Below are 72,089 nucleotides of genomic sequence, written 5' to 3' on the forward strand. Positions count from 1 at the left end.
TCAGAGGCGGAGTTGTGATTATGCAGTTGTTGACGTGCTTCCAGTACTCCGTCTCTGTCCAGGAAGGCGCAACCTAACCTCGTCGTCAATAGCATCTGTGACGCCCCGCTGCGCTTGGTATCACAGATCCTAGAAGAGTGTATTGATGGAATCCTCCACAAGAGGCCCCCATAAACATTCACACATCTCCACCTTCCACCTCAGACCAGCAGAGGGAGCCCGTTAGGGATATAAATAGGGAAGGTGGAGCTAGGCAGTTCAGTTCCTCTGAAGAGTTCCTGCAGTAGAGAAGCCTAAGAGAGGTCAGTCTGCAGTGGAGCTCAGTCTAGTCTAGAGAACTCAGTTAATAGTTCAGCAGTGGAGCACGAGGCTCCTGCTAGCTAGATTCAGGGAGCCCAGATAGAGCTTAAGGTGTGCCGGCGTCATAAGATTGGTGAAGCGCGGCAAGCTGCCGTTAGTGTGTATAGCCTATTGAGGGCCCGAGTAGGCCGAAGGCGAGTGGCGAGTTAGTACATAAGGGGCAGAGGAGCTTAACCAGCTCACCCCGAAGCATTTACCGGACACCGGATCCGAGCTTACCGGGATCTCTATGACCCAGTAAGGCATAACCGGAATCCCTGGAGAACTACAAGTCCCAGGATCGCTAAGGTGCTGATACGTAACAGAGCCAGGAGACGCTTAGGCCCCGCATACTGGGAGCGTGAACTTCAAGAGAAGGCCCTACCACAAGGTCAGCCAGCGCAGGACAGAGACAAAGTTAGGCCTAGCTCCAGGCAGGTCAGAAACTTACTGCGCAGAGGCAAGAAACAGGAGGCCCTACACCCGCTCATTGGGGAGGATCCTGATATGCACCCTTCACCCTACAGTGCTCCAGGATGTGCCTGAATTTCCTCCAGTAAAAGGTACTGAAGTGACTACCGTGTCCGTTTCCGTTCTTGCTCTGACCCAGCTGGGTCTCGCCTGTCCTGCATTCCCCCTGCATACGCTGCCCTGAGACCTAGCTCCACCTGTGGGGAGCTATACCATCGAGCTGCCTTATCACGGGCCTCAGTGGACTGCTGCAGCGCTGGTGCTTCTCACCAGGTACCACAGGTGGTGTCACAAACTCTTATAAAATTAACAATTATCCACCCTTTTAAAGAGTGACCCCAGGGTACGGGCCAGGGAGCCGACCACCGCAACATCCCAAAGGCCAGGCAAAGGCCCGGGTGACCTCATCGACTGGCTGACTGTGGGTTGACAGTAAGTGGGATCTCCAACCTTGTCATCATCACCCTGTGTGTTATCACACCCGTCGTCCTCAAAGCCAACCTCTTCCTGCCCTGACCGAAAAGTCAAGTTGTCGCTCCAATCAGGTATTTGAGTCTCATCATCATCTTCATCATTGTCTCCACCAACAGGAGTTACAGTTTGGGAACGAGGGTCTACATTATGCTCAGAACCTTCTTCATCTGGTCCTGGATCCGACTTATAAAGATTCTGGGCATCAGTGAAGATCATTTCCTCGTCTGGATTAACAGAAGCTCTGGAGCAGACCTCCATTTCCCAGGCTATAGTATGAGTAAACAGCTGTGCAGACTCAACCATCTGTGTTACCCCATACTCAGACGGGCAGCTGGAGACTTGGGAGCTGTGAGGAAGCAAGTGCGATTGGGGTGACACCTCTGAGGACTGGAGTATTTGTGATTTTGAAGTTGAGGTGGAGGAGAGCCCACTTGAAGGAGCACTTGATATCCGCTGAAGCACCTGCTGTTTTTGTGCCTCATCTGGAATTTGTAGCGATGGGCGTGTCCGTAACAAAGGGATCGTATCACATTGTCCACGAAAAGAAGTCGACATGTTAGTTTGGCTGGAAGATGGTCTTTCTTCTGCAGATGTTACTCCCCCCCACCGCGGGGGGCTCGACCCACCAGCGGACAGGCACCAGTATTAGGAGAGGGGGGCTGGCCGTCAGGGTCCACCGCGGCTCTGGCACAAACCCGGCGACACGGAGGTGGCACGGGCAGCAACGGACTGGCCGTGTCGGCTTCTCACTGTTTGGATTTTAGAAGGGCATGACATGCCTATATCTGTGTCTCCCCCTCCTTTTACTCCTCCACCTCTTTTATTTTCGCATGACTATATGTACTTGTCACTTTTCCATGTGTTAGTTATGTCTTCTGAGCAGTTTGTCAGCTTTTGGACACCTTTGAAGGTGTTTTCTACTTGTTTCTATGTGTTTTTGTTTGCCTGCCATTGGTTTTAACGGTGTTCGAAGGTGTTCGACGAACAGTTCGACGAACAGTTCGGCGAACACACGGGTGTTCGACGAACCGAACCGAACTCGAACACTACGGGGGTGGCTCAACACTACTCCTAATCTGCCTGAGGAAGTGCTGAACCCCTGCCTGGTGAACGCAGCACGACGTGGGAGGCTGGCACCCGTACAGTGCACCAGTGGAACTGTCATAAGAACTGTGAGTAAAAACTCGGATGACTGCACCGTACTGCCTCCATCCATTCTTTCATCTGCGCCATCTTTCCCTCCCGGCACTACAACGCCCAGCGCACCTTACACGTCCTACACTGACCTGGAGCTAGCTCTACCTGTGCAGAGCCACACCATCCCTGCTGCCGTAACACCAGCTCCAGAGGACTGCTCCGCAGTGGCGGCTCCCTTTAGCCGCATTCCACAGGTGGCGTCATGAACTTTCCAAATCCCCTATAAATATTCCAATTTTACTGACCGCCCTTGGTCAAAAACCGGGCCAGCCACCGTGATATTCCCACCGGCATCCATAAGAGGCCCGGCTGCCGAGTACCCCACGGCCCAGGGGGCGCGTCACAGCCAGTACAGGGTTAATAAACAGGGGGGATTTATTGTAACAGGGGAAATATGGGGACAACAAGGGGAGTAGCAGCTAACAGGCTATAACCATAATCTACAGTTTGGCTAGATGTAGCAGTTGAAATGGTTGTAATCGGCAGTTTTACACTTAGCTGACTCTTGTTCCCCCCAAGGCCGTTGCCGGCTGATGCCGGTGTTGTTTTCTTCTGGCTTCCCCGCCTAAACACTGCTCCATCTTCTGGCGGCAGCGGGCGGTCTCCGGTTTGACCCGCTGAGCCCATAGTCCATAACACTGTACCTCACTTGCTTGGCTCCACGGACCCTGCGTCTCTTCTCCCTCTAGTCGGGCTTGATTCCAACTGTCAACTGCCTGCTTTCCCACGCAAAACTCCTTTTCCTCCCACTTCCTAGACACGCCCCCAGCTCCCCGGTCACCTGACCCCTGAGCTCTGGACACGCCCCCAGCTTCCAGGTCACCTGACTCCTGTGCTTGCTGTCTGTCTTCCCCCTGCAACCTGAGGCACAGCCCCGGCAGTTCCGGATCCCTTGTATTTACACCCCGGTCTTCCCCTTTACACTGTCATGGATTAAAATCCTGCAGGGAGCGCAAGGTCACCCTGCTCATGCCAGCACATGTCCAGGCCCTTTTGAAGTTTGCCAATGACCATCTTCATGATCCAGAAGAGGAATGGGAGAAGGTCATGTGGTCAGATGAGAGCAAAATAGAACTTTTTGATAGCAACTCCACTCGCTGTGTTTGGAGGCAGAAGAAGGATGAGTACAACCCGAAGAACACCTTCTCAACCGTAAAGCATGGTGGGTGAAACATCATACTTTGGGGGTGCTTTTCTGCATAGGGGACTGCACCGTATTGAAGGGAGGATGGATGGGTTCATAAATCGCGAGATTTTGGCAAACAACCTCCTTCCCTCGGTAAGAGCATTGAAGATGTGTCTTGGCTGGGTCTTCCAGCATGACAGTGACCCAAAACACACAGCCAGGTTTACTAAGAAGCATTTCAAGGTCCTGGAGTGGCCTAGCTAGTCTCCAGACCTGAACCCAATAGAAAATCTTTGGAGGGAGCTGAAACTCAATGTTGCCCAGCGACAGCCCCGAAACCTGAAAGATCTGGAAAAGATCTGTATGGAGGAGTGGGCCAAACTCCCTGCTGCAGTGTGTACAAACTTGGTCAAGAACTACATGAAACGTCTGACCGCTGTAATTGCAGATGAAGGTTTCTGTACAAAATATTAAGTTCTGTTTTCTATTGTATCAAATATTTATTTCATGCAATAAACTGCAAATTAATTATGCAAAAATCAAAAAATTTGATTTTCTGGATTTTTTTTAAGATTCTGTCTCTCACAGTTGAAGTGCACCTACGATAAAAATTACAGACCTCTCCATTCTTTGTAGGTGGGAAAACTTGCAAAATCTGCAGTGTATCAAATACTTATTTTGCCCACTGTAGGCCCCTCAAAGTCACTACAAAACTGAACAGGTCTGTATAAATTACGATTTGTAAATTTCCTTGAAAAAAAATGAAATATTTTAACCTTTCTAACATCCTAACAAAATAAAAGGATGTTTGAAAAATGAAGCTGACATGAAGCAAACAGGTGGGAAATGTTGGATAGTAACTATTTTGGGTGGTATAACTCTGGTTTAAGGATATAAGCTTTCAAATTTAGAAAAATTACAAATTTCTCTAATATTTTCATAACATTTCTGATATTTTCATAAATAAGCGCAAAATATCTTGACTTAAATTTATCACTACAAGAAGCACAATGTGTCACAAAAAAAGTCTCAGAATCAGTGGATGTAGGGAAGCGTTCCAGCTATAACCACATAGAGTGGCACAAGTCAGATGTCAAAACTATTTTGCTCAGTCATTTGGGTCTGAATGGGGTCTGTCACTAAGGAGTTACTCCCCTCGGTCCAGCTGCATGGTGCTTGTAAAAATCAGTGCAGCACTTTGTCTTCCCCTCCATCGGCTGTGCGGGCAGCAGGAGCTGCGGTTATAGGGGATACTGGCTGTGCGGGGGAGCAGGAGCTGCTGTTATAGGGGATAACGTCTGTGCGGGGAGCAGGAGCAGCTGTTCTAAGGGATGCTTGCTGTGCGAGGAGCAGGAGCTACGGTTATAGGGAATGCAGACTGTGTGGGGAGCAGGAGCTGCTGTTATAGGGGATGCCGGCTGTGCAGAGAGCAGGAGCTGCTGTTATAGGGGATGCCGGCTGTGCGGGGAATAGGAGCTGCTATTATATGGGATGCCGGCTGTGCGGGGAGCAGGAGCTGCTGTTATAGGGGATGCCGGCTGTGAAGAGAGCAGGAGCTGCAGCTATATGGGATGGCAGATGTGCAGGGTGCAGGAGCTGCTGCTATAGGGGATGCCGGCTGTGCGGGGAGCAGGAGCTGCTGCTAGAAGGGAATGCCGGCTGTGTGGGGAGTAGGAGCTGCTGTTATAGGGGATGCCGGCTGTAAAGGGAGCAGCAGCTGCTGTGGTGCCCTGCAACCCCCGGGTGCCACAGAACCCAGTAGGGTGCATGGATGGACTTCTCCACAAGAGGCCCTCACACATTCACACACCTCCACCCTACCACGTCAGACAAGCAGAGGGAGCCCGTTAGGGATACATATATGGAGGGTGGAGCCAGGCAGCTCAGTTCAGAGTGGGAGTTTAGAGAGTGAGTTGTGAGTGAAGAGCATGCTGACGCTGAGAGCAGAGAAGACGCAGCTCGTCTGCTGCTGCCGTAGTGAGGGCCCCGAGTGTAGCGGACGGCAAGGAGGAAAGGAGAAAGGAGTTGAGGGGGCAGAGGAGCATACCAGGCTCACCCCGAACTATATACCGGACACCGGGTCCACGCCTACAGGGTCCCTTTACACCCAGTAGGGACCACCGGACACCTGGAGGACTACAAGTCCCAGGTCGACCAACGCTGGCTAATGAACCAGGGCTAGGAGTCACGGAGGCCCCAGCGTCCAGGGAGAGTGATCTCAAAGAGAAGGCCCTACCACCAGGTCAGCAGGTGCAAGAGAGAGAGAGACAGTCATTAAGCCGGGCCTAGCTCCAGGCAGGTCAGAAGCTCAGCAAGTAGAAGCAACGGATCAGGAGGCCCTATACCCACTCACTGGGGAGAGTCCAGAAGTGCACCCTGCCTACCGAGTACCCTGGACCATGCCTGCATCTACACCAGTAAAGGTACCAAAGAGAACCCCCGTGTGAGTGTCCGTCATTTCTTCCTGAACCGTCCTGGCCGTCTCCCCCCTGCACCACCATCCATTACCCCACGCTGCCCTGAGGCCCGCTCCACCTGTGGGGAGCCGTTCCATCATAAGCTGCCCTAATATCTGAATCAGAGGACTGCTCCACAGCGGTGGCTCCCTTTAGCCGCATTCCACAGGTGGCGTCACGAACACTTTTCAAATCCCCTATAAATAATCCCCCTTTTTGGTGACCGCCCTGGGCCACGGACCGGGCCAGCCACCGTGATATCCCCCACCGGCATCCATAGGCCCGGCTGCCGAGTACCCCACGGCTCTGGGGGCGAGTCACTGCTGTTAGAGGGGATGCCGGCTGTGCAGAGAGCAGGAGCTGCTGCTATATGGGATGCCAGATGTGTGGGGAGTAGGAGCTGGTGCTATAGGGGATGCCGGCTGTGCGGAGAGCAGGAGCTGCTGTTATAGGGGATGCTGGCTCTGTGGGGAGCAGGAGCTGCTGTAATAGGGGATGCTGGCTGTGCTGGGAGCAGGAGCTGCTGTTATATGGGATGCCGGCTGTGCGGGGAGCAGGAGCTGCTTTTATAGGGGATGCTGGCTTTGTGGGGAGCAGGAGCTGCTGTTATAGTGGAAGCCTTATGTCCGGGGAGTAGGAGCTGCTGTTATAGGGGATGACGGTTGTGCAGGGAGCAGGAGCTGCTGCTATATAGGATTCTGGCTGTGCGGGGAGCAGGAGCTGCTGTTATAGGGGATGCCCTCTGCGTGGAGAGCAGGAGCTGCTGTTATAGCGGATGCCGGCTGTGCGGGGAGCTGGAGCTGCTGCTATATGGGATGCCGGCTGTGTGGGGAGCATGAGCTGCTGTTAAAGGAGATGCCAGCTGTGTGGGGTGCAGGAGGTGCTGTTATAGGAAATGCCGCTGTGTGGGGTACAGGAGGTGCTGTTATATGGGGTGTTGACTGTGCGGGGAGCAGGAGCTGCTGTTATAGGGGATGCCCACTATGCGGGGAGCAGAAGCTGCTGTTATAGGGGATGCCGGCTGTGCGGGGAGCAGGAACTGCTGTTATCGAGGATGCCGGCTGTGTGGTGAGTAGGAGCTGCTGTTATAGGGGATGCTGGCTGTGAGGGGAGCAGGAGCTTCTGTTATAGGGAATGCCGGCTGTGTGGGGAGCAGGAGCTGCTGCTATATGGGATGCCGGCTGTGCGAGTATCAGGAGCTGCTGTTATAGTGGATACTGGCTGTGCAGGGAGCAGGAGCTCCTGCTATAGGGGACACTGGCTGTGCGGGGAGCAGGAGCTGCTGTTACAGGGGATGCCGGCTGTGCAGGGAGCAGGAGCTGCTGTTATAGTGGATGCGGGGTGCAGGAGCTGCTGTTATAGGGGATGCCACTGTGTGGGGAGCAGGAGCTGCTGTTATATGGGGTGCTGGCTGTGTGGGGAGCAGGAACTGCTTTTATAGGGGATGCCGGCTGTGCGGGGAGCAGTACCTGCTGTTATAGGACATGCCGGCTGTGTAGGGAGCAGGAGTTGCTGTTATAGGGAGCAGGAGTTGCTGTTATAGGGGATGCGGGCTGTGCGGGGAGCAGGAGCTGCTGCTATATGGGATGCCGGCTGTGCGGGGAGCAGGAGCTGCTGTTATAGGGGATGTTGTCTGTGCAGGGAGCAGGAGCTGCTGTTATAGGGGATGCCGGCTTTGCGGGGAGCAGGCGCTGCTGCTATATAGGATGCTGGCTGTGTGCGGAGCAGGAGCTACTGTTATAGGAGATGCCGGCTGTGCGGGGAGCAGGAGCTGCTGTTATAGGGAATGCCGGCTTTGCGAGGAGCAGGAGCTGCTGTTATAGGGGATGTCGGCTGTGCAGGGAGCAGGAGCTGCTGTTATAGGGGATGCCGGCTTTGCGGGGAGCAGGCGCTGCTGCTATATAGGATGCTGGCTGTGTGCGGAGCAGGAGCTACTGTTATAGGAGATGCCGGCTGTGCGGGGAGCAGGAGCTGCTGTTATAGAGAATGCCGGTGGTGTGGGGAGCAGGAGCTGCTGTTATAGGGGATGCAGGCAGTGTGAGGAGCAGGAGCTACTGCTATATGGGACGCCGGCTGTGCGAGGAGCAGGAGCTGCTGTTATAGAGGATGCTGGCTGTCAGGGTAGCAGGAGCTGCTGTTATAGGGGATGCCGGCTGTGCGGGGAGCAGGAGCTGCTGCAATATGGGATGTCGGCTGTGCGGGGATCAGGAGATGCTGTTATAGGGGATACTGGCTGTGCAGGGAGCAAGTGTTGCTGTTATAGGGAATACTGGCTGAGTGGGGAGCAGGAGCTGCTGTTACAGGGGATGCCGGCTGTGCAGGGAGCAGGAGCTGCTGTTATAGTGGATGAGGGGTGCAGGAGCTGCTGTTATAAGGGGATGCCGCTGTGTGGGGTGCAAGAGCTGCTGTTATAGGAGTTGCTGGCTGTGTGGGGAGCAGGAGCTGCTGTTATAGGGGATGACGGCTGTGCATGGGAGCAGGAGCTGCTGCTATATGGGATGCCGGCTGTGCGGGGATCAGGAGATGCTGTTATAGGGGATACTGGCTGTGCAGGGAGCAGGAGCTGCTGTTATAGGGGATACTGGCTGTGCAGGGAGCAGGAGCTGCTGTTATATGGGATGCTGGCTGTGCAGGGAGCAGGAGCTGCTGTTTGTTACGCACACGCCTGGACTGACTGGCGTGAGCGTGGTTAGTGATCCCACTGGACCATGAACCGAGGAGTGCCTGGAGGGGCGTGACTAAGTATCAACTCGGAACGACCAAAGTAGCACGGCGGCTCAGTTAACTCCGTGAACCAGGGAGGAACCGAGCAGAGGGACAAGGTGCTACTCCAGGTCAGACCCCGGTCACAGTTGTTGACCCACACCGGGGAATGCAGGAACAGGCAGGTTAGGCTGGCATACAGACAGGTGGGCACTGGCACGCACGACTGGTAGGCAGACAGGTGGGTACTGGCAGGCACGGCTGGTGTGCAGACAAGTGGGTACTGGCAGGTAGGAACGCAAGCAGGATAGGGACCAGTACAGACTGGGATACAGGTACAGAGCCGCAGGTGCGGTAGACAAGCAGAGCAGAGCAAAACCTGCAGGTGCGGTAGACAAGCAGAGCAGAGCAAAACCCCACAGGTGCAGTAGACAAACAGAGCAGAGCAAAACCAGCAGGTGCGGTAGACAAGCAGAGCAGAGCAAAACCCGTAGGTGCGGTAGACAAGCAGAGCAGAGCAAAACCCGCAGGTGCCATAGACAAACAGAGCACAGCAAATACAGTACAGATCAAAAGTTTGGACACACCTTCTCATTTAAAGATTTTTCTGTATTTTCTTGACTATGAAAATTGTACATTCACGCTGAAGGCATCAAAACTATAAATTAACACAGGTGGAATTATATACTTAACAAAAAAGTGTGACACAACTGAAAATATGTCTTATATTCTAGGTTCTTCAAAGTAGCCACCTTTTGCTTTGATGACTGCTTTGCACAATCTTGGCATTCTCTTGATGAGCTTCAAGAGGTAGTCACCGGAAATGGTCTTCCAACAATCTTGAAGGAGTTCCCAGAGATGCTTAGCACTTGTTGGCCCTTTTGCCTTCACTCTGCGGTCCAGCTCACCCCAAACCATCTCGATTGGGTTCAGGTCTGGTGACTGTGGAGGCCAGGTCATCTGGCGTAGCACCCCATCACTCTCCTCCTTGGTCAAATAGCCCTTACACAGCCTGGAAGTGTGTTTGGGGTCATTGTCCTGTTTAAAAATAAATGATGGTCCAACTAAGCGCAAACCGGATGGAATAGCATGCCACTGCAAGATGCTGTGGTAGCCATGCTGGCTCAGTATGCCTTCAATTTTGAATAAATCCCCAACAGTGTCACCAGCAAAGCACCCCCACACCATCACACCTCCTCCTCCATGCTTCACGGTGGGAACCAGGCATGTAGAGTCCATCCATTCACCTTTTCTGCGTCGCACAAAGACACGGTGGTTCGAACCGAAGATCTCAAATTTGGACTCATCAGACCAAAGCACAGATTTCCACTGGTCTAATGTCCATTCCTTGTGTTCTTTAACCAAAACAAGTCTCTTCTGCTTGTTGTCTCTCCATAGCAGTGGTTTCCTAGCAGCTATTATACCATGAAGGCCTGCTGCACAAAGTCTCCTCTTAACAGTTGTTGTAGAGATGTGTCTGCTGCTAGAACTCTGTGTGGCATTGACCTGGTCTCTAACCTGAGCTGCTGTTAACCTGCGATTTCTGAGGCTGGTGACTCGGCTAAACTTATCCTCAGAAGCAGAGGTGACTCTTGGTCTTCCTTTCCTGGGTTGGTCCTCATGTGAGCCAGTTTCTTTGTAGCGCTTGATGGTTTTTGCAACTGCACTTGGGGACACTTTCAAAGTTTTCCCAATTTTTCGCACTGACTGACCTTCATTTCTTAAAGTAATGATGGCCACTCGTTTTTCTTTACTTAGCTGCTTTTTTCTTGCCATAATACAAATTCTTACAGTCTATTCAGTAGGACTATCAGCTGTGTATCCACCAGACTTCTGCACAACACAACTGATGGTCCCAACCCCATTTATAAGGCAAGAAATCCCACTTATTAAACCTGACAGGGGACATCTGTGAAGTGAAAACCATTTCCGGTGACTACCTCTTGAAGCTCATCAAGAGAATGCCAAGAGTGTGCAAAGCAGTCATCAAAGCAAAAGGTGGCTACTTTAAAGAACCTAGAATATAAGACATATTTTCAGTTGTTTCACACTTTTTTGTTAAGTGCATAATTCCACATGTGTTAATTCATAGTTTCGATGCCTTCAGTGTGAATGTACAATTTTCATAGTTATGAAAATACAGAAAAATCTTTAAATGAGGTGTGTCCAAACTTTTGGTCTGTACTGTACACACAAGCAACTTACAAAGAAGTAGCGAGTGGACACTAAACTCACAAACAGAAGTACAGAGACAACGAGTTGGAGTTAGGTGCAGGTTCAGACACTGCAGGAAAAGGGAAGATACGGAGATAGAGACAAACAAGTAACGGGCTAGGACACTGTTCAGACAGGAACAAGATACAGGAACGAGCCTGGGAACTCAGTCCCCAGGGTGGCGGAAACAGACTAGAAGTCACAGATACAGGTAACGGGCCTGGGTATACAGCCCCCAGGGTGGCAGAACAGACTAGAAGTCACAGATACAGGTAACAGGCCTGGGTATACAGCCCCCAGGGTGGCGGAAACAGACAAGATACAGGACAGGACCTGGCAACTCAGTTGCACAGAACACACTGAAAGAAAGTATTGCTCAGGCACCTCCTACTGGGTGGAGGGGGTTTAAGTATCCAGTGACTCACAGCAATAGGCCGGGGACGCATTAGGACTGTGCACACAGTAAGTATAAGAAACAGGCAGTAACCGCGCCGCCACCCTAAGCAATCAGACAAGATACATGCACACAGCAGGTACTGGAGAAAAGTGTGCAGCGTGGACTGATAGGTAAGATGGCAGTCTTGCATGGAGGGAGGTGGTAAGCCATGCCAGCACGCCGCCAGGGATGTTATACTGTTATAGTGGATGCGGGGTGCAGGAGCTGTTGTTATAGGGGTGCTGGCTGAGCGGGGAGCAGGAGCTGCTTTTATAGGGGATGCCGGCTGTGCGGGGAGCAGGGGCTGCTTTTATAGGGGACGCCGGCTGTGCGGGGAGCAGGAGCTGCTTTTTTAGGGGATGCCGGCTGTGCGGGGAGCAGGAGCTGCTGTTATAGGGGACGCCGGCTGTGCGGGATGCAGGAGCTGCTGATATATGGGATGCAGGCTGTGCGGGGAGCAGGAGCTGCTTTTATAGCGGATGCCGGCTGTGCGGGGAGCAGGAGCTGCTTTTATAGGGGATGCCGGCTGTGCGGGGAGCAGGAGCTGCTTTTTTAGGGGATGCCCGCTGTGTGGGGAGCAGGAGCTGCCTTTTTAGGGGATGCCGGCTGTGCGGGGAGCAGGAGCTGCTGTTATAGGGGATGCCGGCTGCGCGGGATGCAGGAGCTGCTGATTTATGGGATGCAGGCTGTACGGGGAGCAGGAGCTGCTGTTATAGGGGATGCCGGCTTTGCGGGGAGTAGGAGCTGCTGTTATATAGGATGCCAGCTGTGCAGGGAGCAGGAGCTGCTGTTAAAGGGGATGCCGGATGTGTGGGGAGCAGGAGCTGCTGCTATATGGGATGCCGGCTGTGTGGGGAGCACAAGCTGCTGTTATAGGAGATGCCGGCTGTGTGGGGTGCAGGAGCTGCTGTTATAGGTGATGCCGGCAGTGCGGGGAGAAGGACCTGCTGTTATACTGGATGCCGGCTGTGCGGGGTGCAGGAGCTGCTGTTATAGGAAATGCCGCTGTGTGGGCTACAGGAGCTGCTGCTATATGGGATGCCGGCTGTGCGGGGATCAGGAGATGCTGTTATAGGGGATACTGGCTGTGCAGGGAGCAGAAGCTGCTGTTATAGGGGATACTGGATGTGCGGGGAGCAGAAGCTGCTGTTACAGGGTATGCCGGCTGTGCAGGGAGCAGGAGCTGCTGTTATAGTGGATGCGGGGTGCAGGAGCTGCTGTTATAGGGGACACCGCTGTGTGGGGAGCAGGAGCTGCTGTTGTATGGGGTGCTGGCTGTGCGGGGAGCAGGAGCTGCTGTTAAAGGTATGCTGGCTGTGTGGGGAGCAGGAGCTGCTGTTATGGGGGATGCCGGCTGCGCGGGAAGCAGGAGCTGCTGTTTTATGGGATGCTGGCTGTGCGGAGAGCAGGAGCTGCTGTTATATGGGATACAGGCTCTGCGGGGAGCAAGAGCTGCTGTTATAGGGGATGCCCACTGTGCGGGGAGCAGGAGCTGCTGTTATAGGGGATGCCGGCTGTACGGGGAGCAGGAGCTGCTGTTATCGGGGATGCCGGCTGTGTGGGGAGTAGGAGCTGCTGTTATAGGGGATGCTGGCTGTGCGGGGAGCAGGAGCTGCTGTTATAGGGAATGCCGGCTGTGTGGGGAGCAAGAGCTGCTGTTATAGGGGATGCAGGCTGTGCGGGGAGCAGGACCTGCTGTTATATGGGATGCAGGGTCTGCATGGAGCAGGAGCTGCTGTTATATGGGATGCCGGCTGTGCAGGGAGCAGGAACTGCTGTTATAGAGGATGCCAGATGTGCGGGGTGCAGGAGCTGCTGTTATATGAGGTGCTGGCTGTGCAGAGTGCAGGAGCTGCTGTTATAGCGGAGGCCGGCTCTGCGGGGAGCAAGAGCTACTGTTATAGGGGATGCCGGCTGTGCGGGGAGCAGGAGCTGCTGCTATATGGGATGCCAGCTTAGTGGGGAGCACGAGCTGCTGTTATAGGAGATGCCGGCTGCGTGGGGTGCAGAAGCTGCTGTTATAGGGGATGCTGGCTGTGCGGGGTGCAGGAGCTGCTGTTATAGGAAATGCGGCTGTGTGGGGTACAGGAGCTGCTGTTATATGTGGTGTTGGCTGTGCGGGGAGCAGGAGCTGCTGTTATAGGGGATGCCCGCTGTGCGGGGAGCAGGAGCTGCTGTTATAGGGGATGCCGGCAGTACGGGGAGCCGGAGCTGCTGTTATCGGGGATGCCGCATGTGTGGGGAGTAGGAGCTGCTGTTATAGGGGATGCTGGCTGTGCGGGGAGCAGGAGCTGCTGTTATAGGGAATGCCGGCTGTGTGGGGAGCAAGAGGTGTTGTTATAGGGGATGCAGGCTGTGCGGGGAGCAGGACCTGCTGTTATATGGGATGCAGGCTCTGCAGGGAGCAGGAACTGCTGTTATATGGGATGCAGGCTCTGCAGGGAGCAGGAACTGCTGTTATAGGGGATGCCAACTTTGCGGGGAGCAGGAACTGCTGCTATATGGGATGCTGGCTGTGTGGGGAGCAGTAGCTGCTGTTATAGGTGGTACTGGCTGTGCGGGGAGCAGGAGCTGCTGTTATAGGGGATGCCTGCTATGCAGGGAGCAGGAGCTGCTGTTATAGTGGATGCGGGGTCAAGGAGCTGCTGTTATATGGGGTGCTGGCTGTACTGGGAGCACAAGCTGCTTTTATAGGGGATGCCGTTTGTGCGGGGAGCAGGAGCTGCTTTTATAGGGGATGCCGGCTGTGCGGGGAGCAGGAGCTGCTGTCATAGGGGATGCCGGCTGCGAGGGATGCAGGAGCTGCTGATATATGGGATGTGTTAGAACCCTCATTTGTTTTTGTTTCTATCTTCTGTTTTGCAGTCATGTGACCATCTGCCTATATATTCCAGCTCCGCCCTTCTGGCTTTGCTGGACTTCAGTGTTGTTTTGACTGTCTCTCTAGCCAGGTGCTTTTGTGCCTATCTATCTCTAGTTTGCTTGGTCCTCTGGGACCTCTAGTACTTTTTGTCAGTTTATCTTTTGCTCTGCAACAACTTCTGTTAGGAGGTGTCCCATTTTTGTCCCACTCCTTAGTTCCTTTAGGGACCCCTCCCTTTCTCTATAGGTCTCCGTTCAAACTAGCCGAGGACGAAGGCGGGTCTGTTCACAAGGAACACGTAGCCCGCTACAACGTAGGGGCTCAGCTTAGTCTTACTGTATGGACAGCTCTCCCCATCTTTCCTTAGCCTATGTTGCAGATCATAACAGTAAGTCCAGCCCAAACAAAAACCTCAAGGAAAGAAATCCGGGGATCAGTATGGTTTCTGTTCAAGATTTGACTCAACGCCTGCAGGGATTGTCTCTGGAGGTGTCCGAGCTCCGGCAACACGTGAGTAGCTGTTCTGGAGCGCATTATGTCGAACCCAAGGTAGGACTCCCTGATATTTTTTATGGTAAACAACAAGATTTTTTTTCCTTTAAAAATGCTTGTTTATTATATTTTCATTTGAGACCAAGGTCCTCTGGGAATGAATCACAGCGCATTGGGTTTATCATGTCACTTTTGCGCAAGGAACCACAGGGGTGGGCCTTTTCTTTCCAACCTAATGATCCGTGTTTTAGGTCAGTGGAGGATTTTCTTTCTGCTATGGGGCTATTGTATGACGATCCTGATCGAGTCTCATCTGCTGAGACAGAACTGAGGCGTTTGAATCAGGGGTCAGGTGATGCTGAAAATTATTGTACACACTTCAGAAGGTGGTCCTCAGAAGTGAAATGGAATGATTCGGCGTTAAAATGTTTTTTTCTTGCTGATCTAAGTGAAAGGGTTAAGGATCTGCTGATTGCATTTCTTGCACCTGAGACCTTGCAGGAAGCCATGCAATTAGCTATATGTGTGGACAGGAGACTGCGTGCCAGGGTTAATGATGAAAAAAATCCTGCAATGGCAGCTCCTAGTCCCCAAAGGGTCTGCTCGAATGGCGGAGAACCGATGGAGGTTGGGGCGATGTCACTCCGCTCTCAGGAAAGAGACTGCAGGTTTTCCAAGGGATTGTGTTTTTATTGTGGTAAAACTGACCATTTGATTAAGAACTGTGAGCTTCGTTTAAGTAAAGAAAAAAAAAAGGTCAGTTACGCCCGTATTGCTTGTTTGAGCTCTAAGGGAGTATTTCTTTCAGGGAATACCTCATTGCAGGAAGATTTGATTGAATTTCAGGTATTTGTGGATTGTTGTTCAACACTTAATGTGATTGATAAGGGTTTTTTGGGAAAACTTAAATTGGAATCCAAACCTTTGTCATCACCTATTTCTGTGATTGCAAGTGATAACACTCCTTTGAAATGTATTACTCACAAGGTTGCTGCATTTCCCCTCACTATCAATGGCATTCACCAAGAAAATTTGGATTTGGTGGTATTAAATAATTTACCCTCTCCAGTCATTTTAGGTTTGCCTTGGTTAAAACTGCACAATCCTTTACTGGACTGGTCTACTAATGAGATTAAGTCTTGGAGTCCTAAGTGCTATGATAAATGTTGTAATGGTCGCATTGCGGCTGTGGAAAAAGGGGAATTACCTGTACCTATTCAGGATTTTTGGAATGTTTTTTCAGAGGAGGAGTTGCAAGTTTTACCTCCTCATAGGGACTATGATTGCACCAATGAGTTTGTTCCTGGAGCTACTCTTCCCAAGAGTCGCTTGTTTAATCTGACTATCCCTGAAAGAAAGGCCTTGGAGGAATACATAGAGACGAGCTTGGCTGCTGGTCACATTAGACCTTCTAAGTCGCCTGTGGCCGTTGGATTTTTCTTTGTTAAAAAAAAGAACGGCGGTTTATGTCCATGTCTGGACTTTCGTGAAATTAATAAGATTACCGTATGCAATTTCTACCCATTGCCGTTAATTCCTGACTGGTTTAACCAGTTAGTGGGGGCCAAGTGGTTCTCTAAAATTGATCTCCAGGGGGCATACAATTTATTACGTATGAAGGAGGGTGATGAATGGAAAACTGCTTTTAACACTCCGGTAGGTCATTTTGAGAATCTGGTGATGCCTTTAGGTCTTACCAATGCACCCGCGTTTTTTCAGAACCTTATTAATGACTTCCTGAGACCTTTGATTGGTAAGAATGTGGTTGTGTATTTGGATGACATTCTGATTTATTCACCAGATATGGAGTCCCATTGGCAGAGCGTACGTGAGGTGTTGCAGTTATTGAGTGATAATTCACTTTTTGCTAAGCTGGAGAAATGTGAGTTCGCTGTGCAGAGAATTAGTTTTTTGGGCTACATTATCTCCAGAGAGGGCTTTGAGATGGACCCGGTGAAGGTTCAGGCTGTGCAGGAATGGCCTAGGCCTATTGGTTTGAAATCGATACAGAGATTTTTGGGTTTCGCCAATTATTACAGGAAATTCATTAAGAATTTTTCTATAATTGTTAAGCCGCTGACCGATCTCACCAGGAAAGGTGCGAATACGGTCCAGTGGACTACTGAGGCCATTGAAGCTTTTGTGTATCTCAAGGAGAGGTTCAGCTCTGCCCCTATCCTTATGCAGCCTGATGAGACCAAGCCTTTTTTGGTCGAGGTTGATGCTTCTTCGGTCGGGGTCGGTGCAGTTTTGTCTCAGGAGAACAAGGATGGAGTACATCCCTGTGCTTTTTTTCGAAAAAATTTTCAGAAACCGAACTTAATTACGATGTAGGTAATCGGGAATTGCTGGCTATTAAACTCCCGTTTGAACATTGGCGTCATTTCTTGGAAGGTGCTAAATTTCCTATTCAGGTTTTTCACAGATCATAAGAATTTGATCTATCTGGATGCTGCCAAACGCTTGAATGCCCGTCAAGCTAGGTGGGCACTTTTTTTTTCTCGGTTTAATTTTTCTGTTACTTATATCCCTGGTACTAAGAATGTTATAGCCGATGCTTTATCTCGCAGCTTTTCTCCCATGGTTGGTACCGAGGAGGAGGAGAGCATTTTACAGGAAGGAGTTGTGGTAGCAGCATTGGACTCCGTTTTGGAAGATGGGATTCTGAAAGCCCAAGAGGATGCCCCATCTAACACTCCCCATGGGAGGTTGTTTGTGCCTAGAACCTTTAGGAGAGATTTGCTTGTGGAGTATAATGAGTCTCGGTTGGCAGGTCATCCAGGAATTTCGGAGACTAAGAGACTTATCAGTCGAAGTTTTTGGTGGCCTGGGTGGCAGAAGGAAGTCATCAAGTGGGTGCGTCAATGTACGGTGTGTGCTAGGTCAAAGGCTTCACATACCCCTGCTGCGGGGTTGCTTTGCCCTCTGGAGGTTCCTAGTGCGCCTTGGACACATCTGGCAATGGATTTTATTACTGACCTTCCTGTTTCCGAGGGTTTCACTGTCATCTGGGTGGTCGTGGACCGTTTTAGCAAGATGTATCATTTGGTTCCATTCATTAAGCTACCCTGCGCTGAGACACTCGCTAAGGCGTTTGTTAAGGAAATTGTCAGGCTCCATGGCATTCCCACCGACATTGTTTCTGATAGGGGACCTCAGTTTGTGGCTCGCTTTTGGCGTGCTTTTTGTGACAGGTTGGGAGTCCATTTGTCATTTTCGTCTGGGTATCATCCTGAGTCTAATGGACAGACAGAAAGAAAGAACGAGGATGTTGAACAGTTTTTGCGTTGTTTTGTGGCAGACAATCAAGAGGGGTGGTCTGAGCTTCTGCCACTCGCAGAATTTGCTCTTAACAACCATACATCCTCCTCTGCTGGGTGTTCTCCTTTTTTTTGTTGTACTGGGAGACATCCGTCTTTTGGTTCGTTCTCCAAATTGGGGTCGGCGGTGCCGGAAGAGGAGAATTTTTCCGGTGATTTGGAGAGAGTTTGGACTAATGTACATTGTAACCTTCAAGAGGCGAACAAAAAGTCCAAGAAGTATTTTAACAGGAAACGTAAAGAGGTTTTGTTTACTGTGGGTGACATGGTTTGGTTGTCCTCAAAGAATCTGCGGTTGAGGATTCCCTCTAAAAAATTGGGTCTGAAGTTTGTGGGGCCATTTAAGGTGCTTCAGGTGGTTAACCAGTCTGCTGTTAGGTTGGAGTTCCCCACCTCCTGGAAGATTAATCCTGTGTTTCATGTTTCCTTGTTGAAAAAGGCTGATGTATCGGATAGGGATGCCACTGTCACAGTTCCTCCGGTGGTGGAAGACGGCGAATATGAAATTTCTCGTATCCTGAATTCCAGAGGGCATATAGGGAGATTGCAGTATCTCGTCGCTTGGAAAGGTTTTGGTCCCGAAGATAACTCCTGGGTAAGGGCGGATGATGTCTCTGCCCCTAGACTTGTCAGAGCATCCCACAGAAGATTTCCGGATAGGCCTGGGCCTGGAGGATCCTCATAAAAGAGGGGGTATTGTTAGAACCCTCCTGTTTGTTTTTGTTTCTATCTTCTGTTTTGCGGTTACGTGACCATCTGCCTATATATTCCAGCTAAGCCCTTCTGGCTTTGCTGGACTTCAGTGTTGTTTTGACTGTCTCTCTAGCCAGGTGCTTTTGTGCCTATCTATCTCTAGTTTGCTTGGTCCTCTGGGACCTCTAGTACTTTTTGTCAGTTTATCTTTTGCTCTGCAACAACTTCTGTTAGGAGGTGTCCCATTTTTGTCCCACTCCTTAGTTCCTTTAGGGACCCCTCCCTTTCTCTATAGGTCTCCGTTCAGACTAGCCGAGGACGAAGGCGGGTCTGTTCACAAGGAACAGGTAGCCCGCTGCAACGTAGGGGCTCAGCTTAGTCTTACTGTAGGAACAGCTCTCCCCATCTTTCCTTAGCCTATGTTGCAGATCATAACAGGATGCTGGCTGTGTGGGGAGCAGGAGCTGCTGTTATATGGGATGCAGGCTCTGCAGGGAGCAGGAGCTGCTGTTATAGGGGATGCTGGCTGTGTGGGGAGCAGGAGCTGCTGTTATAGGGGATACCGGCTGTGCGGGGAGCAGGAGCTGCTGTTATAGGGGATGTCGGCTATGCGGGGAGCAGGAGCTACTGTTATAGGGGATTCCAGCTGTGCGGGGAGCAGGTGCTGCAGCTATATGGGATTCCGGCTGTTTGCGGAGCAGGAGCTACTGTTATAGGAGATGCCGGCTGTGCGGGGAGCAGGAGCTGCTGTTATAGTGGATACCGGCTGTGCGGGGTACAGGAGCTGCTGTTATATGGGATGTTGGCTGTGCAGGGAGCAGGAGCTGCTGTTATAGGGGATGCCAGCTGTGCGGGGAGCAGGAGCTGCTATTATAGGGGATGCCAGCTGTGCGGGGAGCAGGAGCTGCTGTTATAGGGGATGCCGGCTGTGCGGTTAGCAGGAGATGCTGTTAAAGGGGATGCCAGCTGTGCAGGCAGCAGGGGCTGCTGTTATATGGGATGCTGGCTTTGCGGGGAGCAGAAGCTGCGGTTATATGGGATGCCGGCTGTGTGGGGAGCAGGAGTTGCTGCTATAGGGGATGCCGGCTGTGCGGGGAGCAGAAGCTGCTTTTTTAGGGGATGCCGGCTGTGCGGGGAGCAGGAGCTGCCTTTTTAGGGGATGCCGGCTGTGCGGGGAGCAGGAGCTGCTGTTATAGGGGATGCCGGCTGCGCGGGATGCAGGAGCTGCTGATATATGGGATGCAGGCTGTGCGGGGAGCAGGAGCTGCTGTTATAGGGGATGCCGGCTGTGCGGGGAGCAGGAGCTGCTGTTATAGGGGATGCCGGCTGTTCGTGGAGCAGGAGCTGCTGTTATAGGGGATGCCGGCTGTGCGGTTAGCAGGAGATGCTGTTAAAGGGGATGCCGGCTGTGCGGGCAGCAGAGGCTGCTGTTATGGGGGATGCTGGCTGTGTGGGGAGCAGGAGCTGCTGTTATAGGGGATGCCGGCTGTGTGGGCACAGGAGCTGCTGGCAGGCTCCCCCTTTACCCCGTGTCCACTGGGTAGGGGTCGCCCATACATACACCATGCACATAGCAGGCAGAACTGTAGCGTGCATGGCACATCATGCCTCCCCTAGTGCAGTGCCACCTCCCCGCAGCACAGTCTCCTCCTCCAGGATGATGATCGTGACTGGGGTGATGATGACGGGAAGGAGGAGACATGTGATGGGGATGATGGTGCCGGAGGATGCAGGTTGGCTGCTGGGCTCCGAGCAGCACACACATAGCAGTGCAGGGCTGGTGGCAGCTCGGTGCCCACAGCGGTAGCGCCTCACTGGCTGCCAGGCAGAGCTAGTCGGACCGGCCAGGCAGCAGCAGCCCTCTTCCTCAATGTCTCCCCTGCGAGGCTGCTTCTCCTCCCCGCTCCAGCTGCGCCCTCCGCTCATCCCCCGGCCGTCGCTGCTTGGCCTCTTGCTGCTTGAGCTCCTTGTGCTGCTCCTGGAGGAGGAGGAGCAGCTGTCCGGGAGCCCCGGGACTCACTCGTCCCCTTCTTCCCCGAGCACCGTGCCGGCGGAGGAGCACAATGAAGGCGGAGAAGGAGGACCTGTCAATGATCAACCTGTCTGTGCAGCAAGTGCTGAGCCTGTGGGCGCACGGGACGGTGCTGAGGACCCTGACCGGTGAGTGGCACATGTCAGAGTACATCAGGACTCATACCCGACCATCAGGGAGCCAACTAATGGGGGCAGCAGCTTACTGAGCAGGGGGGAAGCCACGTCATCCATTGTCACGTCTCCCTATTCTAAGGCCACATACACAGCTACTAGTCCAGAATGGAGGCTGGTAGCCATGATCGTCCCATGTGAATCATACACATCACCGACTGTCAGGAATGGCCTCATTACTCTACTCTGGGGATCGCTTCAGTAGCCAGTCAGACTATTTTACCAGCCATACATTGATCTGTTAATAGATAACTGCCTCTGTGCTGCACGAGAGGAGGGGGCTTCTGTATCAGAGCTGGGCACCCAGGCTGTACCTTGGACATATGGATGGAGAGCAGGCAGCCCACATATTCCTGATCTGCCCACATCCTATACACGCGTGGTCCCTAACCGTTCATAACTGGATCCATGGGATAGGAGATAACTTCCTGACCGCGGGGGGTCCGACCACTAGGGCCCGCCACTGATCCCAAAACCCGCGTGAATGGAGCCGTGATCAATCATGCTCACTGCTGCTCCAATCATTCTTATGGGAATGCCGAAGATCACCCAAGCGTTATCAGAGTGCCCAAGATCAGTTGAGTGTTATCTGAGTGCCAGAGATCAGCCGAGCGTTATCTGAGTGCCAAAGATCAGCCGAGCGTTATCGGAGTGCCGAAGATCAACCGAGCGCTATCGGAGTGCCGAAGATCAGCCGAGCGCTATCGGAGTGCCGAACATCAGCCGAGCTTTATCAGAGTGCCGAAGATCAGCCGAGCATTATCAGAGTACCAAAGATCAGCCTAGCGTTTTCGGAGTGCCGAAGATCAGCTGAGCATTATTGGAGTGCCGAAGATCAGCTCAAAGATCGGTCTCCACCCCATTTTTTGTGAAAATGAAAATCATTTGCTTTAAGTGGAATTTGCCATGACCACAACCTCTTACGTATCCATGGTGCGTGTGGATAGGTGTGTGATCCCTGGGACTCTCATTGATCACCAGAATGATGTCCAAAAGTCCCCAGTGATTCCGCTCCACCCAGTGTTTATGGGGCAAACAGATATTAGAATGCATGGCCTGGCTTTCTCCATCGGTCCCATACACAGTGAAGACAGTGGTCATAAATTCGCAGCACTATACTGTGTGAGGCACCTACTGAGGCAAAACACATCTTCATGGACCTTCGCAACACCACTAGGGCCTGTGCATTCACGCAACAAGTTGGTGTGGAGCTCAGGGCCAAAATTTTCCATGGAGTCCATATAGTTAGGCTTTATATTGTGTCTGGGGCGAAAGAATATTGAATTCACATAATTTGTTCATCTTTCTGCTTGAACTAAGGTCATTGCCTTCTTGGTTCCTAGGATTTTTCCACCTGTGCACAATACAATAATGTATTAATATCAAGCATATATTGACAGGAAGTGTGATCAGAGGTAAAGACCCCTGTATACCCCCTATAGCTATGTCACTGATAGTGCGGTAGAAAAAAACAGAGAAAACTGAACATGATGTTCTTAGGTGATCCGACTGTATGAAGCCCACTGCCACGTCACTGTGAACCTCTCAGTGGGTCCCTAACTTTTATAGCCTTAAAGGTGCGGCGGCGACATGCGCCAACCACCGCCGCAGCGACAATGAACCAGCAGGGCGAGCAACCTGGTGCTTCACAGCCCTGATGCTGCAAGGCTGAGTCCCCATGACTCCAGGCCACATGAAGTCATAAAGCCCACAATTGATAAACATACTTAAATTAATAAAAGAACCACACTACCATTATATATGGGGTAAAACTTATTTATTGGTCGGGTACCTTTGTCAAGTTTAATCAAATAATCAATATAGTAAATCCATAAATAATCAAATACATTAAATATTAAAACTGCTCCAGACATAAACAAATAATTTAATAAATAACTCATTAATAATTATCTCCATACGGATCCACCCAAGTATCTGGGTGACCCATCCTCTCACAAAGCACCCAAACCTAGCAGTATAAATACCAAAAGCAAAATAACAGGGGAGGGAGGGCAGGGCTTCTTCAGCTCTTGGGGTAAAACTGACCCCTCCTGACAGGAGCCGTCACCTTATATAGGCATATGCCCCCACTCTCCCCCCCTTTCAGAACCAATCAGCTGTTCTCCATTTCCCGCTCAAAAACCGGTTAAGGCCAGATTTGTACCACTTCTGAAACTTCCAAGTAATATTGTCAGTTACCTCATAACCTGACTTGACCATGTAATACATTAGGGGCTTATTCCCTCATGATGTCCCCATTTAAGGCAATGTGGCCATTTCATGACGTGGCAGTGGGCTTCATACAGTCGGATCACCTAAGAATCTCATGTTCAGTTTTGTAAAGTTTTGTCTAGCGGCTTTAGATGAACATATGATTTTTGTATGTGCTGTCCATGTCTTCTTCTGCAGCATTGGCATGTTACTGATAGTACTGTCTCCATCCAATAGCTAGAGACCCCTTGACATTTTTCAGGTCCCAATCACTGGCTGTAATACTGGCTCTTGGTATTTGGGGCTGACAAGGCCCAATTGTCTTTTGTAGCAATGTCTGTGCATACAATGATATTCAATTTATACACATGTGGTCAAAATTGTTGGTACCCCTCGTTTAATGAAAGAAAAACCCACAATGGTCACAGAAATAACTTGAATCTGACAAAATTAATAATAAATTAAAAATCTATGAAAATGAACAAATGAAAGTCAGACATTGCTTTTCAACCCTGCTTCCACAGAATTTAAAAAAAAATTAAACTCATGAAATAGGCCTGGACAGAAATGATGGTACCCCTGAAAATAATGTGTCAAAAGGGACATGTTTAATCAAGCTGTGTCCACTAATTAGCATCACAGGTGTCTACAATCTTGTAATCAGTCAGTGGACCTGTATATAGGGCTACAGATACTCACTGTGCTGTTTGGTGACATGGTGTGTACCACACAACATGGACCAGAGGAAGCAAAGGAAAAAGTTGTCTCAAGAGATTAGAAAGAAAACTATAGACAAGCATGTTAAACGTAAAGGTTATAAGACCATCTCCAAACAGCTTGATGTTCCTGTGACTACAGTTGCACATATTATTCAGAAATTTAAGATCCATGGGACTGTAGCCACCCTCACTGGACGTGGCCGCAGGAGGAAAATGATGACAAATCAAAGAGACAGATAATACGAATGGTAACAAAAGAGCCCAGGATAACTTCTAAAGAGATTAAAGGTGAACTTCAAGTTCAAGGAACATCAGTGTTAGATCGCACCATCCGTCGTTGTTTGATCCAAAGTGGACTTCATGGGAGACGACCAAGTAGAAAACCATTGTTGAAAAAAAATCATAAAAAAGCCAGAATGGAATTTGCCAAACTACATGTTGACAAGCAACAAAGCTTCTGGGAGGATGTCCTATGGACAGACGAGACAAAAATGGAAGTTTTTGGCAAGGCACATCAGCTCTATGTTCACAGACAGAAAAATGAAGCATATCAAGAAAAGAACACTGTCCCTACTGTGAAACATGGAGCAGGCTCTGTTATGTTCTGGGGCTGCTTTGCTGCATCTGGCACAGGGCATCTTGAATCTGTGCAGGGTACAATGAAATCTCAAGACTATCAAGGGATTCTAGAGAGAAATGTGCTACCCAGTGTCAGAGAGCTTGGTCTCAGTCGCAGGTCATGGGTCTTGCAACTGGGTAATGACCCAAAACACACAGCTAAAAACACCCAAGAATGGCTAAGAGGAAAACATTGGATTATTCTGAAGTGGCCTTCTATGAGCCCTTACCTAAATCCTATTGAGCATCTTTGGAAAGAGCTGAAACATGCCGTCTGGAAAAGGCAACCTTCAAACACGAGGCAACTGGAGCAGTTTGCTCATGAGGAGTGGGCCAAAATACCTGTCAAGAGGTACAGAAGCCTCATTGGCAGCTACAGGAATCGTTTGATTGCAGTGATCGCCTCAAAAGGTTATTCAACAAAATATTAAGTTAAGAGTACTATCATAACTGTCAAGGCCTATTTCATGAGTTTAAATTTTTTTTTAAATTCTGTGGAAGCAGGGTTCAAAAAGCAATGACTGACTTTCATTTGTTCATTTTCAAAAATGTTTATTTTATTATTACTTTTGTCAGATTCAAGTTATTTCTGTGACCATTGTGGGTTTTTATTTCATTAAACGAGGGGTACCAACAATTTTCACCACGTGTGTATGAGTTTGGATTGTAGCATGTATACTACATAGCAGACTTAATAAATACAGCGGACCGATATCTACAAGTCTGCTGTACTCCATGTTTGCTGTACTCCATGTTGTTTGCTGTACCCCATGTTGTTTGCTGTACCCCATGTTGTTCGCTGTACTCCATGTTGTCTGCTGTACTCCATGTTGGATGATATTAGTCAAGCAGCTTAATATTTTTATTTGTTTGTGGGTTAAATGATGAACTAGTTATAATTCCCTATAATATGCTGCCCTAAAATAGAACTATATGCAGCCACTGATTGGCTGCTTTGGTTCCATGATGTCTCCTCCTCAAGGCAAGGCTCAGAGCCTAGTAGGGTACACATCAATGGTACGGAGGAAGGGGGGATTGGCAGGTGAGTATAGTGTTTTTTTTTTTCTGGCTATGCACTTTTTTTTTAATTAAAAAGAAAATACTGAGCAAACTATGTAATAAAGTGCTGAAATGGAGATTGCATTGAGTATTACTTCAAGTTGTAGAAGGACACTTTAAAGTTAAGCACCAAGGTTTCACATGCACCAATCTCTGTGCTGGCTCGGTATGACCTCCCTACAAGGTCGTCCAAGGCAATGTAAATTCCAAAAATTTCCAGGCACCAGAGAGTTTGCATTGGGATAAAATTCAGTCATGGCTGAATTTTTATTACTTGTATTTCTGGCTTGGTAAAGGCCTATTATGGCCGAAACGTCGCATCATCTGCCTCATTTTTGTATGTTCGCTATGTGACTTTTAGGATGGAATAAAAGCTACGCTTTATCTCTATGCAAACTCTGGTACTTTGGAATTTTTGGAGTTTACAGTTTTTGAAGCATGGCACACCAAAAAGAGACCAAAAAACGCTGTTTGAGAAACGCGATGGAAATGCATATAAAAAACGCAATGAAAAATTAGCAAGTAACCTAATTTACTGAGTAGGTGCAGACAATCTGCAACATCAAAAACTCATCAGATTGTGGGAACTTAGCCTTAAAAGGAACCTGTCAGGTGGTCAGATAACACTATTAACCTGCAGATATTGGTTTAATTTGCAGGTTTAATAGCGTTAGAAAGGTTCCTAGCCACTATACTGAAAGTGCGCCACTCGTGGAGAAAATTAACTTTATTTTTCCTGGGAAACGCTGGCTTTCAGTAATTCAGGCATGCCAGCATGGCCACAATCATCGCTCACTATACTGTGAGCGACGGCTGTAAGCACCCCCGGCAGATTGACTGACAGCCAGCTCATCAATGACTGACGCCGCAGCGGCACGCCTGTATGATTGAGAGCCGGCGGCTTCTGAGAGGACCAAAGTTCACTTTCTCCCGGATGCTGCACTTTCAGTATGACGGCCGGCCACCTTCATAACGCTATAAATGTACAGTTTAACCCTATATCTTCAGGTAACAGTGTTATCCCACCTGACAGGTTCTCTTTATCATGCTAGGCACTCAACAGATGTAGTTCAAAGACGGACAAGGGGAATTTACAAGTTGTTCTCTTTTTCCTCTTCCGTCCTTGAGATATTTTGGGTCTGAATTCTGCTAACTCAAGTAGAGGAGTTTTTGACCTTTCTCACAGACGTTTTTTCCATTTTGTTGTCTTTTTTTTTCTTCCTTTTCTTTCTTACTTTCTAAAAAACCCAGGGAACAATTGTCTATTTTCCTGTTTATATTCAACAGATGCCCGTATACTGGTGGAGTGCATTTTTATTAGCTTCTATGGGCCGCCGAATAAAGCACGGCTCCGTCAATTCCAAAGATTTTTCATGCCTTTTCTTTTGTTCGTTGTTTCTTCACCTAGTGATGGCTGATATCTCACCTACGTACAAGAAACCATGGCAAATATGTGTAGAGTAGGCAGAATTTCATGACTCAAGAAGATGAGTCACTTGCATGAAATAATTCTTCTCTGTTATTGTATATTCTCTATGTGATTGTGATGACAGCCAGTTTTTGGTGGTAAATTGTAATTTTTACATCTTTATATTCTGTCCTCACTTTCTTACTCCTGCTGAAAACAGAGAATGTCGTCTGAAAAAGACTTTCTTTGACTCTTCCTGAATGACTTCTTGCTTTTCTTTCAGAGATGTGGTATTGGGTTTTCCTATGGGCCCTGTTCTCTTCTCTCTTTGTCCATGGAGCAGCAGGCGTGCTGATGTTTGTCATGCTACAGAGGCACAAACAGGGGAGGCTGATATGTGTGGTCCTGGTCAGCATTGGGTTCCTAGCTTCTGTCACCGGAGCAATGATAACTAGTAAGTGTTATATTGCAATCTCTGCCCTGTATAGGATACATATTGGGGATTGGTGAATTTGTATGTACTGTATTTGCTGATAGTCTTGTAGGTTTAAAAAGAAACGTGTCCATCAAGTTCCGTCTCTCTCACCTAGGTGAAGGCACAGCAAGATTGTCTACCCTATTGCTTTTGAAGGGATTTTGGGCAGTCCATTTCACTTAGATCTTTAGGAGATAAACTGATCACGGAGTCTCCTATGTCTGGTACCCCTTGTGATCAGCCACAATCAGTAGGGAAACCTGCAATAGGTGTTTAAATCAAAATCAATTGTGATGAGACAGTTTGACCCTCATGCAGTTTGTGGATTTAGCTGCTATTATTAAAGGTGTTGTCCGGTCTTTAACATTGATGGGCTATCCTTTGGATAGGTAATCAATTTCTGATCGGTGGGGGTGTGACACTCAGCATTCCCACTGATCAGCTGTTTCTAGTGTCAGCGTCGGCCGGAACAGCTCGGTTGACTGTTTAGTGGCCATGGCTGGGTACTGCACATCCGCCACCTATTCAAATCAATAGTAGATCTGGCTGACACTGGGAACCGCTAATCGGCTGGGGTGCCGGGTGTTGCACCCCCACCGATCAGATGCTAGGCCATCAGTGTTAGGCTGTATGCCCACTATGCGTTTTTTAAGCGTTTCCGCAGCAGCAGTTCCGCTGCAGAAACGCTTAAAAAAACGCTTGGTAGAAGGTCTGCCATGTTCTCCAATGATAATCCACATGTGCTGTGCATATGCTGCGGAAATTTCCGCTTCGGATTATCTTTGTGGAAAAATCCGCAATTATTTTGCGGAATCGCCGCCATTGACTTGCATTGAGTCGCATGATATCTGCATCACTACATGTGCACATGCGGATATCATGCGGTTCAATGTGCGGATGGTACCCGGGTTTGGAGGAGACTCTCCTCCAGACCCGGGTACCATAGTACCTGTAAAAAAAATGAATAAAATAAAAAATATACATTATACTTACCTTCTGATTGCCCGTGGTCTTCATAGCGATCCATCCGGTGTCCCTGGCTGCTCGCGATGACGTCATTTAGTCATGTGACGGGTCTCGCGACCGCTGACGTTGCGGTCGCATGACCAGTCACATGACTAAATGACGTCATGGAAGGTCCTTTTAGACCACCGCGAGACATCGGGGACATCGGACGGATCGAATAAGGACACCGGGGGCCATCAGAAGGTAAGTATAATATTTATTTTTTATTTTTTACCATTCTTTTACGGTCACATTATATAAATCCATGCCGGTTGCATGGATTTATATAGTGTGACCAAGTTGTCAAGCACTTTCCAAGTGATGCTAAAATCGCTTGGAAAGTGCTTGACAACCCGCATGCGGAAATGCATATGAAGAACGCTTCACTTCCGCATGTCCCTGGCAGGAAAAATGCATGTACAGTCCGCATGCATTTTTTCTGCCAGGGAGATGCAGAAACGCTCAGGAAAAATCAGGAGCATTTCTGCATCGTGGGCACATAGCCTTAAAGTCCTGGACAACCCCTTTAGTGGAGAAGTAGCCACACACATCAGCTTACTTATATCAATATCAGGTAGAATTATGCAAACTGTCCACTGAGAGCAGTTGTGCCACTTCAGCAATGAAACCTACTGTTTTCCAAAATTGGGGTGATCTCAGCTGCTAGAACAGTTTGGAAGCCATCTGTCTTCTTTGTAAAATGTCTTATTAGAATATCATAAATGCTGAAATAAAATGAGTGATTAAAAGTCATATTGGTTTGTTTACTGTATAAGGTGAAGGACAAGGCACATATTATTTAGTCTTTTTCTACTAAATTACCCTTTAGATAAAAAGATTGTAAGTCTCACTTGTGGACACTTGTGAGAAATTGCAATCGGTGTGCAGAACCACTGAATATATTGGCATTAAAGAGGATTTATCAACTCTCCTGACATGTCCGTTTTTGTAATTTTTTTGTCTTTCCATTAAAATATCAATATACAGTTGTGCTCAAAAGTTTACATACCCCGGCAGAATTTTTCCTTTCTTGGCCTTGTTTCAGATAATATGAATGATAGCAAAAAAACTTTTTCTCCACTCATAGTTATTGGTTGGGTGAAGCCATTTATTGTCAAACTACTGTGTTTTCTCTTTTTAAATCTTAATGACAACCTAAAACATCCAAATAACCCTGATCAAAAGTTCACATACTCTGGTGATTTTGGCCTGAAAACATGCACAGAATTTGACACAAATGGGTTTGAATGGCTACTAAAGGTAACATCCTCACCTGTGACCTGTTTGCTTGTAATCAGTGTGTGTGTATAAAAGCTGAGTGAGTTTCTGGGATCCAGACAGACGCTTTCATCCAGCCACTGACGTTTCTGGATTGTGAGTCATGGGGAAAGTAAAATAATTGTCAACGAATCTACTGGAAAAGGTAGTTGAACTGTATAACACAGGAAAGGGATACAAAAAAATATGCAAGGAATTGTTAATGCCAGTCATCAGCGTTCAAACTGTGATTAACAAATGGAAAATCAGGGGCTCTGTAAAAACCAAACCACGGTCAGGTAGACCAACAAATATTTCAGCCACAACTGCCAGGAAAATTGTTCGGGATGCAAAGAAAAACCCACAAATAACATCAGCTGAAATTCAAGACTCTCTGAAAACTAGCGGTGTGGCTGTTTCAAGATGCACAATAAGGAGGCACTTGAAAACAAATAGGCTGCATGGTCGAGTCGCTAGAAGAAAGTCATTACTGCGCAAATGCCACAAAGTATCTTGCCTACAATATGCCAAACAGCACAGAGACAAGCCTCAAAATTTCTGGAACAAGGTAATTTTGAGTGATGAGACCAAAATTTAACTTTTTGGCCAAAACCATAAACGTTGTGTAGCATCGGCGTCTCTGCCCCGTTCTAGGCAGAGACGCCGTCCCTCTCACCTCCCCGCTCCTGGCGCAGCGTCCTCCAGCGCTGCTCTCCCCGCTGCTTCCGGCACGCGCTCCTTCCCCGGCAGTGTGCTTAGGGCGCGCGCGCGCGCGCTCCCCCTCTCTTAAAGGGACCGCGCGCGCCGTCCTAAGGAGTCCCCGGCCAATTGCCGGAGGACCTCCCATATAAAAGGCACCTCCTCCAAAATGGAGGTGCCCGAGCAATGTTGTAGCACTGTTCACTACTCTGCTTCAGCCCTCAGGTCCCGTTGCCAGTTACCTGCCAGATTCCTGCCAGTCTGCTGTCTAATTCCTGCCTGATATCCTACTACCTGCCTGCTAGCCTGAGGTCCGACAGTCTGCCTTACTACTCCTGTCAGTCTGTCTATGGACCAGCTTGCCCGCTCACCTGGGAGCGCACTCCTGCTACCTGCCTGCTAGCCTACCTGGAGGCTCTGCCGTCACGTGCTGTGACCACCTGCCTGTCCAGAGACTTCTGCCCGCTCACCTGGGAGCGCTCATCTGCCGCCTGTCTGTTGGTCTTCCTGGAGGCTCCGCCGTCACATGCTGTGACCACCCGTTTATCCAGAGACTCTCGCCTGCTCACCTGGGAGCTCACGTCTACCATCAGCCGCCACAGGTCGTACCAACCCTTTACCCAGAGACTGCCCCGGTCACTTGCCGTGACCATCTGCCCGTTCACCCAGAGACTGCCCCGGTCACTTGCCGTGACCATCTGCTCGTTCACCCAGAGACTGCCCCGGTCACTTGCCGTGACCATCTGCCCGTTCACCCAGAGACTGCCCCGGTCACTTGCCGTGACCATCTGCCTTTTCATCCAGAGACTGCCCCGGTCACTTGCCGTGACCTCCTGCCCGTTCTTCTAGAGACTGTCCCGGTCACCTGCTGTGACTGCCTGCCTGGTCGCCACCCGCTCCCTTACAAGTACCGCCCCCTTGTATAGTAGCTCAGAGGTTCCGCCTCCCAGACCCGTTACAGTTTGCTCGGGCCATGGAACCCGGTGGCACCCAAGCTCCCTCGCTCTCTGACCTATACCATGAACTCTCCCGTCAGAGATCCCAGCAGGAGTCCATCCTGAACCACCTGCGGAATGTCAACTCCCGCCTGGACACACTGTCTGCTCCACCAGCAACCACCGCTAGTGTCACGACTCGCACCCCGGCAGCACCGTTGCCCACCAATACCATGGCATCCTGTCTCGGACCCCGGCTGTCTGCACCTCCTCGCTTCGGAGGGGACCCCGCTCAAGCTCGGGGCTTCATAAACCAGTGCACCCTGCATTTTGAACTCTTGACTCACCAGTTTATCTCCGACCGGGCCAAAGTGGCATTCATCATGTCCCATCTCACTGGGGAGGCACTGGCATGGCTTAACCCCCTGTGGGAGAGAGGGGATCCCCTGGTGTCCGACCTGTCGTCTTTCCTCATTGCTTTCCGGAGAGTCTTCAATGAACCGGGACGAAAGACCTCATCTGCCTCCTCTTTGCTACGTCTCCGTCAAGGGAGTCTCACCGTGGGCCAATATGCCATACGGTTCCGCACCCTCGCTTCTGAGCTTGCCTGGGATAATGAGGCCCTGGTGTTCGTCTTCTGGGAGGGCCTTTCCGGTCGGATTAAAGATGAGCTCGCCGGTCGGGATATTCCTACCACCCTGGATGACCTGGTGTCGTTGGCTACCCGGATTGACATCCGGTTTCAAGAACGTACCAAAGAGACCACCCGAGAGGGAAGGTTTCCCCGCCTAGCTCCTACTTTCCAGAAACCTGTCTCCTCTTCTGTCACTCCCCGGGCACACTCACCCGAGCCCATGCAGGTCGACCATACCAAGATGGTCAAATCTCGCCAGGAGTCTCGCCGAGCCGAGGGGAGCTGCTTCTATTGTGGCAGTAAGGAGCACTTAATTCGTTCTTGCCCGGAGAGGCCGGGAAACTCCAGTGTCTAGGACCGCTCGGAGAGGTCGCCCTAGACAAAAATAAATCCTCTCCAACCCTGACTTTGTCTGTATCTATCTCCTGGGGAGAGACCCGTCACTTTGAACTCGCCCACCTGGATTCTGGATCCGCTGGAAACCTCATCTCCCAGTCCCTGGTTGAGAAATACCGTATTCCCACCAAGTCTCTGGCTGAACCCTTGTCGGTCGCCTCAGTGGATGGAAGACTCCTTCCGGTGACCATCCTGCTCGCCACGGAACCCATAACCCTGCAGGTGGGAATGCTGCACTCTGAGGTAATCTCCTTCCATGTGTTGCCCGGACTCTCCCACTCCCTATTGCTAGGTCTACCTTGGCTCCAAACACACGAACCCGTGTTGAACTGGCATTCCGGTGAAGTACTCCGGTGGGGGCCGGAATGCCATAAGACCTGCCTGGTTCCGGTTCGTCCGGTTCGTCCTCCACCTACCCCAGCTAACTTACCCGGTCTTCCGGCTCCTTACTGGACCTATGCTGACGTCTTTGGTAAGAAGGAAGCAGAGACATTGCCACCTCATAGGCCATATGATTGCCCGATTGACCTAGTTCCTGGCGCCACTCCACCCCGTGGGCGTATTTATCCGTTGTCTGCGGCCGAAACCCGGGCCATGTCTGAGTACATAGAGGAGAATCTGGCCAGGGGATTCATCCGGAAGTCTACTTCCCCGGCTGGAGCCGGATTCTTCTTTGTCAAAAAAAAAGATGGCTCGCTACGCCCCTGTATTGACTATAGAGGACTCAATCAGATCACGGTTAAAAATAAATACCCCCTTCCGCTCATCTTCGAGTTATTTGATCGCCTTAAAGGCGCCAGGATCTTTTCCAATCTGGATCTACGTGGAGCGTATAACCTGGTCCGTATCCGTCAGGGAGACGAGTGGAAAACGGCATTTAATACCCGTGACGGACACTATGAGTACCGTGTGATGCCCTTCGGTCTCTGCAATGCTCCCGCCGTCTTCCAAGAACTGGTCAACGACATCTTCCGTGACCTTCTTTACTCCTGCGTGGTGGTATACCTGGACGATATCTTGGTCTTCTCTCCGGATCTTCCCTCACACCGGAGGGATGTTCGTCAGGTCCTACTGAGGCTCAGGCAGAACCACCTCTATGCTAAATACGAGAAGTGCCTTTTTGAGCAGACCTCTCTTCCATTTCTGGGCTACGTTATCTCCCAGACGGGTTTGCGAATGGATCCCGAGAAGCTCTCTGCTGTCCTAAAGTGGCCCCGGCCGGAGGGCTTGAAGGCGATACAGCGATTCCTGGGCTTCGCTAATTACTATCGTCTCTTCATTCCTCACTTCTCGTCTCGGACTGCGCCCATATCTGCGCTCACCCGTAAGGGAGCAAATCCCAAGGTATGGCCACCCGAAGCTGAGGAGGCCTTCCTTTCCCTGAAGCAAGCCTTCTCCTCTGCCCCTGTGCTGCACCGTCCGGACTGCAACAAACAGTTCTACCTGGAGGTTGATGCTTCCTCCTCTGGAGCCGGAGCGGTGCTCACCCAAAAGTCTTCTTCCGGGAGAATGGTAACCTGCGGCTTCTTCTCTAAAATCTTCTCCTCCTCTGAGCGCAATTACTCCATTGGAGACCGAGAACTGTTAGCTGTTAAATTGGCGCTGGAGGAGTGGCGTTACCTGCTTGAAGGGGCTCTATACCCGGTGATCATCTACACGGATCACAAAAACCTGGCATATCTCCAAAATGCCCAGAGACTTAATCCACGTCAGGCCCGGTGGTCTTTGTTTTTTGCCCGCTTCGATTTCATCCTTCATTTCCGCCCGGCGGACAAGAATGTCAAAGCTGATGCCTTGTCCCGATCCTTCCTGTCCTCCGACCAAGAGGAGGAGCCTATGCACATTATCGACCCCTCCAAGGTGATGAATGTGGCCCCCCTGGATTTGACTCGTCTTCCACCCGGCAAGACGTTCGTGGCGCCTCCTGACCGTGAGACGGTTCTTCACTGGGGTCATTCTTCTAAACTTGCTGGCCATGCCGGCCAAAAAAAGACCTTCCTACTCATTTCCCGGCATTACTGGTGGTCTACCCTGCGTAAGGATGTGGTAGACTTCGTCTCTGCATGTTCATCTTGTGGCCGCAACAAGGTTCCCAGACACTTACCAGCTGGTCATCTCCTGCCGCTTCCCATACCTGTTGCCCCGTGGCAACACATCGCTATGGACTTCATTACCGATCTTCCTGTCTCTGCCGGGTGTACTGTCATTTGGGTGGTCGCTGACCGCTTTTCTAAAATGGCCCACTTCATTCCCCTGCCTGGTCTTCCATCTGCACCTGAGCTGGCTAAGGACTTTATCCGCCATATCTTCCGTCTTCATGGCCTACCCCTCCACATCGTGTCGGATCGAGGAGTTCAGTTCACCTCGCGCTTCTGGAGAGCCACATGTAAACTGCTGGACGTCACCCTGGACTTCTCCTCCGCTTACCACCCTCAGTCCAATGGTCAAGTGGAGCGGATCAATCAGATCCTTACCAGCTATCTCCGGCACTTTGTTAATGCCCACCATTCTGATTGGGTGGACCTCCTCCCTTGGGCCGAGTTCTCTTACAATAACCACGAGAGCGAGTCCTCTTCCAAATCCCCGTTCTTTGTTGTCTTTGGCCAGCACCCCCGGATTCCGTTTCCCGTCTCCGCCTCTGTGGACAACCCTGCCGCGCAGTCTCTTGTCAGCGAGTTTTCTACCATTTGGGAGAGTACTAGATCCGCACTTCTTCTGTCCTCCGAGCGGATGAAGAGATATGCTGATAAGAGACGTCTGGATCCGCCTCAATTCCGTCCGGGAGACAAGGTTTAGCTCTCCTCCAAACATGTGCGGCTCAAGATACCCTCCTACAAGTTAGGTCCTCGCTTCATCGGCCCATTCGAAATCCTCAGGCAAATAAATCCGGTGGCCTACAAACTAAAACTCCCGGCCACCTTACGGATTCCTAACTCCTTCCATGTGTCTCTCCTCAAACCCGTTGTCTTTAACTCTTTTTCCAATAATCCAGGTGCCCCTCCTGCTCCGGTTTCTGCTGATGACGTCTTTGAGGTAGAGAGTATTCTGGCCTCCAAGAGGGTAAGAGGAAAGACCTTTTTTCTGGTAGATTGGAGGGGGTTTGGTCCTGAGGAGAGAACTTGGGAACCCAGGGAGAACATCAACGCCCCGCTTCTCCTTGAGAAATTTCTTTCTGGCCAAAAAAAGAGGGGGCCTAAAGGGGGGGGTACTGTAGCATCGGCGTCTCTGCCCCGTTCTAGGCAGAGACGCCGTCCCTCTCACCTCCCCGCTCCTGGCGCAGCGTCCTCCAGCGCTGCTCTCCCCGCTGCTTCCGGCTGCGCTCCTTCCCCGGCAGTGTGCTTAGGGCGCGCGCGCAAGCGCGCGCTCCCCCTCTCTTAAAGGGACCGCGCGCGCCGTCCTAAGGAGTCCCCGGCCAATTGCCGGAGGACCTCCCATATAAAAGGCACCTCCTCCAAAATGGAGGTGCCCGAGCAATGTTGTAGCACTGTTCACTACTCTGCTTCAGCCCTCAGGTCCCGTTGCCAGTTACCTGCCAGATTCCTGCCAGTCTGCTGTCTAATTCCTGCCTGATATCCTGCTACCTGCCTGCTAGCCTGAGGTCCGACGGTCTGCCTTACTACTCCTGTCAGTCTGTCTATGGACCAACTTGCCCGCTCACCTGGGAGCGCACTCCTGCTACCTGCCTGCTAGCCTACCTGGAGGCTCTGCCGTCACGTGCTGTGACCACCTGCCTGTCCAGAGACTTCTGCCCGCTCACCTGGGAGCGCTCATCTGCCGCCTGTCTGTTGGTCTTCCTGGAGGCTCCGCCGTCACATGCTGTGACCACCCGTTTATCCAGAGACTCTCGCCTGCTCACCTGGGAGCTCACGTCTACCATCAGCCGCCACAGGTCGTACCAACCCTTTACCCAGAGACTGCCCCGGTCACTTACCGTGACCATCTGCCCGTTCACCCAGAGACTGCCCCGGTCACTTGCCGTGACCATCTGCTCGTTCACCCAGAGACTGCCCCGGTCACTTGCCGTGACCATCTGCCCGTTCACCCAGAGACTGCCCCGGTCACTTGCCGTGACCATCTGCCCGTTCATCCAGAGACTGCCCCGGTCACTTGCCGTGACCTCCTGCCCGTTCTTCTAGAGACTGTCCCGGTCACCTGCTGTGACTGCCTGCCTGGTCGCCACCCGCTCCCTTACAAGGACCGCCCCCTTGTATAGTAGCTCAGAGGTTCCGCCTCCCAGACCCGTTACACGTTGCATTTGGAGAGAGGTCAACAAGGGCTATGATGAAAGGAACACCATTCCTGCAGTAAAGCATGGAGGTGGATCGCTGATGTTTTGGGGATGTGTGAGCTACAAAGGCACAGGAAACTTGGTAAAAGTTGAAGGAAAGATGAATGCAGCATGTTATCAGCAAATACTGGAGGCAAATTTGCACTCATCAGCCCGGAAACTGCTGCTCATGGGATGTACTTGGACGTTCCAACATGACAACGATCCAAAACACAAGGCCATGTCGACCTGTCATTGGCTACAGCAGAACAAAGTGAAGGTTCTGGAGTGGCCATCTCAGTCTCCTGACCTCAATATCATTGATCCACTCTGGGGAGATCTCAAGTGCGCAGTTCATGCTAGACAACCCAGGAATTTACAGGAACTGGAGGCTTTTTGCCAAGAACCTCATCCACAACTACCACAAAAGACTTCAAGCTGTCATTGATGTTAGAGGGGGCAATAAACGGTATTAAGAACTGGGGTATGTGAACTTTTGATCAGGGTCATTTGGATGTTTTTGGTTGTCATTAAGATTTAAAAAGAGAAAACGCAGTAGTTTGACAATAAATGGCTTCACCCAACCAATAACCATGAGTGGAGAAAAAGTTTTTTGGTTATCATTCATATTCTCTGAAACAAGGCCAAGAAAGGAAAAATTCTGCAGGGGTATGTAAACTTTTGAGCACAACTGTATATTTTTCTTAGAACTCTTCATTGTAATATTGCTCTTACGTCTCCTAGGAAGTATGAAATATTTAACAACTGGGTGTTACCATTCCCATTATCAATGAGGCATGTTCCTACGAACTCTGACCCTTTTTAGACAGTGCTGACAAAGTCATACTTTGTCGGGAAACACGTCTTTGACAAGTTGTAATTTGTCATTTACTTCCAGGAAAAATAATAGAGGAATAGCAACATTTTGAGCTGTAAATAACAGGCTCCTGAATTGTTACTTAATGAAGAATTACTAAAACAGACACGTTAGGAAATTTGATTATTTACCCCTTGTGAAGAATATTCAAGGCATAATCCCATGTCAATCATTGTGCCCTGTTTGGCAGGGGATTATACAGATCAGAGTGTACAGCTGTAACCGGACACTCTGCAACGGAGGGGGCCGAGAGGCTGGGAGTGACAAATGCCTCACAGCAGCTGTGGAGCTGCACAGAAAAGCTCCCTGTGGCTTCCAAGCCATGCGGCATGTTCTTTGTATCAGACAATTATATTTCAACACCGAGTTATGGGAACATGATACATCCCAGTGATACACCAAATAGATTTTTGGAAGCACATGAACCGGATGAATGTCACCCTGGCTTTCAGCACAGTCCAGCGCATAGGGAAAGGGAGATACATGGCCCAGCCTTGCGGGAGCCCCTAGGGCAACTCTGCTTGGTATCCACGCGTAGCAGGGGCCCGGATGGATCCGATGACACCAAAACTGGCTCCCTAGGATCGTCCATTAAGGAAGTATAGCCCATTTTAGTTTTTGGGGTTTTTAGCTGAGAGAGGCCAGGGGTGGAGATTTAGGTTCAGCCAGGAGGCAGGTGGGGGAGTGACCCAGAGGGGTTAAGAGCCCAGCAGCCCTGGCTCTATTGTCTTTTTCCCTGGGAGGTTGCGAGGATACATCCTGTGGGAGAAGTCCTGCAACAAAGAGAGAGGGCCCCACAAGCCTCCCATGTGGCAGCCCCTCCCTCTCAAGCCTGGTCTTTCATCTGACTGGTAATTAACTCTTAATAACTGCTTTATATCTTTTGTATCACTACTATTGTGTTTGCATCTCTGATCATTATGTATGTGTAGCCCTTATGTATATAGTGTAATGTCTAGTGTGCCCTTAAGGCTATTAAATATCTAATTTAACCTTGGGTTGCTCTTTTATCCCGATCCACGTACCCACACGTTCGTTGTTTGGCTTAATCCTCATGCTACCTGGGCGGGTTTCTGGTCCGATATAACAGGGCTGTGGAGTCGGATTTGGTGTCCATTTTGGTGGAGTCGGTATAAAATGGACCGACTCCAACTCCTAAAATATATAATAAATTGGGTACAGTATTTCAATGCAGTTTGTGGGGAATATTTTTTTCATAAGAATTTGGGAAAGATAAAGGTCCTATAAATGTCTGCCCTATTCTTGATCTAAGGGTCTAGAGTTTAAGCTGAGATGAATCTGTGCTACAGTAAATTTATCACTTAAACATGAGCCATGTATGAGGGAGTCGGAGTCGTGGAGTCGGAGTCGGCGTCATGGAAATTGAGGAGTCAGAACTGGAGGTTTGGTTTACCGACTCCACAGCCCTGCGATATAATCCCCGTTACCGGATTGGGGACTTATATCTAATAGAAACTGGTGGCAGCTCGACCAGGCCGAAAAGGTTCTGCTTCACTGGGGCTAGTGAAGGGACCTCTCAGCCTGTCGGGGGTGTGAGCGAGTGTGGTGCCACGTCAGTGACTGAGTAGCCCACCTCTTCTCACTCCCGGTGCCTTCCTGTACTCGCGTGGACAGGGGGTGTCTGTGTAGAACTGTACCAATCTGACCCTAAGCGTCCCTGAGGGGGTGTGGAACGTCACGGTGCAAAGGGCAGATCCTTATCACTTGATCCGTCTGACATTGTGACGTCAAGTGGGTGGCGAGGTGTGGATTCGTCACAAGTGGTGTCAGCGGTGGGATTCTGCGGGATCTCTCTGCTGCCATTCTTCACAGTGGTGGCAGCGGTGGGATTCTGCGGGATCTCTCTGCTGCCATTCCTCACACCCCTTAACCTTTTTACTGTCAGAATGAACATGTATGGTGAATTGCACACCATATAATAGTAAATGTAAAATAAATACTTTATTTTTATAATACATATCAAAATCATACATTAAATACTAAACAATATGAAGGGCAAATCCACACACAATCATGAGTTGCAATCTATATAGATAAGTAGGTTTATATAGTATATAAATCTACACTACCCAAATGAATCTGATTGGGCAGGAACCATATAAAAGATTACTTTGAGACAGTAACAAACCCTCTTTGCCTTTTACATGTGGAGTCTGGCTGTGCCTGACAGCCAGCTCCCCACTTCTGCAGCTGCGCAATGTCATGTAGCTGCTCCACTATGCCGTGACTTATCAGAATGCAGGACTCCCGGATGTTCAACGTTTGTGGACTGTCTATAAGTAGTTAAACACATCTCCGTACTTCTTTCTGTATCCAAAGTATTAATGGTGTTTAATCCTAACCCAAAAGAAACTATATATACCATAGCGATCCCCACTGCACAAATTCTAATGTCTCCCAGTCCCCCCTGGTTTCTGTGCATCCATCATGAGCACTGACGTCCCCACAAAGACATTTGTCTGCTGTGACCAATCACTGGCTGTAGCAGTCTCAAGTTAGAGTTGGAACATCAAGATTGAGGGCAGTTAGTCTGGGTGGGCACCTGGGAAAAGTTGGAAGCAGAGTGGCATTGGATTACTAAGGCGAGTATGGCTTCTTTTGTTCATTTAGAACATTGCAAGCTGTTTTCAAAATGTTTTTTTCCTGGCTGTAAATCCCCTTTATCCCTTGAAATAGAGTATTTTCAGAGTAAATTAAACCTCTTGCTGAAAGAACTAATATAAAAAGTGCTCAGAGCTTGTATTGTCACTACAGTGAGTGATTAAGAATTTAGGCCAGATGTAATTGTAGGCTTGATAGGTGGTGACGCGCTAAGCATACTTCGGTGATTACCACTTTGTATCTATATTCAGTGTACAGAACAAAAAGATATAAAAAAGGCTTACTAGGGGTATATTTATTTGAATCTTAGATCTGAAAAACATATCAAGTGCTCTCAAAGAGTATGACCAGTTTTAGTTGGAAGCCAATAAAATGTGATTGAAATGTTGGAGGAAATGGAAGTAAAAAGAAAACTCATGTGAACATAGAGAAAGCATGGAAACGTCTGCTAAATGTTTCCCCATTTACAACCACATTCCCACAGCACCACTAGGCATATCTTGGCATTGATGGTCTCTTGTTTTGGACCACTTTGGGCAACCTCATCTGAAGTATTGGGTCTTACTGCAGAAAGCTCCCACATATATGTCATAATACTAACAATCTATCTCCCATCCATTAATATAATAAAAGTAAAAAACATCTAAAAATAAACACTTTATTGGTACATGAATTCATCTTGTTAGATAACTAAATTAAAACAAATTACAGTATAGTCATGCTTATCAAAAGACTTCATCCACTATAAGTTTATTCTTAAAACTGACTTTACTACTTTCATCACCTCACTGTCCAATAATCCAAAATTACACTTTTCACTCTCTCTTCAGTTCTAAAGCACAGGTCCCTAACATCATTCTCAGAGTGGACGAGCTGTTCACTCATTAAAAAAGAAAAAATTATCCAACAGGAAATTGTCTCCCAAACCCATCATAGTGTAAGGTGCCCGAGCGAGGTAGTCGTGAGCAAGCTGCTGTGACTCCTGCATGCTCTAGCACCCTACAGGCTAATTGTGCCCTTTCCCAGTGTGGGGTGCATCACACTCTCTTGTGGGAAATAGGCGTCCGCAGACTCCAGACTTCCATCTTCTGGAACTGCTGCACACAATCTAGGGGACACCAAGTCCTTTTCAACAGTCAAACTTTTACTAAAATATTCACAGTCATTACAATGGAGCATGTGGGATAGGGCACAACAGGTTAAAGTCTTTCCCTCAAGTACCGGACATAATTTCAGCCCGAGCACTCGTTCCCGATAAAGCATCCCTTCTCCTGCTGTCTTCAGTACCTCTAAGGATCCCTCTTTACCGATGCCGCGAAATGGTTGTGCTGCGGATTTTTCTGCAATGATAATCCGCAGCGGAAATTTCCGCAGCATGTGCACAGCACATGCGGATTATCATTGGGGGACATGGCAGGCCTTCTACCATGTGTTTTTTAAGCGTTTCTGCAGTTTTTTTGCCGCTGCGGAAACGCTTAAAAAAACGCACCGTGGGCACACAGCCTCACAGTTCCTCCAGTCCCTCTCCCCAACTGTCACTGCCACCTAATTTAAATATTAAACCTCTCTCTTTCTTCTGTTATCTTTCTCTTCTCTTTCAAAATCTATCATTACCCCATTACTTAAAAAACAACCACAGACCATATCTGGTCTACTAATTACAGTCCTGTCTCTAATCTCCCCTTCAACTCTAAACACCTGGAATGCATGGTCTATTCTTGTCTAATCTACTATCTTTCAGATACCTCTTTTCAACCCTTAACAATCTGGTTTCTACTCTTTACACACTACAGAAAGTGCTGTTACTAAAGTCTCTAATGATTTTCCTATCTTTAACATTATGCCCTCTCTCTACCTGAAACTGGATCTTTCCAAAATGTAATTTCTTGCGTTTCCTCCGTTTAGTAACCCAACTAAACCTGATATTACAATTTCCATATGCGGTACTGCCATAAGTCCCAGGCTGCATACCCGCTGTTTTGGGATTATATTTGACTTAGACCTTTCCTTTACTCCCTACACCTAATCACTCACTTGCTCATATCACTTGCACCTCAATACATCTCCAAAATCTGACCTTTTCTTTCCTTTTAAAACTTAAAAAACTTTTACAGTCACTCTGATTCATTGTCGTTTTCTCTACTGCAATTCTTTACGAATTAGTCTTCCTGTCACTAAACTCTCCCATCTCCAATTTATCCTGAATGTAGCAGCCAGGCTCATATTTCTGTCCAGCTGCTACACCGATGCCTCCACCCTGTGCCAGTCATTGCACTGGTTGCATATCTGCAACAGAATACAACACAAAACTAATCACACTCACCCACAAAGCTCTCCGCAGTGCTGCACCAACCTAAGTCATTTTCCTCATCTTTCCCTTCTACCCTGCCCGTGCTCTCCACTCTGCTAATGATAGAAGACTAACATCCTCCATCTGAACCTCCCACTCCCATAAATGACAGAACAGAATCAAGTTCATTGGAGCCAGAACAGAGGAGCAGCGTAACACCACAGGAATGAACTTGAGTCAATACTGTTCTATCAATTTATCAATTGATATAGTGGGAATTTCCCATTGACCTCCTGGATTATCATCTTTCTATATTCCTACCTTTCAGCCTACCTTATTTTTTGTTTATAAGTATTTTTTAAATTTGTAAAATTCACATTTATTATTTATTGATAATTAAGGTGTAATTTAACCGGCTAGAGCTTTGCCTCTGGACATATTGTTTTAACCTTTTTGTCCAATTGTTTTCAGTGTTGCTTTTAACTAACTGGATAATTAATTTGTGTACTGATAAAGTATTTATTTTTGCATGTAACTGGTGTTTTTTTTACATTCACTAGTCTCATTTCATTAGCTAACTAAATAACCAATAAAGTGTTTATTTTTGCACGTAACTGGTGTTTTTTAATTCATTAATATTAAGTGATGGTGCTCTTTGGTAGTTTTTTATCATGAAAACAATTTTTAGGGATTAGAACAATTTACACATTGGGTACTGAATTTGTGTTATTTATTCCTTTTCTCAGGAGGAAATCAAATCATAGTTATATAATCCTCTATTTTCTTTTGTGTCTTTAATATTACATTTATAGTTGGAGAATTGTACCCATAAAACTCTTTTTACCATCTGTACAGTTGAAATCTTCAATATGAGATCAGTGATTCACAGCTAAAAAAAAAACCCTTTCCCCAGCACTATTCTAAAAATAAGATTTCAGCAATAATGATTTCCTGATTGTCTTCTGACCTTTTAAAAAGTTTGAATTGTCACAATTCACACACTAAAACTTTTCATAAAATGAATAACTTTAAATAATAAATGACTACACAATATATTTATAGATATAGGATAACATGGCTAACCGGCTAACCAAATTGTAAAAAATGTAAGGATTCAAAAGTCAGTTTAACAAGAGAAGAAACCAGGGCCGGCTCCAGGTTTTTCTGAGCCCCGGGCGAAAGAGTCTCAGTGGGCCCCTTTAACACATACCACGGTTCATGATGCACAGATACTGCAGAGAAATATAGGTATAGTACAATGCAAAGATTCCACTTCTTACATTACATGAGTGATATCTATTGTAAATTCCACAATAGCTCAGAAAGCGGCGAATCGCTTCACACAGTATACTGGCCCCCATAAAATGCTCCATACAGGATACTGGCCCCCATATAACGCTCCATACGGAATACTGGCCCCCATATAACACTCCATGCGGAATACTGGCCCCCATATAATGCTCCATACAGAATACTGGCCCCCATAAAACGCTTCGTACAGGATACTGGACCCCATATAACGCTCCGTACAGGATACTGGTCCCCTTATAATGCTCCATACAAGATACTGGCCCCCATATAATGCTCCATGCAGGCTGTTCCCCCCACATAATACCTTATGCAGGCTGTTCACCCCTTATAATGCCCCATGCTGGATGTCACCCCCCATATAATGCCCTATGCAGGATGTCACCCCCCATATAATGCCCCATGCAGGATATCACTTCTCCCCCCCATATAATGCCCCATGCAGGATGTCCCTTTCCCCCCCATATAATGCCCCATGCAGGATGTCCCTTTCTACCCCATATAATGCCCCATGCAGGATGTCCCTTTCCCCTCCATATAATGTCCCATGCAGGATGTCCCTTTCCATCCCATATAATGCCCATCCCTTTCCTCCCATATAATGCCCCTTGCAGGAGGTCCCTTCCCCCCCCATATAATGCCCCATGCAGGATGTCCCTTCCCCCCCCAAATAATGCCGATATAATGCCCCATGCTGGATGTCCCTTTCCCCCCCATATAATGCCCCATGCAGGATGTCCCTTTCCACCCCATATAATGCCCCATGCAGGATGTCCCTTTCCCCTCCATATAATGCCCCATGCAGGATGTCCCTTTCCATCCCATATAATGCCCATCCCTTTCCCTCCATATAATGCCCCTTGCAGGAGGTCCCTTTTCCCCCCCATATAATGCCCCATGCAGGATGTCCCTTTCCCCCCATATAATGCCCCATGCAGGATGTCCCTTTTTCCCCCATATAATGCCCCATGCAGGATGTCCCTTTCCCCCCTCATATAATGCCCCATGCAGGATGTCCCCCTCCCATATAATGCCCCATGCAGGATGTCCCTTTCCCCCCATATAATCATATAATGACCCATGCAGGATATCACCCCCCTCTCTTTAAAATGCCCCATGCAGGATGTCACCTCTCCCTCCCATATAATGCCCTATGCAGGATGTCACCCCCCCTCTTTATAATGCCCATGTAGGATGTCACCCCCCCCATATAATGCTCCATGCAGGATGTCACCCCCCTTCCCCATATAGTGCCCCATGCAGGATGTCACCCCCCCATATAATGCCCCATGCCTCCATACATGAAAAAAAAAAAAATCAAATACTCACCTCACTCTTCCTCACCTGCTGCCGCTGCTCAGATCCAGACTCCAGCGTCGCCGGCTTCTTCCCGCTCTGCGCTGCCTGTGATGGCTCAGGGGAGGGCGCGGTGGAAAGACGTCACCGCACCCTCTGACCTGAGACGTCACAGGGAGCGCACAGCAGGAAGACAGCGGATCTGCGGAGGCACGGGGAGAGGTAAGTATCCGGCTGCCGGGGCCCTGAGCAAGCGGGGAAAAAGGGCGGGCTCTGGCACCGCTCTCCTCCGCCCATAGCATGGCGGGGTGCCCGACCATGAGTGGGCCCCCTCGCCTGCTTAGGGCCCTGGTACTTGCCCGGGTGCTGATGCCGGCCCTGGAAGAAGCCCTTATTATTAAAAGACAAATACTTTAAAAGTTGCGAAGTGAGAAATAAGGGAAAAAAATGATATACAAAAAATAATAAATAATAACAATCCAATAAGTGTACATAAATAAGGGGTTGAAGGTGGCAAAATAACCACTACAATATCCCTATAAGACCTTAAATCATGCGCCCTACCTATCCGCAGAGGTTGGCACCCTAATAGGCAACGCAAGTGAAGGCACCCCTGCTCCTCCTCGTCTAGCCTTGAGTATCCCTATGACGATCCTAGATAGGTGTTTTACCCTTAGAGCACAGATTCTACCATTCGTAGCCAAAGCAAATAAGTGGTAAATAAAACATAACTTTTAATATAGTTTATAAAACCTAATAGATCTTTAAAAAGGTCATATAGACCTAAAGTACAAAAAAAATAGTGCCACAAGTGCTTAAAGTGCAGTGAATCAAGCAAAGGTGATACATACAAGATTGTCTGTACAATAGCCTCTACAGGGGCACGTACCCTGTGCAAGCAATAGCCAGTCACAATTATTAACTGTTGTGTATCCTATTTCATTTAGGATCAAAGTTCATGGGCATTTGATAGCTGTATAAAGCAGAGAACATACCATGTGGTTACTTTTAGAGTTCATGCATTAATAGATAATGGAACAGTCTCACCATTAGAAGTCTTAGTTAGATAAGCAAGCTGCCCAGACCGATCCAAACCTAGAACCGTATGCCACTCATGTGTCCAGGTAGTATAGGAACATCACTCCTGACGCGTTTCCTCTCATAACAGAATCATCAGGGGAGATTTAGGGCTGGTGTGCCACAGAAAGCACCATGTTCCCTATTCCATGTCGCCGGTCTCATTCAAAAGAACCTCTGCGAAATAGATGTGCTTCCCTTAATAGCTGTCCATAATCGTGGCCCCCAAGGCGTTTCTCCTCTAGCCTTCAGCTCGTCTGCATTGTTGGGTCTGGTGTCTCTCATCTTCCTCTTGACAATACCCCATAGATTCTCTATGGCTTTAAGGTCAGGCGAGTTTGCTGGCCAATCAAACACAGTGATACTGTTGTTTTTAAACCAGGTATTGGTACTTTTGGCAGTGTGGACAGGTGCCAAGTCCTGCTGGAGAATGAAATTTCCATCTCCAAAAAGCTTGCCGACAGAGGAAAGCATGAAGTTCTCTAAAATTTCCTGGTAAACGGCTGCGCTGACTTTGGTCTTGATAAAACACAGTGGACCTATACCAGCAAATGACATGGCTCCCCAGACCATCACTGATTGTGGAAACTTCACACTAGACCTCAAGCAGCTTGGATTGTGGCCTCTCCACTCTTCCTCCAGACTCTGGGACCTTGATTTCCAAATGAAAATTGGAACTCTGGGACCTTGTGGAGTGTGTCCATGACTGCCTTCTGGACATCTGTCAAGTCAGCAGTCTTCCCCATGATTGTGGAGCCTACTGAAACTGATTAAGGGACCTTTTTAAATGTTTAGGAAGCCTTTGCAGGTGTTTTTTGTTAACTATTCTAATTTACTGAGATAATGACTTTTGTGTTTTCATTAAGCCATAATCATCAACATTAACAGAAATAAACACTTGAAATAGATCACTCTGTTTGTAATGACTCTATATAATATAGGTGTTTCACTTTTTGTATTGAAGAACTGAAATAAATTAACTTTTTGATGATATTCTAATTTAGTGAAATGCACCTGTATATGTAACTGTATTGCAGATTATTTCCATGCTGTTTTCAAATTAATAGATCAAGTTTACCCAAAATATCAAAAAGGTACCTAAAAAATGGTGGATTTTTTTTCTCTGGACAAGTTGTATTTGTCACTGGCATCATTTTGTGGTAATGTAGTAAGAAACTTTTATTAACTACTTGAAGTAACATAAAGCAACAGATCTGCCGCTGTTTTTTTTTTTACATTTTAAATTTTACTCTGAACAAATAAAGTTTTGCCTTTGCTCTTAGGTTAGTACAAAATTAATGTAGTTTTATTTAAGTTTTATTAATTTGAAAAAAATAAATTTGGGGGTTGCCGTATTCTGAGTGCCATAAGTTTCGCAATTTTCTATCACTGGAGCTGTATGAGGACTTATTTTTTTGTGTGACATGCTGTAGGTTTCATTTGTGCCACTTTGTTGTACATGAGACTTTTTGAACATTCTGTATTTTGTTTTTGTGGTTTTTTTTACACACCATTCAGTACAATTGTCAAGTTATCTTTATTATATGAGTTGATACGATCACGACAATACCAAATTTAGATTTGGTTAGGTTAGGTTTTTGTTTTTAGGTTTTGTTACTTTTGCACAAAAAAATTTTTTTTAAAGAAAAATATTTTTCGGGGGTCACCATATTTTGATACCCATATCTTTTTATCTTGTGTAAATGGAGCTGTATCAGTGCTTGATTTTTTGCAGAACAAGCTGTAGTTTTTCCTGGAAACCATCTTTGCATACATACACATTTTTGATCCCTTTTTTATGTCTTAACTTTATTCTGTGAGTTAATCTGATTAAGTTTATACCCACCCATTAAAAAAACTTTTTCATGTCATGCTACTGTTTCACGAGAAAAATCACTTTTTAAAAAAAAATAATCTTTTTTTAAGTCATATTTTATGAGCCCTAATTTTTCCAGTTTTCTGTTTACTGAACTGTATGAAAGCTTGAATATTGAGCTATGATTTTTAGTTATACCAATTTGAAATACATAATTATTTTTATTACTTTTTATTTAATTTTCTTACAGCCAAGATTAATAAAATAACTTATGATCTAGTTTTTCATATTCTTTTGTTTACCTGCGTTCACTGTACGGGATGAAAAGTGATATAGTTTTATAGTAAGGATTGTTATGATCATATCAATAATGTGTCGTTTTTGCAGTTTTTTTATTTTAACAAACCATTTTTTATATTAATTCTGTGATTTTGTTTTTTTTATTTTTATATTACTTTAATAACGCTTAAAAACTTTTTTTTTCTTTTTAAATAACATACTAGTCTCACAAGTCCCTTTGTGAGACTAGTAGGACTTTTCGTTAGTGATACCAATTTGAGGTGCATATGATGTTTTGATCATTTTTATTGCACTTATAGTATATACTGAAGCATCACAGTATTGCAGTATACAGTAAAAGTCACAGTCTCCTATGAAGCCCAGCCTGTGTCAGGAGTTCCAAGATGGCAGTGAATGGGGTCTTCAGTAGTCCTCTGGCTACTATGGTAACCCATCAGTACCCCTTAATCATATCATGGGGGCTGAGGTATGTGCGCTTACCAGGTACCACTAGCAGAGCTTGACGTACGTCATGTAGTTCATTTTGCACTAAGGGGTTAAGCTAGTTTAACAGTTAGACCCTGTATTAAAGGTAGTGGATAAAAACCATTATGTAAAGTGGTCTACATACAGCAGTCATGCTTCTCCTCTCAGGCCACGTTCACACATTGAGTATTTGGTGAGTTTTTTACCTCAGTATTTGTAAGCCAAAACCAAGAGTGGAACAGTCAGAGGAGAAGTATAATGGAAACCATTTCGGTATTTATCACCCACTCCTGGTTTTAGCTTTTAGATAAATGCTGAGGTAAAAAACTCTCCAAATACTGAGGTAAAAAACTCTTGCACATGGCCTTAGTCGGGCCCTTCTGACCAGTGAGGGAGGTAACGTTTCGCTGTCTGATCGGTTGTTGATAACATGCAATCTTCATCCTTTTACAGGTGCAGCAGTTGCAGGCATCTATCAAGTTGCGGGGAAGAACATGGCACCTCTAGAAGCTTTGGTGTTTGGAGCTGGGCAGACAGTGTTGACTATAATCATTTCCTTTTCACGTGTTCTTGCCACGCTATGAGACATTCTGAGCAGAAATACGTGAAGGAATGGCTCTGTTGAGAAGGAAAGTAAATGCACAATTTTATTACATACATAACGTTGTAGTGCGGACCATTACCCAGTGTGTAGTAATGAAGAACGATATCTTGAAGAGTGACCCTCAGCAGAACTTCACATTTCAAGGGAAGATGATCTCTTCAGAAAAAGTGGCTTCCGATTGCTAAGCTGTTGCACTAATAAATTGTCTAGCACCTCACGTGCCTCAGTCACAGGCAAGGAGCAGTACATTTCCTACAGCGCGGTAGGAAGGAGCACCTGGTCTGGCCATCTAGTCCTCTAGTGATGTGAGCATGGCAGTGGTGTACAGTGTTGTTCTAACTATTTCATTATATCACACCAGATGAGATTTTGGATCAGGATACCAAAAAGTAGCAGAATTTTTGTTGGGGGTTAATCTGATAATACCCAGTGCAAGAGGGTCTTCCAAGGTGGCGGACACTGATATTGCTGACCCCAGAACACTAACACTGCTGTGGATAAAGGGCAATGGTGGAAAGTTTATATGTGCCAAATTGTTTTTCTGTCATTTTTTTATGATTTTAGTCTTAGATGATGACATGATGAATATTGATGACGTATATAATTAGGAGTGTTTCACATTTCGTTACGAACCTTGAAACTTGTCTATTGGCCAGTAAGTACAAATGTTTCATAGCTTTAGCTATCGGTCTAATAAGATATTTATTTTGGCCTGTGAGTACTCCCATCTAAGGACTGTCCGCCCAAGATATGTGTCAGGAAGATCTCCTAATGTATATCATGATGCAATGTGGAACATAAGCCAATGTATACTCCCATTTTTAATAAGATGTATACCTTGCTGTACACTTGTTTATGGCACTGCATTGTAAATAAGTGTAGTCTACTACCAAAAATGGACCATCCCAACACGGAGCCCTATGAACTGCTAGGCATATGCAGTGTATAGTTCACAAACAGTATGAGAATGGAGTCTTGGCCAGATATATATGTTGTAATATGTACTGTATATTGTAAGCAGTCCAGACAGCATTATCACCAGACATGATAGGGGCCGTCACTGTTGGATTTTGGTGCATTCTTCGGTGTAATGCACATGGTGGAGGCTGTACAGAAGCACAGAGTCCCTAGATTCTGCCCTGCAGAGATGCAATCATGTTATGTGCTCTGTTTGGTGCTCCATAGTACAAAGGCATTCTTATCTTGAAGAAATGCTTGTAAAGAGAATTTCTCCATAACACAACATCTGGGGAAGCATGGCACAATTATTTTTCTATGGGATTCTGTATGAGCTACAGGAAAAACCTGAAATTTAAGGCATATGGCGGTACAGTATTGGCCTATACACTTCTGAGGGTGCCATATTATATGCACTGTACTACATTTGTAGAAAAGACGTGGACCTCACATCTAGAACTTAGCATTCTGAGAAAACAGTATGAAGCTCACTGCCACGTCACTGTGAACCTCTTCCATAACCTTAAAGGTTCGGCAAATAGTAGGGGGAACGATCCAGGTGCCCTACAGCACCGATGCTGCAGGGAAAGCCCCCACAGCTACAGGTCATACCACCCCACAGGCACAACAACAATGGCTGCCTCACGGCTCCTTTCACTGGGTGTTGGTGCTATGTGGCTGCCATTGTTACTGTGATGCTGTGTCTGTGGTGTGGTATCTTGGAAATAAAGTTGCACTCTGTAGTGCTATAGCATGTGAAAATGAAATATATGAAATATGAATTGCATTACTGCTCTAGAAAATAGAAAAAACGAAGATACTTTTTGCACATAATTTGGCCAATTCATGCGTGCCCAGCAGCCACTAGAAGGCGATCTTCTTTTGCTGGGGACCTATCCTTATGTGACTTCTCTCCTACATTTATATTGGTAGATAGGAGTGGGACAATCAGAGGAAAAGTGTAATAGAAACACTTCACCACTTATGTATTTTTCACACACTCCTGGTTTTGGCTTACACATACTGATGTAAAATATTGACCAAATACTGAATACATGAATATGGCCTAAGTCTTTTTCTACAGTTGTAGCATGTTACATGCACTAATTACAGTAAGGGAACATATGCAGAGCCATACTAGCACAGTTATTATGTGCTCTTAACCTGCATCATCTGGTATGTTATATCATATATAATACAGATGTAGCAGAGCTGAGCCTCATCAAAAATAAACTTTCCATGAAAACTATGGCTCTTTAACATCTATATATCACCATAAGACTTTCAGTTTGCTCTGTTCTTAGCAAACAACTTTATATGGTAGTTATAAATAAGAATAGTAGAATCAAGTCTTTGGCACACTATGTTTTAGACTTTCTATACTTTCATTGGTATAAAAGGCTGAAAACAACAAACATTGGTTTGACATTCGTTTTCTTTTGGTGGGATGATTTCTCCAGCTATTCCTCTACCAGGAGCAATAATATAGATCCAGCTAATGAATTAGAGGAACATAAGGAAAAACTGCTGATGAGCATTGTGCACTATTAATATATCACAATGATATTTGCCATTCTTACTATATATCCTCTCTGAGGTTCTCTAAATGCTTGTTAAAAAAGAAATGCCTGTTTTCTATGCCAACACTTTTAGTATTTAACCCAAAATAATAAGATGACCTGAATATAAAAGGGGCACATTAAATATTGATATAAAGTGTAAGTTCACATATAAACATGCATTCACTGTTGACATATAATCCCATTTAAAGCATGTAACGTTTTCTGCATTGCATGACATCTATGGATTATGACTTATAAGCTCTTTTTATTATAGACCAGAGTAATTCTCCAGGCTTTGGGGTGGAAATCTCTCAACATTCCTTGCTTGATATGGCTTGGTTGATATTTGATGTAGTCATTAATTCAACCCCCATATAGTAAACTAACGTAGGAGCTTGCTGTTCCACTGCAGTGTAGGGAATCGGCTCAACTCCTTGTTGACAGTTTCCAAAAACAAAATGTAGGATTTTAAATGTAGTTCTTTAGTAAAAATAATATACCAGATTTTTTGGACTATAAGACGCACCTTACCATAAGACGCACCCCAGGTTTAGACAGCAGAAAATAGGAAAAACATTTTACTATTAATTAAAACTTCCCTGGTCATGTAAAGTAGAGGGGTCATTATCCTAATTTTAATGTAATAGGGTAGAATAGAGAGGTAAGAAATCTATTGTTGGTGTCTCTCTGCAGTGTGTATTATACACAAACAGCTCTGCTACATATGCACATATACATACACACAGTTCTGCTACATGTACATACAGACACACACAGCTCTGCCAGATATTCATACTGTGGCTTGTGAAACTATTCACCCCTTTGGCATTTTTTGTGTTTTGCTTCCTCACAACCTGGAAATTCACGGGGTTTTTTGGAGGGTTTGCATCAGTTTATGTAAAGAACATGCCTACAATTGTGAACATTTGGTTTTCTTTTTTTATGAAGCAAACAACAAATAGGACAAAATAACTGAAAACTTCAGTGTGCATAACTATTCACCCCCTAAAGTCAGTAACTTGTAAAGCCTCCTTTTGCAATTACAACTGCAAGTCTGTATGTAAGTCTCTATGAGCTTTCCATATATCTTGCCACTGGGATTATTGCCCATTCCTCAAGGCAAAACTGCTCCAGTTCCTTCAAGTTAGATAGTTTCCTCTGATGAACTGTTCAAGTCTGACCACAGATTCTCAATTGGATTAAGGTCTGGACTTTGACTAGGCAACTCCAAAACATTACACGTTTCCCCTTAAACCACTCCAGTGTTGCTTTAGCAGTATGCTTCGGGTCATTGTCTTGTTGAAAGGTGAACCTCCATCCCAGTCTCAAATCACTGACAGACTGAAACAGATTTAGCTCAAGAATATCCCTGTGTTTCGCACCATTCATCTTCTCGACTTGGACTATTTTCTCTGTCCCAGCTGCTGAAAAACATCCCCACAGCATGATGCCGCCACCACCATTCTTCACTGTGGGGATAGTAGTATTCTTGGGATGATGAGCTGTGTTGACTTGGCGCCAGACAAAGTGTTTACCTTGATGGCCAAAAAGTTCAATTTTAGTCTCATCTAACCACAGCACCTTTCTCTATACATTTGGGGAGTCTTCCACATGTCTTTTGGCAAACTCAGTATGAGCCTTACAATTTTTGCGTGTTAGTAAAGGCTTTTTTTCTGCCTACTCTTCCATAGAGGCCACCTCTATGAAGTGTACGGCTTATGGTGGTCGTTTGGACAGATGCTCCAATCTCTGCTTGAGAACTCTGTAACTCCTTCGGGGTTACCTTTGGTCTCTGTGTTGCCTTTCTGATTAATGCCCTCCTTGCCTGGTCCGAAAGTTTTGGTGGACGGCCCTATCTTGGCAGGTTTGTTGTGGTGCCATGTTTTTTCCATTTGATAATAATGGATTTGATGGTGCTCCCAGAGATTATCACAGATTGGAATATATTTTTTTTTAACCCAACCCTGACTTGTACTTCTTAACAACTTTGTCCCTGACAAGTTTGGAGATCTTCTTGGTCTTCATGTTGTTGTTTGGTTAGTGACACTAATCTATGTGATCCAGCATCCAGCACACGCTTGCGGCCAATGAATGCAGAAGAGAGATAGAGAAAGCGCTCTCTGGATGCTGGGGTGTGACGTTCAGTGAAACGCTGCCCACAGCCCAGTCACTTGGGGGTGCGTGTCACTGGGTCACGCCTCTGGGTTCCCAGAACTTGACTTGACATCAGCAGATGTCAGAGCAGGCTACAGCTGGGGTCGCATGATGGATGCCCAGTGAGCGGTCAGCTATAGCGCCGACTCAGGCAAGAATAGCAACAAGAGGTATTTACAAAAATACTTCTTGCCAATGTTTCAATGTTTATTCTGTATGGAGGACTATGTGGGGCTCATTATTCTGTATGGAGGACTGTTTGGGGCCCATTATTCTGTATGGAAGACTACGTGGGGCCCATTCTGTACGGAGGACCACGTGGAGTCCATTATTCTGTATGGAGGACTATGTGTGGCCATTATTCTGTATGGAGGACTATGTGTGGCCATTATTCTGTATGGAGGACTACGTGGGGCCCATTCTGTATGGAGGACCACGTGGAGTCCATTATTCTGTATGGAGGACTATGTGAGGCCCATTATTCTGTATGGAGGACTATGTGAGGCCCATTATTCTGTATGGAGCACTATGTGGGGCCCATTATTTTGTATACTAGTTGGCCCTCTTTGTGTTTGAGTTTGACATTAATGGGTCAATGAGTATGTAATATATGGTTATGACTCATCTGCCAAAGTGAGAAGCACGTGTAGGAAAGTGGGCTACAATGTATTGCCCTCAGAAATTATGTGGGAATTGTCATGTTGAAACCCAGCAGACAACACAGATTTAGAAGAATGCACAATCACATTGTGGACTTTCAGATCTATACTTTCATGAGTAATATGAATAATATTGTTAAATAACTAATCCATACAATCTATGCAAAAAAATTCAAAAAACTTCTTGGAATGTATTTAACTAAAAGCTACAAAAGCAGGAGCCGCCTGGAAGACTTCACAACTCCAAAGAGATATTTAGAGTTTCTAGAGACACTATGTAAGAAAAGCCTAAAAATCTTGGCGATTGAGCTAACTATTTTAAACCTTATGTGGCCAATTCATTAAAGGGGTGATCCAAAACTAAAATTTATTTTAATCCTAAATCTCTATTTAATTTCATAATCTAATCTCTTTTATAACATACTTTAATTAAAAAGTCCCTATCGTTCCCTTACTACTCTAACTGCTTTGTTTTTTTCCTACTTCATGTGTGATGATGCTTTCTTTGAGACTCCCAGTGCATGCTGGGATACTGAAACAAGTCGTCATTAGGGGGCACTGCCGTAGCCTCTGCCCCCACCCTGAAACGAAGTGTCATCAGTAATGTCCGTTTCAGGGGCTGGGTTAGTCCCTGCTCTAGTGAGCGTATGTCAGTTGTCAATTTCAACGGATGCTCACTAGGTTCCTCTCACTGTACACTATTATTCTCCGTGCACAGTGACAATGCCCTCACCAGCTTTAATAAGAAGTGACAAGCCAGCAAGAGAGCGCACTGTCAGTGTACGATGTAAGGAGAGAATGAGCAGCAGAGACCAGTGCCACCCCCGCAGATGACATCAGTGACTTGTGAGTGTATTTTGCGGTAAAAAATAACAAATGTTAACTTGATTATTTGGGTCAGTACACTTTCAATAATACCAAATATGTATAGTTTTACTACTTTTTTTTTTTTTTTAAACAAAATTATTTTTTATGTCAATAGCATAGACCTGTAAGTGACAGTGTTGCAATTGACCCCAGGGATTAAATGTCGAGGACCGGAGTTGTCCTTAAAGGGGTTGTCCAGTGCTTTTATATTGATGTCTTGTCCTTAGGATATGCCATCAATATCAGATCAATCAATCAGCTGTTTCCAGTGCTGGTGACTGCCAGATGTGATCATTTGTGGAGCGGAACAGCACAGGTCCATCAACCTGCGACTGCCACCAGATACAGCAAATTTGTTCCTATTCAAATGACCCGTTACAACCACTATTCATTTGATGGAGCTTTGCTGTTCCACTCCACAACTGATCACATCTGGGCAGCACCGGTAATAGCTCATTGGTGAGGGTGCAGGATGCCTCACCTCCACCGATCTAATATTGATGACCTATCCTAAATATAGAACATCAATATAAAAGTTCTGGACAACTCCTTTAACCCCCAGTGTTACAATTATCACAATTGTCTACATGGATCTGCAGCATGTACACCTCTAGATGACATGTTATGTGTTATGGGATATTAGAAAACATAACCAGAAGGAGATTGTTAGTTAACTGCACTCGGAACAAAAATAAGGTTGAGTGAACGAGGATCGCTTCTTTACCACCACAAATGAGCGGGCACTTATGGTCAGTGAAACACCTTACCTTTCTTAGACGTTTTGATAACATTGATGAAGAAATTTGCAGAATATTGATCAGTCCAAGCACTTGTGATTCTGTATCCTTTTCGTGACCTGATTTTTGGCCCAGTCATTGCTTTGGGGTGGAAAAATTAGACACTTCTTTAAGGTTCTCAAGTAATGTAATTGCCCCCAATATTTGTCAGGCTGTATTATTTACTGCATGATCCTGCAACCATCAGTCCCTGCAAAAATCCTGCAGAGAACTTATTCTTTTTCTGATCAGTACCGTCTCTGGTTGGTGGCCACCTGAACTCCTTTCTCTTTGGAGAAGAGAGCAGGACTTAGCAATACTTTGTCTTAATGCAGACAGAGGTTTTGAAAACTATTTTATGTTAATTACTTTTAATTGTAATATGAGACAAAACAAAAGTTATAAAAAGGACACGATTGAGGGAGCAATTGCTGAGCATTCTAACAAGTCTTTTACCTTACCCCAAAACTTGATTCACTTCCAGACAATTCAAGACTGCTGTATAATTTCCACTATGTTGTTGTTTCTTATCTCAATGTGCTAAAGAGGGAAAGAAGAGCAGGAATCCCTCTCTGTGTGCTGTTTATGGAAGAAATCACAGCAGGTAGTCTTCTCCTACCAGCTCAGAGGTGATTGCACTTTAGAGACAGAGCCTGCAAAGTTTAAAACTGGTGAACATGCAAGATATATTGGCCAGAAATTGTGTTATTGCTTATGTACACACACGGCAGCATATTCTGAAAAGTTACTTGAAAGTATAGAAGCCCTTTCAGTTGGAAATGGGCAAAACAGGTCCCCCGATGTCTGCTATCTGCATGGCGTGCTTGAGTATGCTCCAAAGCTTCATCAAACAGCCAGAATCAGTATAGTCAGATGCTTTAGTTTGCTTGCATGTATTCCGCTATCCTTATCAAACTCATGATGTTACTTGATTCTCTATGACCTTACTAACATTATAAAAGGGGCAAACCATCTAAAGGAAATGTCTAGAGACAGGACTTTGTTTTTGCAAATGTTTTCTGTGAATTTCTTGAATGTGCAATGTGTTATGTGAATAAGAATGCAGAGGTTCCAGTATTGTACAAAACCATATTCCTCATGGTGTCTTGTGAGTTGTTATGACTAAGTGAGGATATTATCAGTGGCAGTGGCTGCTTTGTAGTGCTAATATTACTTTTCAAGTGATGACTGTGGCTTGTTTGTGTTGTAGTGATGGTCATATGAACAATAATTGAGTAACACTATCACCTTTTAAGTTATCTTAGTAATATTGTACGTTTATGTGATGGATTTTGTCTTTCTATAAGGGAATTTGTTTGCAGCTTTGTGTACACTTTATACTTTTTGTCTATATTCTTTGTGCCATTTATGGATGTTATAAAGGAGAGTTCACCCCGCTCAGTAAGTCAGCAAGCGGTGATCTTACTCTGGCAGACTCATGGACTGGATGTTTTTGACTGTCCGCCAAGTAGTATTGCATTATCACTTTATAATCCATTGACAAGCGATAACTGTGGTCTGAATTGACTAAAAGTAGCACAAGCTGTATACGTCCTCCACATGTGTAAATGGCTACCGTATGATAGGTCACTGATAATATTGAGGGGGTTGGCTACTTTTCAGTGACGTTTGCTTTACATGTTATTTTAACTCACTTTTACATTTGTAGCTAGTAGTACTACTTTTTTGTAGGCATCATTTACTAGGGCACTTATACCCAATATTGCAACCATTATGGCTGCACGTATTATAAGAACAACTTTTTCAGTGCATTACCAGTCAATATTAATCTGTGTTACAAGAATACTGAATTAAAGAAGGGTGATTAAGTAGATACAAGTGCCAAACCTCCAGTGCTAATAAAAATGTTGTGATGGCGTCTATTTATTAAAGGGAACCTGTCACGTTGCACAGCAGTGTCCCAGCAACATCATGGGATAGACAAGGAGAAACTGAGCAGAATGATACATACAGTATATAGGCTTACTGGAAAAGATTCAATATAACTTGTCTCTCCTGTGCTTGTATGCATATGAGTCCAGTGGGCGTTCCTACTCTGTGATTGACAGCTGTCTCTGCATATAGTCATAAAGGGAAGACTGTCAGTTACTGAATAGGACCGCCCACGGGACCAGGGATTTCAGCAAGTTTTACTGAAACTTATCCCACAAAAATGTATAGCAATCTGATCAGCTCTTCCTGACCTATAACTTCCTGCCTGCAGATCAGGTACCATTTTTAACGTGACAGGTTTCCTTCGAAAGTTCTTCATTGGTACATTCTCATTTCGTAGATGGAAAACAATATTAATACAAGTAAAATGGCTTATGATTTTTCTTTTTTGTGGGAAAGGCTTAATGGGAATGTCAATATTACCAGCTTTAACTAGTATATCTTTATACATATACAGACTTGTTGAGTTTAACAGGATAGCAAAGCTGAATTTGTAATTTAGTACTACTCATGGTAATATGACAATGCAATTGTTCTATAAGACCTCAAATAAATTTAGTGAGTTATCATATTATGATATATCATATTATAATGCTTTGAATGGAAAATGATTATGAGACAAATTTATATCTCTTTTCTTCCTGATTCATTATTTTAAAGAAATCTGTCACTAGGTTTCTGATCTTCATCTGAGAGCAGCATAATGTAGGGACAGAGGCTTTGATTCCAGTAATGTATCACTTTGTTTACTGGGTGTGATACAATGTCTTCTCGTCTGCCGATCTACCAGTTCTCTGAATGCTGAGCTCAATATAATCCCGCCCACACCATTGATTGGCTGCTATCTGTTGTGAGGGCGTGGTTACACCATGCAGTTGACTAGCAGGCATGTGACACCTAGTCCTGTAGTCATAATCTACTGATAAAACACTAATTGTATTGAAACAACTGCACACAGGCAAGTAAGTGAGATATCACTGGAATCAAGGTCTCTACCTCTACATCCTGCTGCTCTTGGATTACAAAGCAAAATCTGCTGACAGATTCCCTTCAAAATCCCATGTCTACTATCATAACTGATTTTCTTATTTATCCTAATGTAGTTGAAAAAAGCAAATCAATTTTGCTAATGTTCTCAACTAAAAATGTCCCTCCATTATGTGTCTACAGTTCTAAAGCAGACCTATGTATCTCTATGGTAACAGAATACAAATGAAACCCATGGAGCGTTAAACACAAAACGATAGCAAATGTTTAATTTGTGTCGTTTGCCATTTTTTAGATGCATTGATGCAAAAAATAAACCTTGGTTGCAAGGGTGGACATAGTCTTCAAAGAAACTCTAAATCTGTTCATTACTGGTTGTTTTAAGTTAATCTTCCTGGTGATGGCAAATTTTGCTGTTACATATATCGCTAGTTATATTTTCCATAAATAAGTTCACTTTGACTAATATTGCATGCAATTTACAGAATCTGATCACTAATCACTGTAATTAATCTAAATTGTTGAGAACTAAATATAAATTTGTAAATATTGTACATTATTAATTTTTAATTTTATAAGATTTTTTATTTTTCGCATTAGTGTACAAAAATCATGACCGAAATGGAAATAAAAAAAAATGTTTTGTTTGAAGTAATAGATTGTCAATTGTGTAAGTGCTGTTCCTCATAATTAGATATGTGTTTACCATTAATCTGGTTACAATACATTCACTGGCCTGTTGGCAGATAAAGGTTTGGGTAACAAGGCTAACCTCATTTACCTTTGTATCTGATAAGGCAAATATTCCACCCTCCCTTTACAGACTTGCAGCAGTCTCATGAAGACATATGGCCAAACAACAGTGCTCATAATAACTATACGCAGTGTAAGGCCACATTCAGACGTCCTAGTTGCACGTACTTATTCTATCCATGTTTTTCACAAATACAATATGTACCCATTATAATCTATTGGGTTGTCTACATGTCCATATTTTTTTATGGACCGTGTGTCTGTGCAAGACTCACAGAGATATGTGTTTATTTCCAGTATCATGAATGAAAAGGGCCAATACAAGTCCATGAAAAAAGCGTACAGCACACGGATGGCATCCTTGTTCTGTCTGTAGTTAATATTGCAAAGGATAGGAGAAGCTTTGTGATTAATTTTCTAATTTATCCATCCGTGAAAAACACTGATGACACCGGTACCATTTTTTCACGTACGGGTTTAAACATCGACATGTGAATGAGGCCTAAGTATGTACTTGCGTTACTCAATTTTGTGCAAACAGCCTGAAACTGCTTACATGTATAGTATTTTTGAATACACCCTGCTTTAAGAGCTACATTCTAAGGATTCCCAGGTTTATTTCCAGTGCTACAGTTTAGTGATGGGTGACCCTGTGGATGTTCGGGTCATCTAAAAAAAGATGTTCATATGAATTGGGCGCCCGAACATCTGTGATTTTCCGTGCTGTTATCTGCGTGATAGCGTGAGAAACACAGTATCTGATCGACGGTAAGATCTTTACCGCTGGTCAGAGCGCTACGGGCTCACGCTGTCATCTAAAAAAAGCAGTTCATATGAATTGGGGGCCCAAACATCCGTGGTTTCCCACACTGTCTTCTGCGTGACAGCACAAGAAACACGGGCTCTGGTCGACCGTAAGATCGGTACCGCTGGTCAGAGCGCTACGGGCTCACGCTGTCAGATGACAGCGTGAGCCCACTCCTTTGACTGACCAGCGGTGAAAAGCTTACCGCTGGTCAAATGCGTAGGCTGATGAGACAGTACTACTCCCATCAGCCTACGCCTGCTGTCGCTGATAACAGAAAGAGCAGGCACCGCTAAAGGGAGTAGTCATCAGCCGGCGCCTGTGCTCCAAGTAAAGAAAAAAAAAAGGTTAAAATTAATAAATAAATATTGAAATAAAAAACACAATTATGCTCACCTTAACGACTAATCCCCGAAGCTCTTGTCCTCTGTAAAAGCTGAAAACTAAAAAAACACCATATTACTCAACTGATACCTATTCCCTGAAGCCACTGTCACCTGTAAAAGAGAAAAAATAATAAACCGCCATAATACTCACCTATCTGCCGTAATCCATACTGTCCCATGGCGATCGGATCACTTGTAGAGCAGTCACATCAGCTGATGTGACTATTGTACACAACAGACAAACTGACATAGGCAGTGTGTAGTGCTGAGCTGCCGTGAGAAAGTTCACAGGAGTTCCATCAGCTGATGAGGCCCGGTAATCTCACGGTACAGCTATTGTGGGAGAACTCTCACGCAGCGGAGATGCCATACGTGAGATCACCAGGGTTCATCAGCTTGTGAACTCCTGTGAACTTTCTCACAGCAGCTCAGCTCTACACACTGCCTGTGTCAGTGTGTAGCCGGCTGTTGTGTAGAGTAGTCAGTGACTGCTGATGTGACTGCTCTAAAAGTAATCCAGATCGTCGTGGGACAGTATGGATTATCTTCACGGCTGACAGGTGAGTATTATGGTGGTTTATTATTTTATCTCTTTTACAGGTGACAATGGCTTAGGGGATTAGGTGTTGGGTGAGTATAAATAAGCATTTTTATTTTCTGTTTTTTACAAGGGACAATGATTTCAGAGGATTAGACGTTAGGTGAGTATAGCTGAATTTTTTATTTGTAAATAAATGTGTAAAACCGTGTGGACTTTTATTTCAAGTAAAGTTTGTTTCAGGCTGTGTCTTCATTTACAAACTTTTGCTATGGGGTTAGTAATGGGGGTGTCTTATAGACGTCTCTCTATTACTAACCCCTGGGCTTCATGTCAGCTGCCAATACAAGACTGACATGAATCTCAACCTTATTATCCCACTTGCCACCGCACCAGGACAAGTGGGAAGAGCCGAGGCTAAGAGCCAGATGTGGCGCATCTTATTGATGCTCCATTCCTGGGGCTGCTGAGGGCTGATGTTATTAACCTTGGAGGGGGCTAGTATCCTAGGCTATTAATATCAGCCCACAGCTGTCTGTTTAGCCTTTGCTGGTTAGAATTTCTAGGGGGACACTACATAAATTTTTTTCTGGGGTCCCCCCTGTAAACTAGCCAGTAAACGCTAATGAAACAGCTGTGAGCTGTTTTGGGCTAATGGCCCTTTCCCTGGCTAGTAATATAATCTCCCAGCAGGTGGCTTTCCCTCTGCTGGCTATGAATAATCAGCGGGAGCCACTCTGTTTTTTTTATTTAATTGTTTTACACATAATGTACTCTGCGCTTGCTGACTACAACTCCCATTATTGTCGCCTGGTCACGCTGTTCTCAGGTAGAACAGGCAACAATTATGTGAGCTGCACCTGGCACTCTGGCATTCAACAGTCCGTCACTAGAGCTACCTGCAGACCCGGTGGCTTGAACTCAGGTAACCTTTCACCAGAGTTCAAAGACAACTTGTCTTCCATCAGCTGCGAGGCCCCTGAAACCTCATGGGAAACTTTGAGGGACATTTTTAACGGGTTGTCCGGTCAAAACCGGATAAGTCTGCAGTCACTGTGTGTGAGTGCAGTCTTATGAATCCCCCCAGCGCACGCATTGTGCGCTGCAGGGATTCGCCGGTTTCTGACACGGGACCAGAGGGTATGTACATACCCCCGGCCAGTGGGCGTGGCCTTGCTTCATACACTTGTATAGAGCCGAGGCTGCGCTCCGTCTAGTGACGTAGCCGTCTAGTGGGCGTGGTCGTCTAGAGGGTGCGGCCTTGCTTGATACAAGTGTATGGAGAGCGAGACTGTGCCCTCTGGCTGGTGATATGTATAACTCACACATACCCTCCGGTCCCAGGTCTGAAACCGGCGAATCCCTGCAGAGCGCAGTGGGTGTGCTGGGGGGATTCATAAAACTGCAGTCACACAGAGTGACTACAGACTTATCGGTTTTGACCAGACAACCCCTTTAAGGTTACTGGCGTTTTCTGCTGCTGGAAACCTGAAGGCTGTGAACTAAGGTTACCTTAAGTGTGTATTTTACTGTACTTTTTATACAGCGTGAGCCACCGGTGTTTCTCGTGATGTCACACACGACAGCGCAGGAAACACCCTATGTTCGAAGTGCCGAACGCGAACAGTAACACCGGTTTCCTGAGGAAGTCCGTGTTCGGGGTCTGTGCACGAACACTAAGTGTTCGGTACGGACCCCGAACTTTACTGTTTGAGTTCGCCCATCTCTACTCCTGTTCTGTGTATAAATAAAAAGTAATGTATTTTTCGGATTACAAGACACACTTTTTTTCCTCCAAATTTGGGAGGAAAATGACGTTGCGTCTTATAATCCAAAGGTAGGGTGGCAGTGGTGGTGCGGGTTCACAGGAGGCATGGTCGCTGCCTCAGGAGGCCGTTGCCAGGAGTGGGCCAATGCTGCAGTACCTGTGCTCTCAGAAGATGTCGGCACCCGTGAACGGAGCCCCCTTTTCTCATTGGTTTCCCTGCACTGGGCTTCGGGAAAATGGCTGCCGGATACATGCGCAAATTGAGATCATGGGAGATAAGATCTCAGGAGTTCTCAAATTTTGTTTTTCCAATGAAACTTACAAAACAAATTTTTTATGGACGACATCACAGTATAAGTGACTTTGAGGGGCCTATATGACAGAAAATACCCAAAGTGGCACAATTTTAAAAACTGCACCCCTCAAAGTGCTCAAAACCACATTTAAGAAGTTTATTACCCCATCAGATGCTTCACAGAAATTAAAGCAATGTGGAATGAAAAAAAAAAAGAAAATTGCCTAAATGTTGCTTTAGCCCCAAATTTAGCATTTTACAAAGGTAACAGGAGAAAATGGACTGTACAACTTGTTGTGCATTTTCTCCTAAGTACGTTGACACCCCATATGTGTTGGAAAACTACTGTTTGGGCGCACGCCATGGCTCGGAAGGGAAGGAGTGTCATTTGACTTTTGAAACGCAAAAGTACCCAGATGTGCCTAAACCATGGAAACCCCTTACACGTGACCCCATTTTGGAAACTACACCCCTCAAAGAATTTATTTAGAGGTGTGATGAGCATCTTGAAACCACAAGTGCTTCTAATTTTATAACATTGATCCATGAGCCGTGAAAATGAAAAAATACATTTTTCCCTCAAAAATGTTGTTTTAGCCCCAAAGTTTTCATTTTCACAAGGGTAGCATGAGAAAATTGACCATACCATTTGTTGTGCAATTTCTGCTGAGTACACCGATACTCCATATGTTGTGGAAAACTACTATTTGGGTGCATGGCAGTGCTCAGAAGGGAAGAAGCACCAATTGAATTCTGAAGCGCAATTTTGGCTAAAATAGATTGGGGATGCCATGTAACATTTGAAGAGAACCTGACTTGTCAAAACAGCAGAAACCCCCACAAGTGACCCCATTTTGGAAACTACACCTCTTGAGGAATTCATCTAGTGGTGCAGTGAGCATTGTTAACCCTCAGGCAATTCACAAAATTGCATAACATTGGGGTGATTAAATGGAAAATTACCATTTTTCACTAAAATGTTGCTTTGGCCCGAAGCTTTTATTTTTCAAAAAGAATAATTGGAAAAATGTACTGTACAATTTGTCATGGAAATTCTCCTGAGTATGCCAATTCCAAGCATGTGGTCGAAAGCTAGTTTTGAGGCACAGTGCAAAGCTCAGAAGGGAGGCTCAAAACTCCATTTGGAGTTCAGATTTTGCTGGAATGGTTTGAGGGTGCTATGACTCATTGGCATAGCCCCTGAGGTGCCAGAACAGCGGAACCCTCCATAAGTGACCCCATTTTGCAAACTACAGCCCCCAATTAATTCATCTAGGGGTGAAGAAAGAATAATTACATTTTTACTACTAAAATGTTTTGGCCCGAAATTTTTCATTTTTATAAGTTAAGTATATATATTTTTTTAATTTTTATAAGGGCTAATAGGAAAAAATGGCCAATGCCCTGTGATCAGGAAATACTTTTCAGGCACAGTGGAAAGCTCAGAAGGGAAGGAGCGCCATATTATAATGCAGACTAGAATATTATGGTTTGCGGGTGCCATAATCCACTGGAAGAGCCCCTGAATTGCCAGAACAGGAGAACCCCTCATAAGTGACCCCATTTTACAAACTACTGTACACCTCTCAATGAATTCATGTAAGGATGCAGTGATCATATTGACACCACAGATGTGTCACAGAATTTTATACCATTGGGCAGTGAAGAATAAATTATTACATTTTTACCACAAAAATATTGTTTTAGCACCAGATTTTACATTTTCACACTGAGAAATGGGTAAAAATGGCACCAAAATTTATCACACAATTTCTGCAGAACGTGGAAGTACCCCATATGTGGCTGTACAGTATTGCTTAGCCACACGGCGAGACTCGGGAGGGCCAGAGTGCTATTTGCCTCTTGGAGAACAAATTAACATGTAATGGTATGCCAACTCCATATAATGAGCCCGTAAGTGCCAGAAGGGCAGAATCCCCCTCTCCCTCAAGTGACCCCATTTTGGAAATTACACCCCTCTGTGAATTTATCTACGTGTGTAGAGATGATTTTGACTCCATGGATGCTTTCCAGAAATGAGCAGCAATGGATGTTGCTAAGTGAAAATTGCAAATCAGCCATTGTAGTCCACGTACGTTGTAGTGCTAAGTACATTTTGCCCAACTTGTGCTTCTGGAAACACGCACCCATAAATTAGGCGGCTCTCATCGCTACAAAAATGCCAAACATGGATGCTATATGTGGTTTAGGCAAACTGGAGCTGAATGGGAGGCAGAATGAACAAATCAACAACAGGTCAAGCATTGATTTTATTTATTTTTTACGTCAATTACTCATGTAATATAAGGGATTAGACAACTTTATTCTTCGGGTGGATGCGATTACAGTGATACCAGATTTACATCGGTTTTATATGTTTGGCTACTATCACACTCTAAATGACCCTTTTTTTTGCAAAATCAAGTTTTTGCATTGACATATTTTGAGAGCTATAATTTTTGCATATTTCGGCATGATTTCAGAATCATGTGGTGGCTTGTTTTTTGCAGGACGAGTTTATGTTTTTATTGGTACCATTTTCCGGCACCTGACATTTTTGATCGTTTTCTATTCCGATTTTTGGGAGGCAAAATGAACAAAAAACAGTAATTCAGGAATTGTTTTTATTTATTTATTTTTTTTATGCCGTTCACCGTGTGGTAAAAGTTATAAGACAGCTTTATTCTTCGGGTCAGTACGATTACAGCGATACCACATTTATATTATTTTTTTTAATGTTTTGCCGCTTTTACACAATAAAAACTATTTTATAGAAAAAATTATTTGTTTTCGCATCGCTCTATTCTGAGAGTTAAAACTTTTCTATTTCTCCGCTGGCTTAGCTGTATGGATGCTTGTTTTTTGCGGGACAAGATGATGTTTTCAGCAATACCATTTTTATTTACATTTGACTTTTTGATCGTGTTTTAGTTCACTTTTTTTGGCAGTATGATGAAAAGCATAGGTTTTTTTTTGTGGTGTTCATTGAAGGGGTTAAATAGTGTGATGGTTTTATAGATTGGGCCATTCCAGACGGAGCTATACCAAATATGTGTACTTTTTTTGTTTATTTTTTTACACAAATATACATATTTATTGGTGTACTAATTTTTTTTTATTTTTTTTTATTTTGTTATGTTTTTTTATATATATATTTACAAATTTATTTAACTTTTTTTTTTTCACTTTTTTACTTAATCCCTTTATGGGACTTTTATTACTTTGATTGCTGGTATAATGCATGGTAATCATCACTGTAGTCACTGATAGTTTTAAGGTTTGAAGCAGACACAAATTTATCGAGTTCAACCTATAACCTAGCCTGTTGATCCAGAGGAAGGAAAAAAAACCATGGGGCAGATGCTAATTGCCCCAAATTAGGGGAAAAATTCCTTCCTGACTCCACATAAGGCAGACTAGCTCCCTGGATCAACGTCCCATCACCGTATATAATACCCATAACCTGTCATATGATATTTCTCAAGAAAGGCATCTAAGCCCTGCTTAAAAAATAAATCCAGGAGACCTGTGCAGCATTTTTTTGCTTTGTTTGTTAAACGTTGCCATTATGCTTGGCCCATTTAAAAAAAATGTGGTCAACTATTTTATGGAGTTTGGTGCTTCATCACTTTTTATTATGTATTTAGGAGGTGGAATGAATAAAAAACAACAATTTGAGGAATGTACTGCATCATGCTAGATAGCCAAATTGTATAGGAGAACAGAAGTATAGGTGTAATGCAGGTGTCTGAATGCAACAGCGGAGACAACAGGTGGGATCAACAATCTACTTCTACTTTATTCACTTAACAGTGTTAAATGCGGGAAGGATTATTATCACAGATAAATCGCACAAGAACAATACTCACAGTATCATTTACAGGCAATTATATTCATAGACATATACACTGCTCAAAAAAATAAAGGGAACACTTAAACAACAGAATATAACTCCAAGTTAATCAAACTTCTGTGAAATCAAACTGTCCACTTAGGAAGCAACACTGATTGACAATCAATTTCACATGCTGTTGTGCAAATGGAATAGACAATAGATGGAAATTATTGCCAATTATCAAGACACACTCAAGAAAGGAGTGGTTCTGCAGGTGGGGACCACAGACCACATCTCAGTACCAATGCTTTCTGGCTGATGTTTTGGTCACTTTTGAATGTTGGTTGTGCTTTCACACTCATGGTAGCATGAGACGGACTCTACAACCCACAGAAGTTGCTCAGGTAGTGCAGCTCATCCAGGATGGCACATCAATGCGAGCTGTGGCAAGAAGGTTTGCTTTTTCTGTCAGCGTAGTGTCCAGAGGCTGGAGGTGCTACCAGGAGACAGGCCAGTACACTAGGAGACGTGGAGGGGGCCGTAGGAGGGCAACAACCCAGCAGCAAGACCGCTACCTCTGCCTTTGTGCAAGGTGGAACAGGAGGAACACTGCCAGAGCCCTGCAAAATGACCTCCAGCAGGCCACAAATGTGCATGTGTCTGCACAAGCGGTTATAAACCGACACCATGAGGGTGGTATGAGGGCCCAACGTCCACAGATGGGGGTTGTGCTCACAGCCCAACACTGTGCAGGACGCTTTGCATTTGCCACAGAACATCAGGATTGGCAAAGTCGCCACTGGCGCCCTGTGCTCTTCACAGATGAAAGCAGGTTCACACTGAACACATGCGACAGAGTCTGGATACGCCATGGAGAGCGATCTGCTGCCTGCAACATCCTTCAGCTTGACCGGTTTGGCAATGGGTCAGTAATGGTGTGGGGTGGTATTTCTTTGGAGGGCCGCACAGCCTTCCATGTGCTCGCCAGAGGTAGCCTGACTGCCATTAGGTACTGAGATGAGATCCTCAGACCCCTTGTGAGACCATATGCTGGTGCGGTTGGCCCTGGGTTCCTCCTAATGCAGGACAATGCCAGACATCATGTGGCTGGAGTGTGTCAGCAGTTCCTGCAAGATGAAGGCATTGAAGATATGGACTGGCCCGCTCGTTCCCCATACCTGAATCCAATTGAGCACATCTGGGACATCATGTCTCGCTCCATCCACCAATTTCACGTTGCACCACAGACTGTTCAGGAGTTGGCGGATGCTTTAGTCCAGGTCTGGGAGGAGATCCCACAGGAGACCATCCGCAACCTCATCAGGAGCATGCCCAGGCATTGTAGGGAGGTCATACAGGTACGTGGAGGCCACACACAATACTGAGCCTCATTTTGACTTGGTTTAAGGACATTACATCAAAGTTGGATCAGCCTGTAGTGTGTGTTCCACTTTAATTTTGGGGGTGACTCCAAATCCAGGCCTCCATTGGTTAATACATTTGATTTCCATTGATGATTTTTGTGTGATTTTGTTGTCAGCACATTCAACTTTGTACAGAACAAAGTATTGACTGAGAATATTTCATTCATTCAGATCTACGATGTGTTATTTGAGTGTTCCCTTTATTTTTTTGAGCAGTGTATATATATATATATATATATATATATATATATATATATATGTACAGTACAGAACAAAAGTTTGGACACACCTCATTTAAAGATTGTTCTGTATTTTCATGACTTTGAAAATTTTACATTCACACTGAAGGTATCAAAACTATGAATTAACACATGTGGGATTATATACTTAACAAAAAAGTGTGAAACAACTGAAAATATGTCTTATATTCTAGGTTCTTCAAAGTAGCCACCTTTTGCTTTGATGACTGCTTAGCACACTCTTGGCATTCTCTTGATGAGCTTCAAGAGGTAGTCACCGGAAATGGTCTTCCAACAATCTTGAAGGAGTTCCCAGAGATGCTTAGCACTTGTTGGCCCTTTTGCCTTCACTCTGCGGTCCAGCTCACCCCAAACCATCTCGATTGGGTTCAGGTCTGGTGACTGTGGAGGCCAGGACATCTGGCGTAGCACCCCATCACTTTCCTTCTTGGTCAAATAGCCCTTACACAGCCTGGAGGTGTGTTTGGGGTGATTGTCCTGTTGAAAAATAAATGATGGTCCAACTAAACGCAAACCGGATGGAATAGCATGCCGCTGCAAGATGCTGTGGTAGCCTTGCTGGTTCAGTATGCCTTCAATTTTGAATAAATCCCCAACAGTGTCACCAGCAAAGCACCCCCACACCATCACACCTCCTCCTCCATGCTTCACGGTGGGAATCAGGCATGTAGAGTCCATCCGTTCACCTTTTCTGCGTCGCAGATACGGTGGTTGGAACCAAAGATCTCAAATTTGGACTCATCAGACCAAAGCACAGATTTCCACTGGTCTAATGTCCATTCCTTGTGTCCTTTAGCCCAAACAAGTCTCTTCTGCTTGTTGTCTGTCCTTAGCAGTGGTTTCCTAGCAGCTATTTTACCATGAAGGCCTGCTGCACAAAGTCTCCTCTTAACAGTTGTTGTAGAGATGTGTCTGTTGCTAGAACTTTGAGCGGCATTGACCTGGTCTCTAATCTGAGCTGCTGTTAAGCTGCGATTTCTGAGGCTGGTGACTCGGATAAACTTATCCTCAGAAGCAGAGGTGACTCTTGGTCTTCCTTTCCTGGGGCGGTCCTCATGTGAGACCAGTTTCTTTGTAGCACTTGATGGTCTTTGCAACTGCACTTGGGGACACTTTCAAAGTTTGCCCAATTTTTCGAACTGACTGACCTTCATTTCTTAAAGTAATGATGGCCACTCGTTTTTCTTTACTTAGCTGCTTTTTTCTTGCCATAATACAAATTCTAACAGTCTATTCAGTAGGACTATCAGCTGTGTATCCACCAGACTTCCGCACAACACAACTGATGGTCCCAACTCCATTTAGAAGGCAAGAAATCCCACTTATTAAACCTGACAGGGCACACCTGTGAAGTGAAAACCATTTCCGGTGACTACCTCTTGAAGCTCATCAAGAGAATGCCAAGAGTGTACAAAGCAGTCATCAAAGCAAAAGGTGGCTACTTTGAAGAACCTAGAATATAAGACATATTTTCAGTTGTTTCACACTTTTTTGTTAAGTATATAATTCCACATGTATTAATTTATAGTTTTGATGCCTTCAGTGTGAATGTACAATTTTCATAGTCATGAAAATACAGAAAAATCTTTAAATGAGAAGGTGTGTCCAAACTTTTGGTCTGTACTGTGTATACACAGAACGCAGGCTCAGTGGTTAGCATTGTTGCGTTGTGTTCCTGGGTTCAGATCTCACCAAGGACAACATCTTTCCTTGTTGGTATACATATACAGTGGGGAAAATAAGTATTTCATACACTGCCGATTTTGCAAGTTTTCTCACCTACATAAAATGGAGATGTCTGTAATTTTCATCGTAGGTACACTTGAACTGTGAGAGACAGAATCTTAACGAAAAATCCAGAAAATCACATTGTATGATTTTTACATAATTAATTTGCATTTTATTGCATGAAATAAGTACAATAGAAAAACAGAACTTAGCATTTGGTACAGAAAACCTTTGGTTGCATTTGAAGAGGCCAGACGTTTCCTGTAGTTATTGACCAAGTTTGCACACAGTGCAGCAGGGATTTTGGCCCACTCCTCCATACACATCTTCTCTATATATTTCATTGTTTCGGGGCTGTCGCTGGGCAACATTGAGTTTCAGCTTTCTCCACAGATTTTCTATTGGGTTCAGGTCTGGAGACTGGCTAGGCCACTCCAGCACTTGAAATGCTTCTTACGAAGCCACTCCTTAGTTGCCCTGCTTGTGTGTTTTGGGTCATGTCATGATGGAAGACCCAGCCATGACCCATCTTCAATGCTCTTACTGAGTGAAGGAGGATCTCAGCCAAAAGCTCATGATACATTGTTGGCCACAAGCTCATGATACATGACCCCATTCATCCTCCTTTTAATACAGTGCAGTCATCCTGTCCCCTTTGCACTCATCCTTCTTCTTCCAAACACAGTGAGTGGAGTTGATACCAAAAAGTTCTTTTTTGGTCTCATCTGACCACATGATATTCTCCCACGCATCTTTTGGATCATCCAGATGGTCATTGGAGAACTTCAAAAGGGCCTGGAGTGAGCAGGGGGATCCTGCGTGTCCTGCAGGATTTTAATCAATGACGGAGTAGTGTGTTACTAATGGTAATGTTTGAGACTGTGGTCTCAGTTCTCTATAGGTCATTAACTAGGTCCTCCCATGTAGTTCTGGGCTGATTCCTGACTTTGTCAGAATTACCCTTACCCCACGAGGCGAGATCTTGCATGGAGCCCCAAACTGAGGAAGATTTACAGTCATCTTGTGTTTCTTCCATTTTCTAATAATTGTGCTAA

General features: G+C 45.9%; 1 protein-coding gene across 1 annotated transcript; it reads left to right on the plus strand.

Moving 5' to 3' along the window:
• Positions 1-20,451: 20,451 nt before the first annotated feature.
• Positions 20,452-55,609, plus strand: TMEM170B (transmembrane protein 170B). Its single transcript, XM_073678775.1, has 3 exons — positions 20,452-20,944; positions 27,288-27,458; positions 49,177-55,609. The coding sequence occupies exons 1-3, from the start codon at positions 20,848-20,850 to the stop codon at positions 49,305-49,307; spliced, it is 399 nt and encodes a 132-aa protein (XP_073534876.1). The 5' UTR covers positions 20,452-20,847; the 3' UTR covers positions 49,308-55,609.
• The last annotated feature ends 16,480 nt before the right edge of the window (positions 55,610-72,089 follow it).

The sequence above is a fragment of the Phyllobates terribilis genome, unplaced genomic scaffold (assembly GCF_046119375.1).
Source record: "Phyllobates terribilis strain yellow unplaced genomic scaffold, ASM4611937v1 Scaffold_4__5_contigs__length_816908805, whole genome shotgun sequence".
Classification (NCBI taxonomy): Eukaryota; Metazoa; Chordata; class Amphibia; order Anura; family Dendrobatidae; genus Phyllobates; species Phyllobates terribilis.

Excerpts from the sequence above, each read along its gene's own strand:
- TMEM170B (XM_073678775.1), top strand. The coding sequence starts at position 20,848 with ATGAAGGCGGAGAAGGAGGACCTGTCAATGATCAACCTGTCTGTGCAG. Across the intron at positions 20,945-27,287 it reads GGTGCTGAGGACCCTGACCG|AGATGTGGTATTGGGTTTTC; the intron begins GTGAGTGGCACA and ends CTTTTCTTTCAG. Across the intron at positions 27,459-49,176 it reads CACCGGAGCAATGATAACTA|GTGCAGCAGTTGCAGGCATC; the intron begins GTAAGTGTTATA and ends ATCCTTTTACAG.